The sequence below is a fragment of the Rhipicephalus sanguineus genome, chromosome 1, assembly GCF_013339695.2.
Source record: "Rhipicephalus sanguineus isolate Rsan-2018 chromosome 1, BIME_Rsan_1.4, whole genome shotgun sequence".
Classification (NCBI taxonomy): domain Eukaryota; kingdom Metazoa; phylum Arthropoda; class Arachnida; order Ixodida; family Ixodidae; genus Rhipicephalus; species Rhipicephalus sanguineus.
The window spans coordinates 70,709,771-70,781,859 of NC_051176.1; the positions used below are offsets into that span (position 1 = coordinate 70,709,771).

General features: G+C 45.7%; 2 protein-coding genes across 2 annotated transcripts; both read left to right on the forward strand.

The window, feature by feature from the left end:
* Nucleotides 1–18,796: 18,796 nt before the first annotated feature.
* LOC119397398 (uncharacterized) lies at nt 18,797–19,842 on the forward strand. Its single transcript, XM_037664850.2, has 3 exons — nt 18,797–18,810; nt 19,132–19,270; nt 19,664–19,842. The coding sequence occupies exons 1-3, from the start codon at nt 18,797–18,799 to the stop codon at nt 19,826–19,828; spliced, it is 318 nt and encodes a 105-aa protein (XP_037520778.2). The 3' UTR covers nt 19,829–19,842.
* A 25,101-nt stretch (nt 19,843–44,943) lies between these two features.
* On the forward strand, nt 44,944–45,657 carry LOC125759386 (serine/arginine repetitive matrix protein 2-like). The gene has a single exon (XM_049418071.1). It carries the CDS (start codon nt 44,944–44,946, stop codon nt 45,655–45,657), a length of 714 nt encoding a protein of 237 aa, XP_049274028.1.
* Nucleotides 45,658–72,089: the final 26,432 nt, after the last annotated feature.

The following is a 72,089-nucleotide window of genomic DNA, read 5'->3' on the forward strand; positions in this document are numbered from 1 at the left end:
AAAAATACTTTATTCTTAATGCATGGGCTCTCTTAAGTTCCTCAGGTAAACGATTTTAATATTTTCAATGCCTTGATGCTTTGAAAATCTCTAATTATGTTTTCTTCACAGTTTCTGTAAAGAACTATGGAGTTGTGGCCTGTGCAAGCAGATGGACGATGGGCAAACTGCCTTTGCTCCATTCAAAGGCTCAGCCCTTTGGTTAACAATCGTATCTGACAAATAAATACCATGTGCCGGTGGCACTTTTGATACTCCAAAGTAACCAAGCTCAATAAAATGACTTGCTTTGCTCTCACTTTTGTTGAATTTTACAGAAACATGCCACAGCATCCTGGTGGTTTTTACATCTGCAATATTCTAGCTTTTTTATTTGTTTTAGACGTCCCAAGTGATTCACGTGACAGAATGATGCAAAAGTGCGCAGGCAGTCCCAGTTTTCAAGAAATAAGCCAACGTTGACGTGATTTTTTTTCATGGCGTCTTACATTACCAAGCAATTTCCACTGCAGACATTGCCTTGCTGATAGCACTCAATATCGGTAAATGTTAAACGTTTCCAAGGGTGCTATGCAGGATGGCCCGAGTTTGGCGAAACTCGGAATCTTTGCGAGCTCTGGCGACATCCCCTTTTGAACGAGCGAACAGTACGAAAAGGTCAAATCCATTCCTGAGCACGCGCTGCGTTTCATTGGTTTTGATGAAACGCGGCGTCACGTCAAGGGCGGTCGACAAACTTGGGTGGTGTCTTCAAACCAGAGGCATTTTCTTTGATTTGTTTGTCGTTCCACTGAGTGCAGAAGTGCACCCATGAAAAAAAGTGGCAGAAAGTTTTACTAACTATATTTTTTATGTGTGCGCGGGCCGTTTGAATCCATTTTCAGGCGTTTAATGTCTGCACTAAGTATCCTTTAGAATAATCAGCACCGTGGCCTCTGAGATTAGTTCCGACCGAGCGCCTTACAACACCGCGGCTGGAGCTAATCGCCGAGGCTACGTGTATATCACTATGGTCGGCCTGTACATTCTAGCGCCTTGCTCGGTACGGCCGGCGCCCTTTTACTCATCGTCTGCTTGCTCCCCGAGCACGTGCGCCCGGCTGATTAGCTAATTGGCTGGGCGGTATACATAGCTAATAAAGTTAGGACATGCTATAATCAAACCATGTCATGCTAAGACAGACCTAATTAAGCCACATCTTACTAAGACCATGCTTATGAAGCCGCGTGGAGATAAGACCGAGCTAATTAGGACCATGTTAATTAACGCGGCGCAAATTAGAAGTGCGCTATCTAAAACCGAGCTAATTAGGACCTTACTCACTGAAACCACGCTAACTAGGATCACGCTAATTAGGGTTATGCTAATTAGCTTGGTGCTAATTAAAAACCTTGCCAGTTAAATATGACTAATTAATGACGTGTTGATTAGAACATTACCAATTAGGACATGGCGATATCATTTTAATTAGGACCTAGGCAATTATTATCATCAAATTTGAGACCGAACTGACGTGGTCTTCACTCCGAAGCATACTGAGTAGACGAGCCACGTAAAAAGCTGAAAGAAGCTCGGTGATCACAAGCTCCTACGATGGCTCCAGCCATGCACGAGTTGTGCAAGCTGACCAAATTATTTCATATGCAAAGAAGTTCTGCTTAGCGTCCACCGCATAAACCGCTTGACAGGCACACGGGCATGAAGACAGTCACGAGTTGAACTGGGGCCTTTTCAGAATCAACGAGTTTGTGCCCGAATTCGCGCGTCAATCAGTTTGATTGACAGACGCCCGCGGCGAAGATCGGGTCCGCCCACCGCATTACCTCTTGCCGAGGAGCAGTGCTCACGCCACAACGCCAGCGAGCGGCACGATTCATCTATCAGCTTAATCGTACAGACTATGCACACACACACGAAGAACTAAAGGTTCTATCATCATGTGGCTACGATGTCTCGCATTCAATTTCACCGCGCTCACGACGTACCACTCACAGCCACGAAGCAAGCGCCCCTGGTGGCACTTGCGGCGAGAAACGTGACTGTTTACTTGTTCGTGGAGACATTGTCTCTACCGATTCGTTACTGCAGAAAAATTTTCAGTCGTGTAATGTAAATTGCAGTAACCTGTATATATATTTATCTGTAATATTCGAGAGAAGCGAAACGAGCTGCACGAGAGTGCTGCGCGTGCGCCCTTGTTGCCTCCGAGAGTGGAAATTTCCATGCTGCAGGTGGAACGAAAGAACTTGCCCGAAAGAGGACAAACGCCCACGAACACGCCTATGGGAGGCGCGATGTTCAGTTCGCAAAAAGATAGCGCGACAATCACGCTGACGTCGCTACACTGTTGAAATGTTGACTGAGTGGCGGCGTTGACGCGTTCGCACGTGGTGTTCCTTTGAAAATCGCCGCAAATGCCGCACATGCGTTCGTGACACCATGCTCGTTCTTGTAGCCGTTTTTATCAACGCTGCTATCGCGCGCTCCGCACTGTCTTCCTATCATGACCGCCGTAATGCGAGCTCGGAGCAAACTCGTGCGCCCGAGAAGCTCGGGCCATCCTGCATAATAATAATAATATCTGGGGTTTAACGTCCCAAAACCACCATATGATTATGAGAGACGCCGTAGTGGAGGGCTCCGGAAATTTTGACCACCTGGGGTTCTTTAACGAGCACCCCAGTTGCTTGTCCTCTGAACAGTCCGCTTGCGTGCGATATCGACCGCCGTTATCGGTGGCTATCAATAAATCACAGCCTCTTTAGCAAAGGCGTTTCATCTCTACCCTTGTCTGGCTAATTGCCAGAGTAACGTACAGCCTTCAGATCTCCGTAAAGTGATCCAGCTGCATGATGACAGAAGAGGACTGATGACTGGGTTTTAACAGAGCGGAATTTAAAAATGAACTTTTTTCTGTCCGCTTGGGGTCAGATTTACACAGCGTAGGTACCGTGAGAACTTAGCTCCAGCCGTACGCGGGATGCAGAATTGCAAAGTGTACCGAATTTGACAAGGACTCGGAAATGTGCCGAGGTCGGGTGCGAAAAAAAAAAGGCCGCGGTGCCGCGTCTTCAGAACTTTGCGTGCGCTTTTGAATCGAGTACTTAGGTGCGGGCGATGTTATCTGCTTGGTCGAACCGCTCAGTGGTCAGTGCGCCCGCTTTTTCGTTTCAACGCGTTTTTTTCAGTAAAAGTTCTAAACGCGTCGAAGCCGCTGTGCCATGAACGACGTAGCTGGCTCGGCCTGGCAGCGCCGATAAACGAGCAAATACTCGCTGCAAATTTCCATTCTATTCGAATTTATATTCTATTCGCGCCGCGCTGTACGCATCTCGACGGCCACGGCTGAATATTGTAGTACACTCTAGCCATGCTGGTCGCTCCGTCACGAGCTAGATATCGAGAATATGCGGCATCGATATTCAGTGCTTCTTATGGTCACGAAACTTCGCCGTCACGCTAGGGGGCTGCTTCATACGCTACCAAAGCTGCCGTAACGCGGCGCCACTGTGCCACAGAGGGCATCGTTCGCGTGTCGAAACGCTTGCGCGGTGTGACACGAGCTGATCAATGGTTGTGGTCCTTTCTGTGCATCTGTTGCGTTATTTTTGCAGCGATAGCAATTTGTGGACACTCTCGACAGGTTTTTGCCGTCGCTGTCACGTTCCGTATAAATTTCGAATTGATAACATCCCCCCGCGCATCACCCGCGGGTAAAAGCGCGCGAGCTGGGGCCACTAACGCGGCTGAAGGAGAGATGAAACGAGCCGACCAATCTCCGTCGCACGGAGGGCGCATGCGATGACATCAACCCGCGTGCGAGGGCTGCCGTCGATTGCTGCTCAAACAGAGACGAAACGCCCCGCTCGTCTCGAAGGAACATGAAGAAACGCGGGGGGAGGGGGGTCGCTCGAGCAGCTACTGTGAACTTTGATTTTAAGGGCGCGGTCGTGATCACTGGCGCGCGCGCTATCTCGGCAGGCATCAGCAGACGGCTTGTATACCCTTGTACGTGTTGTGCTGTCAACGCGAAGAGGCTGTGCGGAAACCGCTTCTCTCCCTGGAGCGGCCGTATTCTCTTAGGGACTATACACGCGCTATCCGCACACCCGCTCCGCACGTGGCGGGACACCTGCCGCCGGCAAACGGAGGAGGAAAAACCGGTACCCCGTGTGCGGCGATTGGCGTCGTTCCGGTTTTTCCTCCTCCGTTTGCGGGCGGCAGGTGTCCCGCCACGTGCGGAGCGGGTGTGCGGATAGCGCGTGTATATTCCCTTACACCAGCGTTTTGCTGAATTCCGCGAGAGCGGATCCAAAAGAGCTAGCTGCCAGCCTTACCTCGTATGACATTAAAACATGTTGCTATCGCATGTACTGCTTCGCCCTTACGGTAAAACTGTGATTTTTTAAATGCGAAGCATTTCTTAGCGAACTTCTGCGACTTTGAGCGTATCCATCCATCCATCCGTCCGTCCGTCCGTCCATCCATCCATCCGTCCATCCATCCATCCATCCATCCATCCATCCATCCATCCATCCATCCATCCAGCCAGCCAGCCAGCCGCCTACGACTTTGTGCTCTCCTGGCCGTTTCGTAATCGGAAGTATACCAAAATTGGTGTGGCATAACACCCCTGGTAGCACAAAACATTGCTGCAACATTGTCATAGTGTTGCCTTTCAATGTTGTTACAACGTGGATAATGTCCGCCTTCAGTAGCATTCCCGCAACATTGACAAGAAACATTGCAACAACATTGCTGAATCATTCAGGCAACGTCGCTAAAACATTATATAATATTGCAACAACATTTTATTAACGTTGCTTTCGCAGCATTGCAGCATTAGAGAAACGTTTGCACGCACGCTGCACCATTCAGGCAGCATTGCTGAAGCATTAAATAATGCTATAAAAATGGTTATTAGCACTACTGCCACAGTACTGCAACATTAGAAAAAAGATTTTCGTGCATCCTGCACCTCACTGAAGGTAGTAGTGATTTTGAACCATTAGGTATCCCTGAACTGTCTTTTTGCAGCACAACAGTCAATCAAAGGTGAGCAGGAAAACAAAATTGTACGGAAGAACACTTTATTGTACCCGATATGAACACTAATAATCTGATGAATCCTCTTCCCTGATGGACACATCTGGCATGCAGGCTCCGATGTCGCTCGGCTGCTGAAAAAATTCAATTATATTCATGCATTAGTCTTAACAGAAATCATTCATTAGGCTCATTATAATAATTTGTGCCCCATCAACATGTCACGGTTTTAAAAGAATACCACCACAAAAATTAGGCAAAGAGTTTTTTTTCCGGCAGCTGTTGATGTCACCTTTAAATACAAACATATATTTTTCCAGGGAGTTGTATAATTCACAGCCCTTTCAAAAATGTGCATGAAGCGTAGCGTACTCTTGCGTTTGAAAAAGATACTCATGTCACCAGAAGTGGCAATCCCTAGTATGAAATTTTTTAGCCCACTAGCGAGCCCAATGTTATGCTGGTGGGAGGCCACGTGGCAACTGCATCTTCAAGATTACGTGTGAAGCAGTGCAGAGAGACAAGGCACAAAAGGAACGAAGCGACAGGACACCGCTGCATTCGCAAGTAGTTTATTTTGAAAAAACAAGGCTATTACATATATATCAGCGTACTACGTGTGACAATGACTTTCAAGTTATAACAGTTTCCGGTGATCTTCCAAAAAAAGACTTCACAATCACTCAGAACAACGGACGCTTGGCTGATACAATCACCTTTTCTTTTGGGGACGTGGAAAGTCTCGATCACTTCCCTGGTCAGCTGATCCTTGTGATTGGAAAGTATCTCAGTTTCAGGGAAAAGCGGCGCCCAACCACATTCCAAGCAATTCCGTTTAATGTGTGAATGAACATTGTTTGTTAGTGATCTCTTGTGTTCTGAAAGCCGTGTGTTAACGATCAATAACAAACAATGTTCATTCACACATTAAACGACATTGCTTGGAATGTGGTTGCATGCCGCTTTTCCGTGAAACTGAGATACTTTCTAATCACAAGGATTAGCTGACCAGGGAAGTGATCGAGACTTTCCACGTCCCTAAAAGAAAAGGTGATTGAATCAGCCAAGCATTGGTTGTTCTGAGCGATTGTGAAGTCTTTTTTGGAAGATCACCGGAAACTGTTATAACTTGAGTCACTGTCACACGTGGTACACTGGTATGTATGTATATAACCTTGTTTTCTTCAAAATAAACTAGTTGCGAGTGCATCGGTGTCCTGTCGTTTCGTTTTTTTTTTGTGCCTTGTCTTCGTGCGCTGCTTCACACGTAAACATGAACTATCACCAACTCGCCGAACTTTCAACTTCATCTTCAAGAGCTGCAAAATTTGTATTCAACAAGGGCACTTGCTATCCTCCTTTGTACTAGTGAGTGGTGAATGGACTAGGCTTTCACAAGCACGGGCGCATTGTATTTGTGTACATGCCTCACAGTGCCCTAGAACTGCATTACACTGCTACGCACAAGGCAGCGGGTTCAATTCCCGGCCACGCTGGCCATATCTTGTGGGAGCCACAATGCACACATGCTTGTGTACTTCTGCTGCTCCTGGCATGTGTTTTCAACGTGTCACATCAAAAGGCAATAAGATATGTTGCACTCCCTAATTAAGGAGACGTGGTACTTTAAAACATTTCTTTAATTCTTGATCGATTTTGACGGAAATTGGAAAGTTTAAGAATATTTGTATGCGAATTTTAAATATGCAATTGTTATTTTTTTCTATGATAAGTAATTTCCAGGATATCAGACAAATACTTCTTTGTTTAATGCCTAATTAGCTAATTAACCGCAACCTGCACTAATGTGCAATCCACAGAATACATTCAGAATGTAGTGTGCCGTAAAGTATGAATTATTGCTTTAGGCCATTTCCAAGCAGAGTCGCGGGCTGTTGCACCCGATTTAAAAAATGCCCTCATTAATACTCGAAACAAAACCTTCATTTATAACATTTCCTCATGAAAGTACTACAACAAAATTTGCCTCATGACACATATCGCATCTACTTATATTAGAAGCAAAAAAAAAGAAATCAATGATAACCCAGGTATAACAAAAGATATTGCTCCTCCATCACAGGAAGAGCATGAAAAATTGTTTGCTGTTCGCCTTCAATTTAAAGGGCAGGATGCATGATTTTGGTTTTTTAAAGTAAGATATGGATAACAAATGACAGTATGCTACTGTATGCAGCAATGAAAATTTGTAACCAGGTGCAGAATGATGTCAGGAATGTGAAAAGGTGAAAAGACAATGACAGAAGAAAGACAAAAATGTTTGTCACAACAAGCAGTTTCTTTGTGTAACAAAGAAAATGTTAAGGCTAGCAAGCCACATAATCAAGGCACATAATTAGGACTTAGTAAAGTTAAGTAGTGTTGCAGAAGAAAGGCATTGGGTACCATTTCTGAATCCTTGAAGGAGCATAGCGCAGCCAGTCTGCAGCATATGAACGTTTCGTACATTTTCGGCAATCCGCCGCCGTCTCCGACGAGATGACACTTCACCGATCGAACTTCTTCATATCCGCACAATACACATGTCACCGCGACGCCGCCAACGGAGCACAATCACAGAACACTACACCCAGAGAACATCATCTTGACTCATCTTGACTACACACAACAAAGGTGCTGCGTCAACACGTGGTATACAAGCAGGTGAACGAACCGAACCGAACGAACCGCAACTCACATGGTAGCGGACTGAGTTATATGTGGTGTTATTACATGGTTTATTATAAATAAAATAATGCGGCCTGTAAATTAGACAGGAAACGCTACAGCGGCAGCTGCACTGACTGTTAATAACTATTGAACGTTTCCTTGGCACGTTCGTGCCTCCATTTCGGGTTTTCTAGGTATCACACTGCGGCGCGCAAATTCAAATCTGTCCGCACGACGTCTGACGACGTCGGTGTCGATTGTGTCTGCTTAGCCTAACTATACTGCCTTGAACCTGGTCACGATTTCATTTTATGACTACATATCCGCGGAGTATGATTAACAGCTCGACGCTCCACGAGCTACATGGCATGCAAGGAGTTTGTGAATGTTCGGAAAGTGAACAGATAGAGCTCGACAAATAAAATAAAATACACCAAAAAAAGGGACTTACCACGTTTCTCAATGCTGCAGGGACCCATCGCGTAAGAACTTCACGAGGGTCGTTCTCGAACAGAATGAGAGAAATCGCCGGCATGGCGTGCACAAAAGATGTGATTATAACTGATTATAACGTGTTCTTGCGCGGTGGGCGTACTGGCGGCGGGATTGTGCAGCTTAATTTGATCGCTGTAATGTTTAATGTGAGAATCTGCTTGAAGTGTATGCGTGCTTATAAAAAAATTCTAGGCCAGAAAATAATGCTCTATACGGTTGCTCTAGTTTGCTTCAGCGAGTTTGCGCTTATAGTCGGCCACACCGTCCCCGCCCGTCATCTCCGTAGATGTTGCCTCAGACTTTCGCTGCATGCAAACAGCGCAACAATGGCCTCTAAGACGCATATAATTTTATTTTATTTTAAATGACGACGTTGCCTACAACTACTTATTGTGGATTAAACAGGTTCTCAGATATGTGTTATCATACGCAGTAGATATTTTGCTTCGTTGTCAACGAATAAATCTCCGAGTAACAAGTACGAATCTAGGAGGCCGTGCTACAGCTTGGACATGCAGTTGTGTTTGGACTTCGCAAGTGCCAAAACAGGCTACGATAATGCAGAAAAAAAATGTGGTCACAATTTTTTTTCGTACTATTCATTTTAAAGTGACGACCATTGAGATATACGGTTGCATCGTGCGCCGTATCACGAGCCAGGATCTAGGAAGTCAGTATAAACTCGCGTTGCTGTGATTAATTTCGCAGATGAAGTTTTCTCCTCCATTTATCGATACTGCTTCAATACATGCTCATGACTGCGTCAAGTTGTGGCAAGTCGCGAAAGTTGAAAGATTAAAAAAAAAAGGTGCATGCGATGTGCTAGTGCTTCAAGAAAATATTGTGATTTAAGGTACCCTGCAGCGTTTTTTGCGTGCACGCCATTCTTGCTAAGTGCATAGGCAAGTGCTTCTATGTTCCGCTTGAATATCGCCAGTGAATGTTGCAGGTTACATCGACGGGATAATGCTGCGGCGTTGTCTACCGACATCGCGTTAACATTGTTAAACAACGTTTCATCAACATTGCTGGAAAGCAATGCCAACGTTTTAGGAGTTGTCAATCTTGTAGCAACATTACCATAAGTTGTCCAACGTTGGGCACCAAAACGCAACGTTCGAAACATTGCTGTAATGTTTCAGCAACATCTTGTGCTACCAGGGATGACCTTATTACCAACATAAACGACAGGTCATAACATGAAAATCATGACATTCATGTCATAAACAGCATGATTTACATTCCACGGCCTTGGGGCTCTTGCGGCCGTTCCGTTATTTCATATATACCAAAATTGGTATGGCGTGACAACAGTTCATTGCAAACATAATGACAAGTCGTAACATGCAAATCATGACGCGCATGTCATGTGCAGCATGATTTACATGACATGGTCTCAGGGCGCTCGCGGCCGTTTAATTGAATGGATATATACGAAAACTGGTATGACGAGACATTTCTGTATGACAAACATAACTGACACGTGGTAACATGAAAATCATGACATGCAAGTCGTACGACATGATTTACATGCCACGCTCATGGTGCGCTCGCGGCCGTTTCGCTAGATTGATATACACCAAAACTGGCATTGCGCGATGTGGCTGTATGAAAAACATGAATAACAGTTGCTATCATGAAAATCGTGACATGTATGCCATGATTTACATGCCATGCTCATGGTGCATTCGCGGCCGTTTCGCTTGCTTGATGTACACCAAAATTGATATTGCGCGACACGACTGTATGACGAACGTAAATGAGAAATGACAACATGAAAATCATGACATGCAAGTCATGTACGACATGATTTACATGCCACGCTCATGGTGCGCTCGCGGTCGTTTCGCTAGATTGATATGCACCAAAATTGGCATTGCGCGATGTGACTGTATGAATAACATGAATAACAGTTGGTACCATGAAAATCATGACATGTATGTCATGATTTACATACCACGCTCATGATGCATTCGCGGCCGCTTCGCTAGTTTGATATACACCAAAATTGGTATTGCGTGACGCGACTGTATGACGAACGTAAATGAGAGGTGGTAACATGAAAGTCATGACATGCATGACATGTACTACATGATTTACATGCCATGCTAATGGCGCACTCGTGGCCGTTTCGCTAGATTGATATACACTAAAATTGGTATTGCGCGATGGGATTGTATGACGAACGCAAATGAGAGGTGGTGACATGAAAGTCATGACATGTACGACATGATTTACATGCCATGCTGATGGCGCGCTCCTGGCCGTTTCGCTGGACTCATATAAACCAAAACTGGTATTGCGCGACGGGACTGTATGACAAACGTAAATGAGAGGTGGTAGCATGAAAATCATAACATGCAAGTCATGTACGACATGATTGACATGCCACGCTCATGGTGCGCTCGCGGCCGTTTCGCTAGATTGATATGCACCAAAACTGGTATTGCGCGACGCGCCTCTATGACGAACATGGTTAACAGGTGGTAGCATGAAAACCATGATATGCATGTTATGTATGTCTTGATTTACATGTCACACTCATGGTGCATTCGGCCGTTCCGCTAGTTTGACATACACCAAAATTGGTATTGCCTGATGTGACTGTATGACGAACGTAAGTGACAGGTGGTAACATGAAAACCATGATATGCATGTCATGTATGGCATGCTTTACATGCCACTCTCATGGTGCACTCGCGGCCATTTCGCTCGTTTGATATACATCAAAATTGGTACTACGCGATGTGACTGTATGACGAACATAAATGACAGTGGTTAACATGCGAATCATGTTATGCATGTCATGTATGGTGTGATTTACGTGACACTGTCATGGTGCGCTGCCGGCCGTTTTGTTAGCTGGATATATTCCAAAATTAGTATGGCATGACAGGAGTGCGTGATGAACATAAATGACAGGTCATGCATTGTATATACCAGAATACACGTTTCATTGACATGGTATATACCAGATTGTGCATGCATGCGTGCATGGCAAACATGCGATATATGGTGAACTAGATGCCATGGCATGAATGATTTCATTTGGCTCAAGGACAAACAAGGCGATGTATGCAGCTCTTTGCTGGCTGCTTCGCATTACATCGATTCCCACAGTGCGTGGGATCTGCCGGATTTTTTTTTCTTAACCCTTTCCCTACCGAGCTTTTTTACCAGAAGTGGTACAAAAATACAGAATTTTTTATTTGCCTAATTGATTCTACGTGTCGTGAAACTACTGAAGCATATAAGGAAAGGCACTTCACTTGCGAAATTCATGCAAGATACTTTTTTTTTTCAAAGTATGGAGAGTTGTGGTTTTACTGCACTGCACCACGGAGAGAGCCCGCGCCTCCCTAGTCTTCAGCGCGGAAGATGCCTCTTTGAAGTTTAAAAAATAAAAAAGTCACAGTTTCGCCGCAAGGGCGAAGCAATGAATGCGATAGCAAGAAATTAATGCTATACTAAGTGAGGCTCGCCAATGGATACTCTCAGTTTGAACAGCGCTCCTGTTGCAATGGCGGCCGAAGCAGCGAAGGAAACTAGCGTGCTTCAAGTGACGAGCTGTGACACTTGATAGTTCGCGCTCATCTTCTGTTTGTTCGTTTAGCGGCGTCCCTGAGCTCGAGTGACATTCGTACGCGCCGTAACATGAGCGCGGACGTCACGGTGAAAGCGTGAAACACCCCTCTTCCCCTCACCACGAGAAAACCGCGCGAGCAGACAGCGGAAGGGCAAGGTTCTCCCATGCGCAAATATAAGAAGGAGCGAGCGAGCTCGCCGACGACTTTTAAATGCGCTCGTCGGGCTCCTAGCGCCATCTTGCTGGTAATGAAGAAACGCTTATTATCGCCTGGCGTCTCTGAGTCCGTCCAGTGGTAAAGCGTGTGTATATAGCGCTCGCCGTTAGCTACGTGGAGGATCTGCGTTTCGTGGCGTAGTGGATAGCGCCACTCGCTGCGGAGCAAGAGGTCCCTGGTTCGATTCCGCGCTTCAGAAGCATTTTTCTGAATTATATTTCTTTGGGGCTTTTATATATACATACTTATACGGTGCATGACGTCGGCGACGGCGACGGCAAAATTCAGCCGAGACTGTCCATATAATTGCTATCGCAATAAAAAAACAGTGAATAGTGAAACCGTGAAAAAAAGACCTAGGGGACTTCGGTTGGGGTTGCTATACATCTATCGGCATTCACTGCTGATACATCGAGACGTGGTCATCGTCCGACTCCGATGATTCTTAAAAGATATGCTGCGCTGTGTTGTCGCTGTCACACCTGCAGGAGAACTGAAATTTCACTGAACTGCCCGAGGTTGACAGAACTTCTCCCAGCAATCGTTTCTTTCGTCTTTTTTCTGAATGCAACTTTTGCCGGGACACGCGTGCCACGCGCGCAAAGAGGATGACGCCATTTTTTAAATCCCGGTTGCTTGAATTTGCTTGAATCCTTTCGTTTCTCGACTGAAACGAATGCTTTAAGCGTGCTTTAAATTTTCTCTTTTTTTACTGCGCCATCTGTCGAAGCCAAAGAGAACTGAGCAAAATGAATCGGGATAGCTTGGATGCAGCACTGTGCAGGCGCTTGTTTTAGCGTGAATGAGTCTAGCTCGTCTTTGATGGGAGCGATACAAACCGTATGGACGAGCTCAGCACGTGTGCGGCAGGGAAAGGGTTAATTGGCATGGCTTCACAGTGCATTCCCAGTGGCTACAAAGTGTGTCCCGCATTGGAGGGTCAGCATAAAGGGACACTGAAGACAAATAACAATTTATGACAGAGTCAAAGGTGAATGTTTGAGAACGTCTAAAACGTCACTATTATCAAAAGCAGTGCGCTACTAATCGAAAAATTACGGTAAATTCAGGACGCGATATGCGCCACCAGTGGGATATATTGGAATGAGTCCGATGACGTCAAGAGTTCCAAATACAACTAATCGCTAGAACTCGTACTACTTATAAAAATAACATTCCGTTCATTACAAGACGTAATAAAATGCTGCATATGCGTTTGTCTTTGATTATGGAAAAAAAGAACTTGGCGTTATATACCATGGTGAACGGCGCGGGTCGTTCAGAACTTACGTTTCCGCCGGGCTGCGCTGCGGCCGCGTGTCAGTGGTAGTTTTCGCCAGCGCAATCGCATCTCTAGCCCTTTCGGCCCTGGCGGTGTCAATTGACACCATCACACAATATTTCTCCTAGCACCTCAGAAATGAAACCAAAACTGCTCATTCTTGGGGCAATACTTCTTCAATGATCCCCACTGCGATTGACACCAAAATTGTGGCATGCTTGCGGAGCTGTGTGCCGCAAAGAAGAAGAAGCTTGACCGAAGTCATGGGTGACGCCGGGGCGGGTCAGCTGAGGCGGGTAGGCGCCTCTTTCGGGTAAACGTACCGAAGCTGTTATAATGAGTATACGGTACGGTACGAAGAACTTTATTTAAAGATCCGGAGAAGTGCCACCCCTTAGGGTGACACCGCGGGCCGCTCCCACGTGGGGACAGTTAGACCTAGCCTAACCGCCGCATCGCAGGCTCTCTGGACAGCCCAAAGTTGTTGCTGATATTCCGAGCTCTTGAGGGCCGAGCTCCATTTCTGCTCTGTGAGGTCCTTATCCCCACGTAACGAGGGGCACCGCCAAAGCATGTGCTCTAAATCGCACGTTCCCCCGCAGCCAGGGCATTGTGAGCTGAAGTCACTTGGGAATAGACAGTGCATGAAAGCCAGATTCGGATAAGAATTAGTTTGAAGCATCCTAAAGGTCATCGCCTGTGGTCTCGTGAGCTTTTTGTGTGGTGGAGGAAATACTCTTCTTTCCAGATAAAAATGCTTCGTGAATTCATTAAATGTGAATAAAGTGTCTCGGAACTCTTGAACCCTGCTCTGTGACAAGGCTTCTCCTCCCACGCGGAGAGTTAGTACGCGCGCTTGGGAGTGGGCGATGTCGTTGAGGTTGGTGAGGGAGTCCAAAGTCTGACCTAGGTGTGCCGGGAACCAAATGATTGTGTGCATAGTTATGGTCCGGTTCTTAAGAACGTCATGTGCCTCTTTCGCTATGGAGCCCGAGGCAAACGCCCTGACTGCCGATCTAGAATCCGAGTAGATTTGCGTCCTGTTATCATCCAAGAGTGCCAAAGCAATAGCAACCTGTTCCGCTTTAGAAGAAGTGGTCCCAGTCAGGGAGGCCGACGAGATTATTTCACCTCTGTTATCTATTGCGACCACGGCATAGTGAGATGAGCGACCATATTGTGCCCCATCTACGAAGCAGACCGATTGAGGATCATCCTTGATCTTCTTCAGGATCGCAATCGCTCTTGCTCTACGCCTTCCCTCATTGTGCTCACACTGAAAAATGAGACGTGGTTCACATTTTGTGTACTCTAGTGAATAGCACGAAAAAATATGCCAGTTCTCTCATTTCACAACCGCTGAGCCGTGATGACCTAATTTGATGCCATGCGTGTAAATCCATTAATGCTTGCAGCACTGGCTCAATTTTTCGTTTTTGGTCTTCTGAGGCCACAGGTATTAGGAAAACATGCACCAAAAATGTCCCCGACCAAAATAAAAAATCCAGGGCTGAAAGGGCTAGGGTAGCTTCATTATCGCATAGTGCTGCCCGGGCTTTCCTGGCTTGCCAAGCTCGCTGTAACTGCAATTTAGAGAAAATGCCGCGTCCATGTAATGAATGCCGCAGCAACGAAACCAACGACTTTGCAATGGGCGCCACGGAGGAAATTCCTATGCTCGAAGTGTCTAAGTGCCGCACTTCTACGATTGTGGGATGAACAACAACAAAGTATACTCGTGTGCTCATTGCATTTTCGTGCAGAGGATTACGCAATCAACCGTAACGTAACCAAGTCATCTAACCCGCCCTTCAAAGTAGTGCTTCCCCGCAGCGCTATTTCGTCGGTCTTGTCAGGATGCTGCATGCTCACGTAAGGGAAATGGAAGAATAAAGAAATGGTTTCAAGGTTTAAAAAAAAAGTAGGGGTGTGCGAATATTCGAAAGTTCCGAATATTCGTCGAATATTACATTCGAAATATTCGTATTCGATTCGAAAATCGTGTATTAGAAAAATTTGAATATGCGATTCGATTATCATGCATAAAATAACTCGTCTTCCACATTTATGCTGCGTTCGTATAGCTAAAAACGTTGCCGAGAGGAGCGATACACATCGTAAGTACACGGAGGCACGATATCTGCCTGCGACGAGCGCCCCAATACGTATGATTTATTGCTGGTGCATCTCCGACGTGCAGCGCTGTTGGCGATCATGTAACCGTACATTTTCAATATTATGCGGCCGTAACGTGCCGCACTACCACTCGTTCACTATGCGGGACTACTTCTGAAGAAAGACAGTGACCCATGTGACTGGTGGCGGACTGTAGGATACCCCAGTCTGGCAAAGCTTTGCCCCATGTACCTCCCACTTCTGTTCCAAGCGAGCGTGCCTTTTCAGTGGCAGGAGGGGGAGTTGTCTCTGTTAGAAGGGAGCGCCTGCTGCGTGATCATGTGGAGCAACTCATATTTCTTCATGATAACATCTAGTCATTACTTTCATTGTGCCATGATATTTGCTTGCGTTGTGATGTGCATTGTGCTAGCCTGGACATTGTGTTCTGGAGATAGCAGTGTATGTTTTGTTGCCAGTCAGGCTGTTAATGCTTTGTTTTCAAATAGCTACATGTTAAATAAAATATTGTTACTGTGGAGGCATTTTTCCTTTGATATTCGATATTCGATTTGATATTCGAAGGTGGATATTCGTATTCGATTCGTATTCGAAAAATTTGATATTCGCACACCCCTAAAAAAAAGCAAAACTATATTGATAGGAACGGTTAGATATAATTCTCGTGGCTGTTTTCACGAAGCGTCTCTCTCCGCCCCCCAAAGCCAAATGAGTCGTCAGGCGCCTTCTGCACGACTCCTTGGAGGGGACGAACATTGGCTCTACGTGTAACACACAAGTGAAGGCTGCGCACACAGATTTCACAGTGTACATGCGGGTTCATCGTGTCGCATTTCGGCTGCACGGCGCACCAGCGGCGTAAACAGAGTCTCACCGAACGATGCCAGCACAAATACACACACCCACATGGGGCGGCCGTATTTCTGCCCTGACAGCTGGATTGCATGCAGCTTCCCGACTCTACGCAGCAGTGTCCGAATATCAAGCGCTTCTGCAAAACATCGCATTGCAATGCTAGCAGCAGCGGCCAGCAAAACAAGCATAACAAGTAGTATTCGTGCGTGTATTTCCGGTGGAGGCGCCATGTTGCCGGATAACAGAAAGTGCTGGCGTAGCGCCCGCTAAAGGCGGCTTTGGGGAGTGCTCACGTCACGAGTCCTTGAGAGGCGGGCGGTTTGAATTGAGCTAGCACTATGCGGTCCACTAAAACGTGATCTTCTTTCAAGCTAAGCATTTACTTGGCACGAAGCAATCACTACGAGGTTTCTGGGATGGTTTCAATAGTCCGCGCCGAGTTGTATTTTCTCTTTAGTGTCCCTTTAAGTGGTGTGTCATTATCAGTCACACCACAAGCGCGATCGTCAGCACGCCAGGCTTTTGCTTCCCCTCGGGCCCACTTGTTTTCTCCTGATTTGTCACTGCTTTAGTCCCGTGTTCATAAGCGGTTAGCCCCTGGCAGCCCTGTGGCATTTTCTGATTGGGCCACTTTTATTTTGTCTCCTCGCGGCGCATGTTTTCGAGCTCGACATTCTTCAACATCGTCGCCTTTCATCCGGCACTGTTCTTCGCCAAGCACGCACATAGTCTTTACTTTCTTCATGTTGCGTACTTTTTGAATGTGCACATTTTTAATGCGCACCTGACCCACCGCACATGATAGAGTTCAAACGATGAAAATTTTGGAAAGAAAATGTTACAATCAGGTATTTAGGGCACTTTATCAGTATGATGAATGTTTTCTTCTGCAACCACCTTAGGAGCCACTACTTTCATCTTGTGTTAATATATGACGCACGTTGACATCTGCTTGTTGTGGTTTTATTTCAAGTGGACCATATTTGTGAGGTCATACTTTTAGAAACTCAAAGGACCTAAATTTAAATTCATTGAATTGAAGCTTGGTTTACATGAAATAGAGGGTGTTGTTGATTGACAGCCTGAAAATTGCGAGGTGCTATTGATATGCTCCGGCTTCTGCAAGGTACGACCAGTGAACAATGATAACACTTTTACACAGAAACGAGAGCTAAGTGTGACAGTTTTAACGTTATTATTGTGATAGCAATAATATGCACACTCTCGGCGGTTTTTCCCGTCGCCTCATGTCCCGTATATGTATGTATGTGTGTATGTATGTATGTATGTGTGTGTGTATATATAAGCCACAAATAAAAATAACTCAGATAATTTTCCGAAGTGCGCGACCGGGGATTTGAACTTGCGAGCACTCACTCCGCAGCGCGCTGTGTTAGACAATTCCGCCACGCGGGATGCATCCTCCAGCATCCTAACGGCGAGCTATTTATATATACCATTTAGCGCTGGCAGTACGCAGGGCTCGGAGGTGTTTCAGCGTGTTCACTGTCACCTGTCCGATGGCGCGAAGGGCAAGGTTTAAAGGTCGTCGCTCCGCTTGTAGCGAGTTTTATAATTGGGGGCCGAAGACACTGGGCCCCCAAGCTGCGTTGGGTAGGCTGCTCTTGTGTTCGGAAGAGCAGCAGCGTTTGAAAGTTGGATCAACCGCAGGAGGCGTTGGGTCAAATGCATGTGACGCCACACGTGTGGAAATTAAAATTATGCGAGACGCGGCCCCATATTTTGGGTGGCCCGCGCTGCATCTGCGTCTTCTCGCTGGCGTAGCACGCTAGCTTTCGATTTTTGGGTCTTAGGACAATGCGAGCACAAGAGCCCAAGAGTGGTTTGTGTTCTGCGCATCCGCCCTGGCGGCTCGTAAATTTCTTCGGTTCCCTAGCTCCTTGGGTCCCCAATTCTAAAACTCATGCCTCCGATTTGTACTGTGACGTACAGGGCGTTGTCGCCCGTGCTCGCGCGCTTATCTCTTGAAGGTGGCAGGTTTGTACGTCTCGTGCCTTCCCCGCAAACTGCGTTGAAGGTACAGACCGCACGAAGATCACTTCGCTCGCTGCAGCGGCCGCGTTTGCGAAAGGAGTGAGCTGCTAGCTAGCAGAGCCAAAGTAGGGGCTAGTTGAAGTAACAACTGCGACAGTTGTTAGTTCGTGCTCGTCCTGTGTATACCTGTGCCTTCTTTTCATGTGTTCTGTTTTGTGTTTGAGCAGCTCGCTGCAAGTGTCGAGCTCTGACAGTTGTTAGTTCGCGCTCGTCCTGTGCAAGTTCTTTTCGTGCGTCATTTGTGCTTGAGCAGCGCGCAGCAAGTTTCGAGCTGCTTGCCGTTCTTCATGTCGCATTCCAATTTGTTTCTATCGCATTCGTTGCTTCGCCCCTGCGGCAAACTGACTTTTTTCATTGTATTCAATGTCACACCACACTGAAGGTGCACCAGTTTTTAGTGATGAAATAAACTGTAAATTTGTCAAAGGGCAGAAGGAATTGCGCAGTTGCAAGCATGTGCCAACAACGGTAATCATTCTGTTCAAAACGGCCTTTTATGCACTTGTGAAGCATAAGAAATTGATACACATTCTTACGTCAGGTATGTTTCTCATGATGGTACACAAAGCATTTTGTTTATATTTTTGTTGACTTCCAGTCTCCACATGAGCACTTTTTATACTTGATTTATGCTTCACAACGCAGATAATTCTGTCTGGAAGTATTTGTTTTGTTTTTGTGCGTTGTCTTGTGTAGCTTGTAGTTCCCTGGGCTCAATTTTTTCTTGCGGCATCTTTTGAATGCGTATTGCTGAACGAGTTTGAATGTAGCTAGAACTTGAATTCGCAGGGTACACAGGAATGCGTGCCGTGATCCTGTTTCTAGTGAAGACTCCTATGGATTGCAGTTGACACCAGATGATCGACTGGACTGGCTGGTACCCTTTGTGATAGGGCAGCTCATTAGTGTCTTCCTGCCTCACTGCCAGGTTAGTTTTCACTTCAGTAAACTGTGAAAGGTTAGTAACTGGAATATTAAGTAAGATCTACCGTGAGGCAAGTTTTCCAGTGCTGAAATATCAGAAGAATAAATATGTCATGCATTGAGTCTCAGGCATTGAGTTTCATGTCTTAGAACAATTGTAAATTAATCTTGGATCAAAGCAGCCATAGCAAGGTGTTTTCTGCATAAAAGAAAAAAAAGTGTTAATGGAGAACATGCAGCATGTTGGACTATAGTGAACGCTAACCTCCCACAACTGCAGCTTCCAAAGAATGCCGTGCCTTGCTTTGCATGTGTACAAATTGTTTTTTTCAGGTTGATCACTTCTTATAGTGTTCCCTGCATTGATTTTTAACGGAGTTGTGTCACTGCCCAACAGCACTCCCAGCAGTCTCGTGCCTGTGAGATGTTCCTGGAGTGCCTTTCCCTGGTGTTCTGCTTTGCAGAGGAGCATAGCACCACCGTGGCACCACAAGTTCTGGAGGAATCCACAACACTGCTGTCTTTCTTGTGGGACATAAGGGCGCACCACAAGGATCTGTGAGATGCACTTTCTTATCAAACTTATCACTTCCAAACATTGTGGTGCTACTGTCCTTCATTTCATGTAATATATGGTAGCGGAAATAAGTGCTGAGGGCACGTATATATAAAAAAATCACTTTTTTCATGAAAAAATCTGTTTACTTCACTTGCAAACAAAATGTTTAACTGTTGATCTTTGCATGTAAAAAGATGAAAGCATATTTAGAACAAGAAGTCCATAAGGAACCAGTGCACCTTTTTTTCAAACTCACGTGACCCCTTAGCAACGGCCGGCCGAAGAGCCCGGATGAAAGCACGCTGGTTTCGTTATCGTCAGCTGCCACCATGTACAAAATAATAGCTGTCATGACATACGAAGCTTTTTCTGGCTGTTTTATGTCAGCAATTAGCGTGCAAGCTTCCTCATTTCTGTTATTGCGCGCTAATGTCAGTGGTGGTGCAACTGCGCCATTTTGGCTCGTTTGCAGTGGATTCTAGCATATCCACACACACGTCTTTACGACACTGTTTTTGGTCATCGCACAGAACTTTGGAAGAACCTTAGCACAAATCTTCCTCATGTGTAATTCATCAGTTAAAATGCGTCGAACAGCTTCCCGATTGAAGTTAACTGGCTCCGCCACTGCACGAACATTTAATCTTCGGTTACCACGGGTCACATTACGAACTTCGGCAGTGTATTGATCTGTAATCGCTGACCTTGGGCGCCCAGCACGTTCATCATCTTCCACACTGTCCCTTCCCCCTTAAAACCGCTTATCCCATTCAAACACACGTGCACGAGAGAAAGTTTCATCTCCATAAGCCTCGGTTAACATTTGAAATGTTTCCGTGGCTGATTTCTTAACTTTCACGAGAAACTTGATGTTGATTCGCTGTTCGGTTTTTACATAGACATTTTTTCCAGCAGAATGCAGCTACACGTGTTCACTAAATGACGCAGCGCTCTCAAGTGGCGGCATCGGTTAAGTCGAAACCGGCCGCATGGATAGAGGAGGTGTGTGGGATGGCGTCAGGAAAGCAGTTGTAGCCACTTTCACTCGTTTTTCGAGCTACACACTTATTCACGTTTTTTGGGGGGTCACACCTGGTATTTTCCTAGATTGTGCTAAAGCTTTTGAAAATGTGTCTCATCGCTTACTGCTTCTTAAACTCAGTGCTCTTAATGTTGACCCTAACATCTTGAACTGGACAGAATGTTTTCTAAGTAACCGTACTCAATTTATAACTGCTAATGATGGTGCATCCCCGCGCTGTCTGCATCCCCGCGAGTAAGGCGCTCCTTAAGGCCCCCGTCTTGGGCTCATTGCTATTTCTAACTTATATGAATGACTTACCTACTGTTATTAATAGTTCCAATAAACTATTTACCGACGATTGCGTCCTATACCGCGAAATAACTGATCAGCATAATAACTTTATTCTTCAGTCAGACCAGGATAACATATCAAAGTGGTGCTCAGAGTGGCTAATATTCTTAAATCCCACTATATGAAAAATTATGTCTGTCCCGCGTAGCTCTGACTCATCCACTTCTTTCGGCTATCTTATCAATAACATGAACCGTGAGTACGTAACATCGTGTAAATATATCGTAATTCAGATAGTCAATAACCTTTCTTGGCATGCGCACATTGAATACATCGCTACATCGCTAACGATTCCCACCGATCCCTGGGCTACATACGCGGAAGATTTAACACGAAAGTGTTTATTGCCGGGGTCCACCAAGACTTCAGTGACGTGTTTCCGTCACGGAAATGACGTCGAAAAAATATACACAATCAAAAGGAAAAGAAAAAAACGTACCGTTAACGGGCATCGAACCCACGACCGCTCGGTCCGCAACAACAGATGCCGGGCACGCTGTCCACTGCGCCACGGTCACAGACTCTGGAGGCTTTACGAACGCGCCTTTTATATCTGCCACCCTCCCGGTCGGCTGGCTGGTGTTGACCTCTGGGAGTGGCAAGGTAAAGCAATTCGTCATTGCTGTGGCCTCCGCGACTAGCACCTGCAACGCGTTACGCGTCCGTCCCATTCGGCGCGTTTTCAATAGAATTTGAATTTTGTCAATGCCTTAACACACCGCGAGGTGGGGACCTTTGCCCAAGCGTCGTAAAAGCATCGGCCTCGCTCAGTATCACGCTAATACAAACCAAAAATAGCTCTGCGACGCGCGCCTGCCTCACCTGGCTGTAAGCCCGCGTTCCCCGTTGTCGCGTTCGCCCCGAGAAAAATCGCGGCCGGGCTACCGGGGCGACACGACGCGCTTTGCGTTTCCCTCTAGTCCGGCCGTGGGTGTTCAATCGCATTTTAACTTGCCGCGGGATGGCGAACAAGCTCTTCGTCCAATATGCGACGCTTTTCTGGCTATCACACCTCGTTCTCTGATTAAGCTTTCACCGTTAACTACTACAGCTACCACAAGGGTTTGTTTACTCATTTAACATGGACGTTAGTCGTCGGGATGGAGATGTACCACCAATAATCAAAGTGGGTGCATACACGTTAAACGGCGCCATTAGCTGCCAGACATTAATATACATTGTGCAAACTCTCTTATATCAACGTACAGTAAGCATTCAGTTACTTCTGTAAGGACACGCTTTACTTTCGTGTTATTCCGATTCCTATGACGGAAGGATGAACCGTGTTTTTTCTAAAGCCCGGTGCCATTTAAAATTACTGCTATATAAAACACTTATTATACCCAAGCTAGAGTATGCGTCATCTATTTGGGACCCCGGTCAAAAAACATTAACAGGTATCACCGAATCAGTTCAAAATCAGTCAGCACGTTTCATTACTTGAAATTATTCCCGCGCAGCTAGCGTTTCGCTAATGAGTCAGTCCTTGGACTGATTGACTTGTAACTTCGAAGAAACATTTCTCTTCTATGGCTTTTTCAAAAAATCGGTTACCAAAATAATTCATTAAAAGGAACTCTCTTCAGAAGCTCCGCACATATCTCCACGTCTTGATGATCAGTATAAAGTTTTCATTCCTTTCTGCCCCACCAATGTTTTTTTCAGACTCCTTTCTGCCAAAGACCAGTGTCGAGTGGAACTGCCTTCCTCCCTCCATTGCCTGCACTGAGGACGCGTCATCTTTCAAGGCTTCTCTAACTGATGACACATTGAGCCTCTAATAACTTATTAATAATTGAACATGTATTTTAATTAATTTTTGGTATTTTTATGTTCTATTTTACTGCGTTTTTTGTTAATATTACCCACCCCCTCTGTAACGTCTTTGTGCGCGCTGAGGGTAATGTAAATAAATTGAATAGAATAAATAAATAAACAGTTGTTGACAATTAAGTACGAAATACTACCCTGACGTCATTGTTACAGCCAATGAAAGTGGTCGCATGAGTGATATGGCATCTCAAAAGAACACCACTTCTCAAAATGCCGGGAATGCGGCTGGTAATGTATTGCAGTGCGCTATGATAAGTAGCAGTGCGTGTTTGAAGCCTTATGATAGCAGTGAAGTGATAGCTGCGCCAAGAAGTGAAACCTGCTGCACTTCGGCAAAACCGCATAGTTTGCGCGCAGGATGCGCCAAGATGTCATTTTTTGCAGCCTTTTGGAGAAAAACAGTACGGCAGGCACTCAATATAAGTAATTCATCGATCACTGTTTTAGGTTCATGTGCGTAAGGTATGTTTCACCACTCTACTAAGTGTCTCCATAGTCGGGCACAACTTAAGACGGGAGAGTCGCAGGCCAGGTGACCAAAGCGTGGCATACGATTGCCTGCGCGACTACAGAAATAGTCCGGCTCATGTTCTAGGCATGCTCTCCGACGTCAGTGTCACCGTCCATCCGGCTCGTGACGTCACTGTAGAGGGCGCGCTCATTGGTGCAGGCTTGTGTGCATCACCCATATTGCATAAAGTTTTCTACGGCCACTACTGCCTCATACTGCGTCATAACATTATTAATTAGAGTAAATATAGTTACTAAGTGTTGCGAATTTAGAGAAAAGTAATACTTGGTGCAGTTTCAGGTTTTTGTGAGCTTGCAGCCTTTTAATTGATTGACTGCATTAATTACAGTGAGCGGTACGTGTATGTGCTTAAACGAACCACTGATTTTTTCTAATAAAAATTGGTAGTACTATTCGTCCTGATTAACTTCAAGAAGTTATGCAGAGCGCTTGATTTAATACGATACTGCGGTAAGGATTTATCAACAACTCCACCCGCGGCAGAGGCCTGTGATTTTGCTAAGTACGGAGTCGCAGCATATGTTATACTGGTGTCTCGGTCCTGCTTCTCGACTGCGGGAAATGTTCATGTGAAATAACTTGTCCAATGAAATACGAAGCCTTCCATTACCTATAGCTTAATAGCGCGGAAACACGACTAAGGACAAAAGGGGACACCGACATGGCTGCCGTAGCAGAAAGCATCCACAAAACTCAGAATTACCGAGGCCTTACTGCAGATGTTGGTTCCCAAGAGAGCGTGGCCCGACGCGACAAAGTCGCGGTCATCCCGTTCAAGCACCAACTGTCGATAAACTGAAGAAGATCGGTCAGCACGGGGTGTTCGTGTCATTTTTTCGGCTCCGCACAAGCTCGACTCGCTTTCGCAGAAAAGCAGCCCTCCTGCGAGACTAGAAGTTGAATGTAAAGTTGAGCATCGTAACCGGTTCGTGGATTGTGTGTGCGGGGTTGTCTACAGAATTCCTCTGTCGTGTGGCGCCTGCTACGTAGGTCAGACTGGCAGGTGCCGCAACGACCGGCTTCTGGAGCATGCAAATAACGTCCTAAACAAAAAAGATGGTTTCCTGGCACTTCATTGTGAGTGGCTATCTTCCTGAATTTGATAAAACATCAGTTTGCACCGGCACAAAGACGGCCGCACCCGCGTAATTGTAGAAGCGGCACAGATGAGGCGGGAGGGATGTTCCTGCGCGAGCTTAGCGTGAGCAAGCCGTCCATTTCAGGGGCGTAGCCAGAAATTTTTTTTTTTTTTGGGGGGGGGGGTTCAACCATACTTCATGTATGTTCGTGCGTGCGTTTGTATGTGTGCGTGTATATATACACAAGCATATATATACAAGCATTTCACTATGTGATGAAGAGCTTGTGTTTTTAGAAGGTGCTGGAACGCGCATGCGGTGACCCCTCCTGTTTACGCACTTGCCATGTTTCAAGGCGTGCTTGTTTATTCTGACTTCGCTTGTTTCGGCACGTGCCTTATTTTTCTGTTTTTCATTATTCACTGTAAACACTGCCTGCACATGTGCTTCGTTTCACAATAAAGCTCAGCTGAAAGTTATAGCGCTTGTCGGTGTCCCCTGTTGTCCTTTGTTGTGTTTCCGCGCCATTACGCTATAGATCATGCAGTACCAACTAGCCCGATCCGCTACCCTTCTTCCATTACCACGAATTTCGTTAAACACATCGAACATTTCAGGCACAAAGAACCAATTTATTAAAACCAGTATTTTGTTACAAGCCCACAAAACAGGAGCCCAACGATTCTCTCTATGAAGCACGACATCACTTACTTCACCATACAGTGTGGGCCTAGGTTGTCCTGAAAGTACGAACGTCATGAAAATAATTTCTTCGATTCTAAAAAAATTCTGTGGAATATTTACGCAATTTGTACATCCAAACAGTACCTAAAGTATCGGAGCACGCGTCTTTTAATTACAAATATTACCTCTATAGTGGGCAGTTGAGGGGACCGACGGTCTAGGGACTTCAGAAACTGAGGGTTTTGCGCAAGAAAACGAAGAGCAGTAAGTTAATTTCATTTTCTGAACTTTTAAGTAAATATCCATTCATGCGTGCGTATATCCATTGCATTTAACATGGTACAACTGCTCCATATTAGAGAGATAAATATTTGCGTTCAAAAATGTGGAACTAGTAACCGCTCCAAAAACCTAGTTTGCTGCTCCAAAGCGCGTGGTTTTATCTGCTCCAGAAGCTGCACCAAAATGGGTTCGATGAATCACATCACTGCTGTTGAGCTTTATGCTTAACTTCTGATGTTTGTGTGCGGCACGCGTATGTTTTCCTTTCTAGTGGCCATCTCTGGTATTGCCTACACGGCATGCACTTATCAGTTCTTTTAAATCGACTATGAGGTTATCTCCGCTTTTAACCTGTTTGAATACAGATTTTTATATTACCTCAGATTTTCACCTCTTGAAGCCTCCAGTTACTGGGAATATGTTACCCCAAAAAACTTTTAAACAGCGAAGCTGATTAAGCTAGCCGTAATGTGTCCGACCCTGTCTCGAAAAATGAACAGCCATGTGCCACAGGATTTGTGTAATTCCCGCTACTACCACTCGTCCACTAAAAGTAAAGGAGACAACAGTTAGCCGAACAAACGGGTATGTGCCACAGAAATGGGCGTGACCTATCAGAAAACTGTCATCATCATAAACGGGTATGTGCCACAGATAGTTGGTAAATCCCACTACTCCCCACTGGTCCAGTAAAAAAGGTGATAGTTAGCCCAACACTAGGGAACGGGAAAGGCAACGGCGGCTGCGAGACTGTCATCATCATAAACGGGTTTGTGCCACAGAAATTGGGTAAAACCCACTACTCACCACTGGTCCACTAAAAATGAAGAAGGCAACAGTTAGCCCAACACTAGGAAACAGGAAAGGCAACGGCGGCTACAAAAAGACCCCGAAACGATGGAAGGCCTACACCAGCGACGATATGCCCGTAGATATATGACAGGTGCGAACGCTTGGTTTCAGCTCGAGTTTCTGTCTCTGGAGCTTGGGAATCCGTGTGGTGTCTGTGACTGTCTGTGGTTTAACTCGAACCTCTGCGCTGAGAATCAACGTAGATACAACCTAGCATCACATAGCCAGAGCCTAGCGACGACCTAGAAGCAACCTAAAAACAACCTGCATCACCTAGCTAAGGCCTAGAAACAAACTAGAAGCAACCAGATTAGTCTTCAAGATTGTCCAGTTTTGCTATTCGAAGTCTTGCACGGCTTAGTGCAAGCTTCGCCACTTTCTTTCTTTTTTTGCTACTTTCTTGTTCCCTCGATTTGAACGAAATTATCAATATTTGGTGAAGTCGCAGCCGGTGAAGAAGTACGACTATGCGGTGCAAAGACATGGCGACTGAGGCGTGTTTTTAGCTCCCAGAATTGAATTAGGCACTTGCATTACACTAAGGAAAAGGCTTTTAGGTGCGTGGCTGGGCCTCGGGGGAAATTTGCATGGGGCCTCGTTTTGAAGACCCCGTATTGCTGAACGCGACTCTCTACTTCCTGTGTGTTTGAGTTGTTCGATATTTAGTTGTGTCGAACGTGTTTAGATTAGCTACACTCGATGATTACCAAATGCCCGGAAACAATTATCTGCGTTTTTGACATCCCAATTAAAATCGTCGGACATATCCCGTCGATCATATAAATAACACTAATTTTGATTAATAAGCTTGGCGATGACTTTAATCCCATTGCACATTGCGCTATGGATTAAATGCTCTCAAAATGCTCTCAAGATCTCCTAGAGAAGAGGAAGAAGAAATACACGCACGAGGTGCACGAGGACCGAACGCGGCCTCAGTCGGTGGCAAGGGCTCATCCAGCTGGCTGCTCAATCCGGGTCTCGCCGCTGTTCCACCGAAGCCGTCTCCTGGGGCCCGCTTGTCGTCGAGCGGCAACGTTGAGGAGCACAGCGGGCTCTTCGCGATCGACGGCTGACGCGGGAACGAGTCCCGGGGCGACGACGCCATGCCGAAGAAACAGGCGGAGGTCAACCGCGGTCCGCCAAAGGCCGGGCGAGGAAAGCGCCAGGTTGCTGATGACGACCATGACCCTGGCCCTTCCAACGAGGCTCCCGCTGCCAAGAGGCCACGCGGTCGACCGCCCAAGGTCGTGTCGGTGGAGCCGCTAACTCCGAAGCCCATCGCAACCACGGCAGCTCGAAAGTTGCGGAAGGCAGCCAATGAAGCGCAGCCCGAGAGCGAAAACCCATCCACCAGCAGGGCAGCCGCATCTAAAGCCCCGAGATTGAGCCGCAGGAAGCGGTCGAGAAGCTCCTTCGCAAGCAGCACCAACGACACAGCAAGCGAGGCTCCAAAGCGTCGTAGTGCCAAAAGAAAGGTGAGCCGCGGTCGATCAAGGCACTCGTCCCGCAGTCGTCACGGTGGACGCGTGCGTAAAGACCAAAGCCGTGAAAGCTTGACCACACGGTCGGGAAGAAACGACGGAAGAAAGAAGAGGCGCGGCAAGAGCCGCCGCCATGCCCGGTCTCTTAGCTCATCCTCGGCCACGAGCATGCGCTCGAAGCGCGGCAAGAAGCGCCGTCATGTCCATAGTCGCGTGTCCTCCAGACACGGGGGAAGGCACGTGAAGGCGAGGAAGGCTCCGAGCAGCGCCTCGTCAACTAGACATGGGAGGCGCACGAGGGTCCACAAGAGCTCCAAAGGCTTGAAGAGAAAGTAGCAGAAGAAGCCGATTAGAATTAAAGCTTCGGTTAGGACTGACCGTGCTACGCCCAGAGCAGAGCCAGCGAAAGTGAACGATTGGTATTTCCCTCTAACATTTCCTATAATGTGGCGAGGTTGAAAGTGCCTCTTGCTCTGCCAGAGTACAATATTCTGGAATAAAATTTCCTTCGTTGCCCCTTTGTTGCCCAATTATTGTCTGAAATGTGCTATAATGTAACGTATGCGCTGGTGAAATCGCGGGAAAGATGTGAAAACGGAATATTTTAACACACTAATGTTGGTTCATTTGTATAACCAATACCATGTGCTCAAGGTTGTCCAAATAATGTGCAGTACATCGCTCAGGCTGTGTGAGCGAGTGTACGCAATAATAGGTAAGGAAGTTTTCAGAATCGCGCCGAGGTCGTACAACGGCTCGCCAGCGCAAATACTAAATTTATCAGTCGTTCAGGTCGAAGTAAAAATTCTGGAGCCCTTCTCAAACAGGAAAAATAGGGGCAAGCGAAACTTTGCGTGAGCGTGCCTGGCGTACTGTTTTTCTCTTAACAGCGAAGCTGCCCAGCAAATCGTTCCTTCACCCCGTACCAAAAAACTATCACCATCAGAAACGTGTATGCGCCAAAGAAATTGGTTAAACCCCACTACACACCACTGGTCCACTAAAAATTAAGAAGAAAACTATAGTCATCAAACGGGTATGTGCCATTGTGCGGCCTATCCGAAAACTATCATCATCATAAACGGGTATGTGCCACAGAAATTGGGTAAATACTAGTCATCTTTGGTGCACTAAAAATGAAGGCAACAGTTGGCCCAACAAACGGCGGCGAGAAGACCGCGAAGCGATGGAATGCCTACGCCAACGACGACGTGCCCGTATATCTATTAGAGGTGCGAACGCTTGGTTTCAGCGCGAGGTTCTCTCTCTGAAGTTTAGATATCCGTGTCGTGTCTGTCACTGTCTGTGGTTTAACTCGAACCTCTCACCACTGAGAATCAACGTAGAAACAACCTAGCATCACCTAGCTAAAGCCTAGCAAGGACCTAGAAGCAACCTAGAAACAACCCTCATCACCTAGCTAAGGCCTAGAAAGAACCTAGAAGCAGCCAGATTAGTTTTCAGAATCTTCCAGTTTAGCTGTTTCAAGGCTTGCGCCGCTCAGTGCAAGCTTCGCCAATTTTTTTAAACAAAGAGTGTAGCAGAATGAACAGTATCTTCTGATTGTACATATTAAGGTGAGCAACCTCTGGATTTTTTTCTTTTGATTTTTGTTGAATGATCACTGCTTAAGTAAATACAATACACTGAGTTCAAGAAGCACTTTGTAAAGGCTAGTGTTAGATTTACGGCATCTGATTCTTTGTCATTTTGTTTTAAGTGGACAGACACCCAATTTTTCTCAACCCATTTTTTTACGGCGCAACGAAAGGTTGCGCCGTAATAAACCTAATAAGCGTAATCCATGGATTACGCGCGATGTTATACACGCCAAACGCAAAGTAAAGAGGATGAGAAAACTGCTGAAAACCAACCCATTAAAATACACACATCACGATCTCAGCACGGCTATTGAATGCATGAAATCAAACATTAAGGCAGCTAAGCAATTCTACTTCACTAATACACTCACTAACTTTTTGAAATCAGCCCCAACAAAGTTCTGGAACTACATAAACCCAAAAACTCGCAATAATGAAGGAACGATAGATGTAGACAACCGAAGGTCTGCCAACCTGCTTAATGACTACTTCTGCTCTATCTTCACGGAAGATGATGGCACGCTACCACAGGCACCTCCCTCTGAATTAAAGCCTCTAGATAAGCTATCAATAACCGAAGCAGGCATACTTAACTTGCTGCTCAAACTAGACTCTAAGAAATCATCAGGACCTGACAATATATCAAATGCATTCCTTCGCAGATACGCTACGCGGATGGCCAAGTACCTATTAATAATCTTTAACAAATCATTGTCATCAGGGACCCTCCCTAACGATTGGAAAACAGCTAAAGTAAAACCGATTCATAAATCGGGAAGTAAAACCGAACCCTCCAACTACAGACCCATCTCACTGACATGCACAGCCTGCAAACTGTTAGAACACATTATCCTAAAGCACATAACCAAACACCTTGAAAAGGAACATATACTAACACCCTGTCAGCATGGATTTCGAAAAGGTGTCTCCACAGTCACGCAACTACTTGGAACTTGTACACGATGTATCGCTAAGTGTCGACCTACAGAAACAAATCGATCTTATCTTTTTAGACTTTTCAAAAGCTTTCGACCGTGTATCACATCACAAACTAATTCATAAACTCGAACTAACCTTGGGTAAAGGGCCCATTGTCGATTGGATAAAAGATTACCTTAGTGACCGCACCCAGTTTGTAGAAGTCAGCAGGCAACATTCCCATAAATCTAGCGTAAGATCCGGAGTTCCACAAGGAAGCGTTCTGGCTCCAATTTTATTTCTTATATACATTAATGATCTGCCTTGTAATATTCCTGTCAGCGTCAGACTTTTCGCTGATGACTGCGTCTTATACCAAGTAATCGACTCTTATAGTGACCATCTTGCATTAAACAACTCTTTATCTTTAGTATTCAAATGGTGTAAAAATGGCAAATGACATTGAACGTTAAAAAATCGGCTGTTCTATCAATAACGAGAAAAAAACACACATCTGATTTTAACTACACCATACGTAGCGCCACGCTCAGCGCAGTGAAAGAGTATAAATACCTTGGCTTAACACTAACCCATGACTTTAGATGGGAACGCCACGTAAACAACGTCACCTCGTCTGCACTAAAAAAATTGTTTTTTTTTAAATAGACGTCTGAGACTAGCCCCCCCTATCACAAAGCTATTAGCATACCAAACCTTTGTCAGATCAACTTTGGAGTACGCTAACGTTGTTTGGTTTCCTTCCACTAAAGAACTCATTTACAAACTCGAAGCAGTCCAAAGGAAGACACTAAGATGCATTTACAATAAACATAGGCCAAAAGATTCACCCACAGAATTACTAAAACAGGCCGGTATCCTCACCTTACAAAACCGAGCCAAGCTTGCGCGATTAAAAATGATGTATCAGCTCATTCACCAAGACATAAAGATTGACAGTTCCAAATACTTATCTTTAACTCAAACACGGCAAACGCGGCACAAACACGCATTATCATTACATGAGCATGTCATTCATACGGAAAGTCATAAATATTCATTTTTTCCTTTAATGACACGTGAATGGAACAGGCTGGATCCTAGTGTAACAACAAGCGCGACGTTATCTTCCTTTTTAACATTGCTTGAAAATCAGCTACATGCCGCCCAGTTATGAGCTACCTGTATCATCATTAATTCTGTATAACTTTTTTTTTTTACATCAGTGTACTTTTTGTCCCAGTTTTCCCTTTGTATGCTTCTTTGATCACTATTTTTTTACTGTTATACTGTACCCATAATTCTGCTTATCCTACACACTGTCGCTTCGTTTATTTTTCACAATTTTTATATCAGTGTATTTTTTGCTCCAGTTCTCCCTTTATATGCCTCTTTGATCACTATTTTTTTTTTTTACTGTTATACTGTACCCATAATTTTGTGTATCCTACACACTCTTACTTCGTTTATTTTCACCATTTTGACATCAGTGTATTTTTTTACTGCAGTTTTTCTTTTTGTATGCCTCTTTGATCACCTTTTATTTTTTTTCGTATTAGGATGTACTATTATTATGTGCTATTACGTCTTCTAGTCTGCCTTTGTTAACTGCCAATATTTTCTTTATGTGTAATTGAATTTTTACTATTTTGCATTGTTGTATTGTAACAATTCAATATGCCCTTCCTGTAAAGATCCCTAATGGGATCGACAGTATGAATAAATAAAAAAAAAAGCTCCCCCACGGTAGTGGGTAAACCTGCTGCGGTTGATTCCAAAAGCGCGTCAATATTTTGTAAGCAGATTTTTTCGATCTTAGAACCCACTAAACAAGTTTCATCTCCATAAGCCTCGGTTAACATTTGAAATGTTTCCGTGGCTGATTTCTTAACTTTCACGAGAAACTTTATGTTGAATCGCTGTTCGGTTTTTACATAGACATTTTTTCCAGCAGAATGCAGCTACACGTGTTCACTAAATGACGCAGCGCTCTCAACTGGCGGCATCGGTTAAGTCGAAACCGGCCGCATGGATAGAGGAGGTGTGTGGGATGGCGTCAGGAAAGCAGTTGTAGCCACTTTCACTCGTTTTTCGAGCTACACACTTATTCACGTTTTTTGGGGGGTCACACCTGGTATTCTCCTAGATTGTGCTAAAGCTTTTGAAAATGTGTCTCATCGCTTACTGCTTCTTAAACTCAGTGCTCTTAATGTTGACCCTAACATCTTGAACTGGACAGAATGTTTTCTAAGTAACCGTACTCAATTTATAACTGCTAATGATGGTGCATCCCCGCGCTGTCTGCATCCCCGCGAGTTAGGCGCTCCTCAAGGCCCCGTCTTGGGCTCATTGCTATTTCTAACTTATATGAATGACTTACCTACTGTTATTAATAGTTCCAATAAACTATTTACCGACGATTGCGTCCTATGCCGCGAAATAACTGATCAGCATAATAACTTTATTCTTCAGTCAGACCTGGATAACATATCAAAGTGGTGCTCAGAGTGGCTAATATTCTTAAATCCCACTATATGAAAAATTATGTGTGTCCCGCGTAGCTCTGACTCATCCACTTCTTTCGGCTATCTTATCAATAACATGAACCGTGAGTGCGTAACATTGTGTAAATATATCGTAATTCAGATAGTCAATAACCTTTCTTGGCATGCGCACATTGAATACATCGCTACATCGCTAACGATTCCCACCGATCCCTGGGCTACATACGCGGAAGTTTTAACACGAAAGTGTTTATTGCCGGGGTCCACCAAGACTTCAGTGACGTATTTCCGTCACGGAAATGACGTCGAAAAAATATACACAATCAGATGGAAAAGAAAAAAAAACGTACCGTTAACGGGCATCGAACCCACGACCGCTCGGTCCGCAACAACAGATGCCGGGCACGCTGTCCACTGCGCCACGGTCACAGACTCTGGAGGCTTTACGAACGCGCCTTTTATATCTGCCACCCTCCCGGTCGGCTGGCTGGTGTTGACCTCTGGGAGTGGCAAGGTAAAGCAATTCGTCATTGCTGTGGCCTCCGCGACTAGCACCTGCAACGCGTTACGCGTCCGTCCCATTCGGCGCGTTTTCAATAGAATTTGAATTTTGTCAATGCCTTAACACACCGCGAGGTGGGGACCTTTGCCCAAGCGTCGTAAAAGCATCGGCCTCGCTCAGTATCACGCTAATACAAACCAAAAATAGCTCTGCGACGCGCGCCTGCCTCACCTGGCTGTAAGCCCGCGTTCCCCGTTGTCGCGCTCGCCCCGAGAAAAATCGCGGCCGGGCTACCGGGGCGACACGACGCGCTTTGCGTTTCCCTCTAGTCCGGCCGTGGGTGTTCAATCGCTTTTAACTTGCCGCGGGATGGCGAACAAGCTCTTCGTCCAATATGCGACGCTTTTCTGGCTATCACACCTCGTTCTCTGATTAAGCTTTCACCGTTAACTACTACAGCTACCACAAGGGTTTGTTTACTCATTTAACATGGACGTTAGTCGTCGGGATGGAGATGTACCACCAATAATCAAAGTGGGTGCATACACGTTAAACGGCGCCATTAGCTGCCAGACATTAATATACATTGTGCAAACTCTCTTATATCAACGTACAGTAAGCATTCAGTTACTTCTGTAAGGACACGCTTTACTTTCGTGTTATTCCGATTCCTATGACGGAAGGATGAACCGTGTTTTTTCTAAAGCCCGGTGCCATTTAAAATTACTGCTATATAAAACACTTATTATACCCAAGCTAGAGTATGCGTCATCTATTTGGGACCCCGGTCAAAAAACATTAACAGGTATCACTGAATCAGTTCAAAATCAGTCAGCACGTTTCATTACTTGAAATTATTCCCGCGCACCTAGCGTTTCGCTAATGAGTCAGTCCTTGGATTGATTGACTTGTAACTTCGAAGAAACATTTCTCTTCTATGGCTTTTTCAAAAAATCGGTTACCAAAATAATTCATTAAAAGGAACTCTCTTCAGAAGCTCCGCACATATCTCCACGTCTTGATGATCAGTATAAAGTTTTCATTCCTTTCTGCCCCACCAATGTTTTTTTCAGACTCCTTTCTGCCAAAGACCAGTGTCGAGTGGAACTGCCTTCCTCCCTCCATTGCCTGCACTGAGGACGCGTCATCTTTCAAGGCTTCTCTAACTGATGACACATTGAGCCTCTAATAACTTATTAATAATTGAACATGTATTTTCATAAATTTTTGGTATTTTTATGTTCTATTTTACTGCGTTTTTGTTAATATTACCCACCCCCTCTGTAACGTCTTTATGCGCGCTGAGGGTAATGTAAATAAATTGAATAGAATAAATAAATAAACAGTTGTTGACAATTAAGTGGGAAATACTACCCTGACGTCATTGTTACACCCAATGAAAGTGGTCGCATGAGTGATATGGCATCTCAAAAGAACACCACTTCTCAAAATGCCGGGAATGCGGCTGGTAATGTATTGCAGTGCGCTATGATAAGTAGCAGTGCGTGTTTGAAGCCTTATGATAGCAGTGAAGTGATAGCTGCGCCAAGAAGTGAAACGTGCTGCACTTCGGCAAAACCGCATAGTTTGCGCGCAGGATGCGCCAAGATGTCATTTTTTTGCAGCCTTTTGGAGAAAAACAGTACGGCAGGCACTAAATATAAGTAATTCATCGATCACTGTTTTAGGTTCATGTGCGTAAGGTATGTTTCACCACTCTACTAAGTGTCTCCATAGTCGGGCACAACTTAAGACGGGAGAGTCGCAGGCCAGGTGACCAAAGCGTGGCATACGATTGCCTGCGCGACTACAGAAATAGTCCGGCTCATGTTCTAGGCATGCTCTCCGACGTCAGTGTCACCGTCCATCCGGCTCGTGACGTCACTGTAGAGGGCGCGCTCATTGGTGCAGGCTTGTGTGCATCACCCATATTGCATAAAGTTTTCTACGGCTACTACTGTCTCATACTGCGTCATAACATTATTAATTAGAGTAAATATAGTTACTAACTGTTGCGAATTTAGAGAAAAGTAATACTTGGTGCAGTTTCAGGTTTTTGTGAGCTTGCAGCCTTTTAATTGATTGACTGCATTAATTACAGTGAGCGGTACGTGTATGTGCTTAAACGAACCACTGATTTTTTTCTAATAAAAATTGGTAGTACTATTCGTCCTGATTAACTTCAAGAAGTTATGCAGAGCGCTTGATTTAATACGATACTACGGTAAGGATTTATCAACAACTCCACCCGCGGCAGAGGCCTGTGATTTTGCTAAGTACGGAGTCGCAGCATATGTATACTGGTGTCTCGGTCCTGCTTCTCGACTGCGGGAAATGTTCATGTGAAATAACTTGTCGAATGAAATACGAAGCCTTCCATTACCTATAGCTTAATAGCGCGGAAACACGACTAAGGACAAAAGGGGACACCGACATGGCTGCCGTAGCAGAAAGCATCTACAAAACTCAGAATTACCGAGGCCTTACTGCAGATGTTGGTTCCCAAGAGAGCGTGGCCCGACGCGACAAAGTCGCGGTCATCCCGTTCAAGCACCAACTGTCGATAAACTGAAGAAGATCGGTCAGGACGGGGTGTTCGTGTCATTTTTTCGGCTCCGCACAAGCTCGACTCGCTTTCGCCGAAAAGCAGTCCTATTGCGAGACTAGAAGTTGAATGTAAAGTTGAGCATCGTAACCGGTTCGTGGATTGTGTGTGCGGGGTTGTCTACAGAATTCCTCTGTCGTGTGGCGCCTGCTACGTAGGTCAGACTGGCAGGTGCCGCAACGACCGGCTTCTGGAGCATGCAAATAACGTCCTAAACAAAAAAGACGGTTTCCTGGCACTTCATTGTGAGTGGCTATCTTCCTGAATTTGATAAAACATCAGTTTGCACCGGCACAAAGACGGCCGCACCCGCGTAATTGTAGAAGCGGCACAGATGAGGCGGGAGGGATGCTCCTGCGCGAGCTTAGCGTGAGCAAGCCGTCCATTTCAGGGGCGTAGCCAGAAATTTTTTTCGGGGGGGGGGGGGGTACAACCATACTTCATGTATGTTCGTGCGTGCGTTTGTATGTGTGCGTGTATCTATACACAAGCATATATATATACAAGCATTTCACTATGTGATGAAGAGCTTGCGTTTTTAGAAGGTGCTGGCACGCGCATGCGGTGACCCCTCCTGTTTACGCACTTGCCATGTTTCAAGGCGTGCTTGTTTATTCTGACTTCGCTTGTTTCGGCACGTGCCTTATTTTTCTGTTTTTCATTATTCACTGTAAACACTGCCTGCACATGTGCTTCGTTTCACAATAAAGCTCAGCTGAAAGTTATAGCGCTTGTCGGTGTCCCCTGTTGTCCTTTGTTGTGTTTCCGCGCCATTACGCTATAGATCATGCAGTACCAACTAGCCCGATCCGCTACCCTTCTTCCATTACCACGAATTTCGTTAAACACATCGAACATTTCAGGCACAAAGAACCAATTTATTAAAACCAGTATTTTGTTACAAGCCCACAAAACAGGAGCCCAACGATTCTCTCTATGAAGCACGACATCACTTACTTCACCATACAGTGTGGGCCTAGGTTGTCCTGAAAGTACGAACGTCATGAAAATAATTTCTTCGATTCTAAAAAAATTCTGTGGAATATTTACGCAATTTGCACATCCAAACAGTACCTAAAGTATCGGAGCAAGCGTCTTTTAATTACAAATATTACCTGTATAGTGGGCAGTTGAGGAGACCGACGGTCTAGGGACTTCAGAAACTGAGGGTTTTGCGCAAGAAAACGAAGAGCAGTAAGTTAATTTCATTTTCTGAACTTTTAAGTAAATATCCATTCATGCGTGCGTATATCCATTGCATTTAACATGGTACAACTGCTCCATATTAGAGAGATAAATATTTGCGTTCAAAAATGTGGAACTAGTAACCGCTCCAAAAACCTAGTTTGCTGCTCCAAAGCGCGTGGTTTTATCTGCTCCAGAAGCTGCACCAAAATGGGTTCGATGAATCACATCACTGCTGTTGAGCTTTATGCTTAACTTCTGATGTTTGTGTGCGGCACGCGTATGTTTTCCTTTCTGGTGGGCATCTCTGGTATTGCCTACACGGCATGCACTTATCAGTTCTTTTAAATCGACTATGAAGTTATCTCCGCTTTTAACCTGTTTGAATACAGATTTTTATATTACCTCAGATTTTCACCTCTTGAAGCCTCCAGTTACTGGGAATATGTTACCCCAAAAAACTTTTAAACAGCGAAGCTGATTAAGCTAGCCGTAATGTGTCCGACCCTGTCTCGAAAAATGAACAGCCATGTGCCACAGGATTTGTGTAATTCCCGCTACTCACCACTCGCCCACTAAAAGTAAAGGAGACAACAGTTAGCCGAACAAACGGGTATGTGCCACAGAAATGGGCGTGACCTATCAGAAAACTGTCATTATCATAAACGGGTATGTGCCACAGATAGTTGGTAAATCCCACTACTCCCCACCGGTCCAGTAAAAAAAGGTGATAGTTAGCCCAACACTAGGGAACGGGAAAGGCAACGGCGGCTGCGAGACTGTCATCATCATAAACGGGTTTGTGCCACAGAAATTGGGTAAAACCTACTACTCACCACTGGTCCACTAAAAATGAAGAAGGCAACAGTTAGCCCAACAATAGGAAACAGGAAAGGCAACGGCGGCTACAAAAAGACCCCGAAACGATGGAAGGCCTACACCAACGACGACGTGCCCGTAGATCTATGACAGGTGCGAACGCTTGGTTTCAGCTCGAGTTTCTGTCTCTGGAGCTTGGGAATCCGTGTGGTGTCTGTGACTGTCTGTGGTTTAACTCGAACCTCTGCGCTGAGAATCAACGTAGATACAACCTAGCATCACCTAGCCAGAGCCTAGCGACGACCTAGAAGCAACCTAGAAACAACCTGCATCACCCAACTAAGGCCTAGAAACAACCTAGAAGCAACCAGATTAGTCTTCAAGATTGTCCAGTTTTGCTATTCGAAGTCTTGCACGGCTTAGTGCAAGCTTCGCCACTTTCTTTTTTTTTTGCTACTTTCTTGTTCCCTTGATTTGAACGAAATTATCAATATTTGGTGAAGTCGCAGCCGCTGAAGAAGTACGACTATGCGGTGCAAAAACATGGCGACTGAGGCGTGTTTTTAGCTCCCAGAATTGAATTAGGCACTTGCATTACACTAAGGAAAAGGCTTTTAGGTGCGTGGCTGGGCCTCGGGGGAAACTTGCATGGGGCCTCGTTTTGCAGACCCCGTATTGCTGAACGCAACTCTCTACTTCCTGTATGTTCGAGTTGTTCGATATTTAGTTGTGTCGAACGTGTTTAGATTAGCTACACTCGATGATTACCAAATGCCCGGAAACAATTATCTGCGTTTTTGACATCCCAATTAAAATCGTCGGACATATCCCGTCGATCATATAAATAACACTAATTTTGATTAATAAGCTTGGCGATGATTTTAATCACATTGCACATTGCGCTATGGATTAAATGCTCTCAAAATGCTCTCAAGATCTCCTAGAGAAGAGGAAGAAGGAATACACGCACGAGGTGCACGAGAACCGAACTCAAATTGTTCACGTGATTACAGGCTAAGAAAAGCTGCGTGGCGAAAATTGCTTTACAACCAATGTCCTAGAAATTGGATGGATTATAAATATGCGGCTGCAGTTTTTAAGAGGACAGTCGCTACTGCGAAAGAGGGTTATGATAGCCAACGTTCAGAGTTCCTTTCGAAGCCTGGCAACAGGAAACCCCTTTTTAAATTTCTTAGATCCAAAAAGGTAATTCCTTCCCCCATAAACATCGAATCGGTAGTTTCAACGCCAAATGAATTGGCTAGTTTTCTTGAAAATATTGCTAAAGGTTTTGAAAATCGCTTCACGACTGCTTGTTCATACCTCTCACGGTCCCCTGTCAAAAGTGATGACTTTGAAGAGGTCACTGCTTCAGAACTAGCACAAGTTGTGCAAATCTTACCTAATTCTGCGCCAGGTCCTGATGGCATTACTGCATCGGTAATAAAAATCATACATAAGGTTTCGCCCCAAGATTTACTTGAAATCGTTAACCACTCTGTTAGAAATGCTTGGATCCCACCTGATTGGAGAATTGCGAAAATAATTCCTTTATTAAAAAAGCAAGGATCTGGATATACTTTAGATAACATCAGGCCTATTTCGCTCACTTCTAATCTGGTAAAATTAATCGAACGAATATTGCACATTCGGATAGATAATTGGTTGAATGAACGCATGATCTTGAGCCCATGCCAAATTGGATTCAGGCGGGGTTGTTCCATTTGGTGTGCCCATGTTGACTTAGAAAGCAGGATACAACTAGCCCGTGATCAGAAATACTTTGCCGCTTTAGTTACTCTGGATATTGCAAAAGCTTATGACAGTGTAGAACATGTTAAATTAATAAATTCACTTACATACGTAGGTCTACCACATTACTTCGTTGCATGGGTACACTCCTTTTTGAAAGACAGAAAGTCTTATTGCTCTCAATCTGGTATATCGTCTTTAAATTATAAACAAACTAGAGGTCTTCCCCAAGGATCGGTATTGTCTCCATTACTATTTAATATTTTATTAAGTACCATTCCTATTCTTCAGGGCGTACAGGTATATGTATACGCCGACGATATTGCATTTTTTGCTACAGCTGCAGATATACATACATTGTATTAAAACTTACAGATGTATATGAACACTCTTGAAACGTGGGTGGAAGGCATTAATCTGTGCTTGAACATTAGAAAAAGCGCAATTGTAATTTTCCCGCTCAGCGTTCCCGTTCAAATTTCGTTACTTTATCGCCAAGACGTTATCCCGCAGGTGGAATCGATTAAGTATTTAGGGGTTATTTATACTGAAAAACTTAATTGGGGTCCGCATATCGAAGCTATGGCAGCTAAAGGAGCTCGTGCGGTAGGGATGCTTCGTAGGCTCAGCAATAAGCGGACAGGATTACGACGTGATGTGCTTCTTATGATTTATTGCATGTATATTCGCCCGATATTGGAGTTCGGCTGCGTCTTGTTTTCTGGGGCACCTGCCTACAAACTTCGGCCATTAGTTCTTCTAGAACGCGAATCACTACGTTTATGTCTTGGGCTTCCTAAATTTGTTGCGAATAATATTTTATACAAAGAAGCGCGCCTGCCTTCTCTTCTTACACGCTTTCACATCCTGACAGTACGTACCTTCCTAAAGATATATGCATCACCCCTGAGGAGGTCGCAGTATGTTTTTATTAATCAGCCGATGTCATTTTTTAACCATCAGTGGTCTATATTACGGTGTCCACAAGTCATTTTCGCACAAAAACTCTTGGCAACATTACAAGTGAACCTTCGGGAAGTACTTGTGTCGAACAGATCTGTGCACCCAATTAAAATACAATTCGATGACATATTTCCTAAGAAATGCAAAGACTTACCTAATAGATACATAAAGGCCATTTTGGAAGACCATTTGTCAAAATTAGATACAAACATCGTAATAGCTACTGATGCTTCAGTTTGTGAAGAAAAGGCAGGAGTGGGAATTACATCATTATCTTTGGATTGGTCTTTCTCAATTCGTTTGCCTGATTTTACACCTATTTATCAAGCGGAATTACTTGCAATCATCCTAGCTTTACGTAAATTACCCTTATCTATAACAGAAGTAGTCATTTTAACAGACTGTCTGTCTGTTTGTTCTTCATTGACGGCACCTAACATGTCATGTACCTTAGAAGTATTTTATTCTCTTGTCCCAAGACATTTACGTTTTATTCGCTTGGTGTGGGTACCAGGTCACAAAGGTTTAACCCTCAATGAATGTGCGGACGCGCTTGCAGTTGCATCACGCGATGGTCCCGTAATTTCTATTTTACCGACGTTGTCCTTTGTCTCTTCGGCGCGATTTGAAAAGTTTGCCACGTCGGTTGACATTGGTAAATCTCCTTTGTCAACATCCGAATTCCTTCACCTTGACTTTTCGTGGAAAAATCGATGGTGCTCCAGCAGAAGGGCAGAAATATCTATCACCAGACTACGATGCGGAGTTCCCCCACTGAACTTTTACCTGCACAGGTCTGGTCTGTCTCAGACACATTTATGCCACCACTGCAACGAGAGTGAATCTCTGCACCATTTCTTTATAACATGCAGATTGTACAAAAATCAAAGAAAAAGACTGCTAGAGGAACCCCTCCGAAGGATGGGATTAAATTTATCCCTTCCGATGGTTCTTTCCTTTGGGGCAATTGAATTGGGCCACAGCCACAGGAACGTTTTCGAAGCCGTATGCGATTTTCTACGGGAGACAAAGCGAATTGCTTATTAGGTTATTTAATTTCATTTTATTTTTCATTCATACTGGCTTCAAAAAAAAAGAAATATATATATATATATATATATATATATATATATATATATATATATATATATATATATATATATATATATATATATATATTTCTAATGTTTTTCTAGCCTTGAATATTAGTGTGAGTTTTTCCCTACATATCCTTTTTACAAACATATTTGAAATGTAAAACAATTGTATCTCAAAAATAAGGTGCCGCCCGTTTCATGGCCGATCCCCCACAGTGGGTTGCGCCAGGTTGCGAAGGTCCAACCAACCAACCAACGAACGCGGCCTCAGTCGGTGGCAAGGGCTCATCCAGCTGGCTGCTCAATCCGGGTCTCGCCGCTGTTCCACCGAAGCCGTCTCCTGGGGCCCGCTTGCCGTCGAGCGGCAACGTTGAGGAGCACAGAGGGCTCTACGCGATCGACGGCTGACGCGGGAACGAGTCCCGGGGCGACGACGCCATGCCGAAGAAACAGGCGGAGGTCAACCGCGGTCCGCCTAAGGCCGGGCGAGGAAAGCGCCAGGTTGCTGCTGACGACCATGACCCTGGCCCTTCCAACGAGGCTCCCGCTGCCAAGAGGCCACGCGGTCGACCGCCCAAGGTCGTGTCGGTGGAGCCGCTAACTCCGAAGCCCATCGCAACCACGGCGGCTCGAAAGTTGCGGAAGGCAGCCGATGAAGCGCAGCCCGAGAGCGAAAACCCATCCACCAGCAGGGCAGCCGCATCTAAAGCCCCGAGATTGAGCCGCAGGAAGCGGTCGAGAAGCTCCGCAAGCAGCACCAACGACACAGCAAGCGAGGCTCCAAAGCGTCGCAGTGCCAAAAGAAAGGTGAGCCGCGGTCGATCAAGGCACTCGTCCCGCAGTCGTCCCGGTGGACGCGTGCGTAAAGACCAAAGCCGTGAAAGCTTGACGACACGGTCGGGAAGAAACGATGGAAGAAAGAAGAGGCACGGCAAGAGCCGCCGCCATGCCCGGTCTCTTAGCTCATCCTCGGCCACGAGCATGCGCTCGAAGCGCGGCAAGAAGCGCCGCCATGTCCATAGTCGCGTGTCCTCCAGCCACGGGGGAAGGCACGTGAAGGCGAGGAAGGCTCCGAGCAGCGCCTCGTCAACTAGACACGGGAGGCGCACGAGGGTCCGCAAGAGCTCCAAGGGCATGAAGAGAAAGTAGCAGAAGAAGCCGATTAGAATTAAAGCTTCGGTTAGGACTGACCGTTCTACGCCCAGAGCAGAGCCAGCGAAAATGAACGATTGGTATTTCCCTCTAACATTTCCTATAATGTGGCGAGGTTGAAAGTGCCCCTTGCTCTGCCAGAGTACAATATTCTGGAATAAAATTTCCTTCGTTGCCCCTTTGTTACCCAATTATTGTCTGAAATGTGCTATAATGTAACGTATGCGCTGGTGAAATCGCGGGAAGGATGTGAGAACGGTTTATTTTAGCACACTAATGTTGGTTCATTTGTATAACCAATACCATGTGCGCAAGGTTGTCCAAATAATGTGCAGTAGATCGCTCAGGCTGCGTAAGCGAGTGTAAGCAATAATAGGTAAGGAAGTTTTCAGAATCGCACCGAGATCGTACAACGGCTCGCCAGCGCAAATACCAAATTTATAGTTGTTCGGGTGGAAGTAAAAATTCTGGAACCCGTCTCTAACAGGGAAAATGGGGGCAAGCGAAACTTTGCGTGAGCGGCTGACGTACTGTTTTTCTCTTAACAGCGACGCTGCTCAGCAAATCGTTCCTTCACCCCGTACCAAAAAACTATCACCATCAGAAACGTGTATGCGCCAAAGAAATTGGTTAAACCCCACTACACACCACTGGTTCACTAAAAATGAAGAAGAAAACTATCGTCATCAAACGGGTATGTGCCATTGTGCGTCCTATCAGAAAACTGTAAAACGTCATCATCATAAACGGGTGTGTGCCACAGAAATTGGGTAAATACTACTCATCTTTGGTGCACTAAAAATGAAGAAGGCAACAGTTGGCCCAACAAACGGCGGCGAGAAGACCGCGAAGCGATGGAATGCCTACGCTAACGACGACGTGCCCGTAGATCTATTAGAGGTGCGAACGCTTGGTTTCAGCGCGAGGTTCTCTCTCTGAAGTTTAGATATCCATGTCGTGTCTGTGACTGTGTGTGGTTTAACTCGAACCTCTCTGCGCTGAGAATCAACGTAGAATCAACGTAGCATCACCTAGCTAAAGTTTAGCAGTGACCTAGAAGCAACCTAGAAACAACCCTCATCACCTAGCTAAGGCCTAGAAACTACCTAGAAGCAGCCAGATTAGTTTTCAGAATCTTCCAGTTTCGCTATTTCAAGTCTTGCGCGGCTTAGTGCAAGCTTCGCCAATTTTTTTTTTTGCTACTTTCTTGTTCCCTCGATTTGAACGAAATTATCAATATTTGGTGAAGTCGCAGCCGCTGAAGTACGACTATGCGGTGCAAAAACATGGCGACTGAGGCGTGAATTGAATTAGGCACTTGCATTACACTAAAGAAAAGGCTTTTAGGTGCGTGGCTGGGCCTTGGGGGAAACTTGCATGGGACCTCGTTTTGCAGACCCCGTATTGCTGAACGCGACTCTCTACTTGCTGTATGTTCGAGTTGTTCGATATTTAGTTGTGTCGAACGTGTTTAGATTAGCTACACTCGATGATTACCAAATGCCCGGAAACAATTATCTGCGTTTTTGGCATCCCAATTAAAATCGTCGGGCAATAGTATATCCCGTCGATCATATAAATAACACTAATTTTGATTAATAAGCTTGGCGATGATTTTAATCACATTGCACATTGCGCTATGGATTAAATGCTATTAAAATGCTCTCAACATCTCCTAGAGAAAAGGAAGAAGGAATACACCCACGAGGTGCACGAGAACCGAACGCGGCCTCAGTCGGTGGCAAGGGCTCATCCAGCTGGCTGCTCAATCCGGGTCTCGCCGCTGTTCCACCGAAGCCGTCTCCTGGGGCCCGCTTGCCGTCGAGCGGCAACGTTGAGGAGCACAGCGGGCTCTTCGCGATCGACGGCTGACGCGGGAACGAGTCCCGGGGCGACGACGCCATGCCGAAGAAACAGGCGGAGGTCAACCGCGGTCCGCCAAAGGCCGGGCGAGGAAAGCGCCAGGTTGCTGCTGACGACCATGACCCTGGCCCTTCCAACGAGGTTCCCGCTGCCAAGAGGCCACGCGGTCGACCGCCCAAGGTCGTGTCGGTGGAGCCGCTAACTCCGAAGCCCATCGCAACCACGGCGGCTCGAAAGTTGCGGAAGGCAGCCGATGAAGCGCAGCCCGAGAGCGAAAACCCATCCACCAGCAGGGCAGCCGCATCTAAAGCCCCGAGATTGAGCCGCAGGAAGCGGTCGAGAAGCTCCTTCTCAAGCAGCACCAACGACACAGCAAGCGAGGCTCCAAAGCGTCGCAGTGCCAAAAGAAAGGTGAGCCGCGGTCGATCAAGGCACTCGTCCCGCAGTCGTCGCGGTGGACGCGTGCGTAAAGACCAAAGCCGTGAAAGCTTGACCACACGGTCGGGAAGAAACGATGGAAGAAAGAAGAGGCACGGCAAGAGCCGCCGCCATGCCCGGTCTCTTAGCTCATCCTCGGCCACGAGCATGCGCTCGAAGCGCGGCAAGAAGCGCCGCCATGTCCATAGTCGCGTGTCCTCCAGCCACGGGGGAAGGCACGTGAAGGCGAGGAAGGCTCCGAGCAGCGCCTCGTCAACTAGAGACGGGAGGCGCACGAGGGTCCGCAAGAGCTCCAAGGGCTTGAAGAGAAAGTAGCAGAAGAAGCCGATTACAATTAAAGCTTCGGTTAGGACTGACCGTGCTACGCCCAGAGCAGAGCCAGCGAAAATGAACGATTGGTATTTCCCTCTAACATTTCCTATAATGTGGCGAGGTTGAAAGTGCCTCTTGCTCTGCCAGAGTACAATATTCTGGAATAAAATTTCCTTCGTTGCCCCTTTGTTGCCCAATTATTGTCTGAAATGTGCTATAATGTAACGTATGCGCTGGTGAAATCGCGGGAAAGATGTGACAACGGTTTATTTTAGCACACTAATGTTGGTTCATTTGTATAACCAATACCATGTGCGCGAGGTTGTCGAAATAATGTGCAGTACATCGCTCAGGCTGTGTAAGCGAGTGAAAGCAATAATAGGTAAGGAAGTTTTCAGAATCGCGCCGAGATCGTACAACGGCTCGCCAGCGCAAATACTAAATTTATCAGTTGTTCAGGTCGAAGTAAAAATTCTGGAGCCCTTCTCTAACAGGGAAAATGGGGGCAAGCGAAACTTTGCGTGAGCGTGCCTGACGTACTGTTTTTCTCTTAACAGCGAAGCTGCCCAGCAAATCGTTCCTTCACCCCGTACCAAAAAACTATCACCATCAGAAACGTGTATGCGCCAAAGAAATTGGTTAAACCCCACTACACACCACTGGTCCACTAAAAATGAAGAAGAAAACTATCGCCATCAAACGGGTATGTGCCATTGTGCGGCCTATCAGAAAACTATCATAATCATAAACGGGTGTGTGCCAAGAAATTGGGTGAAGCCCGCTACTCAACACTGGTGCACTAAAAATGAAGAAGGCAACAGTTGGCCCAACAAACGGCGGCGAGAAGACCGCGAAGCGATGGAATGCCTACGCCAACGACGGGCCGGTCGATCTATGAAAGGTGCGAACGCTTGGTTTCAGCGCGAGGTTCTGTCTCTGGAGTTTAGACATCCGTGTCGTGTCTGTGACTATCTGTGGTTTAACTCGAACCTCTCACCACTGAGAATCAACGTAGAAACAACCTAGCATCACCTAGCTAAAGCCTAGCAAGGACCTAGAAGCAACCTAGAAACAACCCTCATCACCTAGCTAAGGCCTAGAAACGACCTAGAAGCAGCCAGATTAGTCTTCAGAATCTTCCAGTTTCGCTGTTTCAAGATCGCTGTTTCAAGACTTGCGCCGCTTAGTGCTTAGTGCAAGCTTCGCCAATTTTTTTTTGACAAAGAGTGTAGCAGAATGAACAGTATCTTTTGATTGTACATATTAAGGTGAGCAACCTCTGGATTTCTTTCTTTTGATTTTTGTTTAATGATCACTGCTTCAGTAAATACAATACACTGAGATCAAGAAGCACTTTGTAAGGGCTAGTGTGTAGATTTACGGCATCTGATTCTTTGTCATTGTAAGTGGACTGACAACCAATTTTTCTCAACCCATTTTTTTACGGTGCAACGATAAGCTCCCCCGCGGTAGGGGGCAAACCTGCAGCGGTTGATTCCAAAAACGCGTGGATATTATATAAGCAGATTTTTTCAATCTTAGAAGCCACTAAAAAAGTAGGAGTCCTTCATCCAGCAACGCTGAGAAGTGATAGCAATCTCGGTAGCCCTCCTCGCAAACTGTTCATTGCGCTCAATGTTCTGCTTTCACAGGAGTTCGTGCAGTTGTGGTTAACCACCTTCATTTTGACATCTTTAACCATTTTTTAATATAAAAAACCGGTAGTTTAAGTTTTCCGAACGCTTGTCGTCACTGGAAGTCCTTTTACCGCCTCGCGAGCCAGGCGCTCCTAGTACTTTTTCAACTCGTCGACAGGGGCCGTTAGTTCCCCAGGTGAAAATGATTCCCATTCCCAGCTGGGTTATGAAACCTGGAAATTTTCCCAGCTGGAAATGGAAAAATTTCCAGCCTGGAAAAATTTCCAGGTTCCATAACCCAGCTGGGAATGGAAATATTTCCTGCTGGGAATGGAAATATTCCCAGCAAATATTTCCAGCAGGAAATGGCAAAATTTCCAGTTGGAATCCTTCATTACCAGCTGGAAATGAAAGACTTTCTAGATTTGACCTCGCGGCTATCGCATGCGCCTTAGCATGGTTCCTACAGGACCTGTTCGTCCAGTGAACTGCACACAGTCAAAGAACATGGTGATGAAATTTAACAGCATTTATTTTAACAGCATTTATCTGAACGCTTGTAGCAAGTGTTGGAACATATCTCGAGATGAAGAATGAGTTTGCTCATATCCTCGTACACCACCTGAAAAAAAATATTTATACATAGTCAGCGAACATCAAATCCACAAAGATCCATAAAACGCAATTCTACCAAAAGTATATTTTTACCAAATCACATGAACAGCACCAATACAGCTTTCAAAAGCAGTACCACAATACAAAGTCAATGCAGTGCAAAGCAAAGGTGAGCAAGATCTGATGAGCACTGCGGTGCTAAGTAACGATTATTTATATCGACCTTAAACTACTCCGAATAGCCGTCTAATGAGTTCACTCGAACACATGTAATTACTCGCGTTTGTTGCATAGCCGCATGCGCACCAGTAGGTGCAAGCATTGCACGGCAAAGGGCTATTGGAGACAATTAAAGGCTGCTTACACAAACCGGCCTGTAGCGTACTTCGCGCATATACAAACATTACACATAGCCAGGTAACGCGACACCGTGATAACGAAGCCCACAAACATTCGGGACAAACGTTCACTTATACTTGAAATATATAAGTGCAACTTACCTCCAAATGGAACACTCAGAGCTGAGAAAATCGCTGTCCCTTGATCGGCGCTGGTGTATCCAAGACATCGCACGCAGTACAGCAATAAAAACCGCTCGAACATGCTGGTCATCACTCGTAACACTTTCCAGAGATAAACCTGACCAAAACTAACTATTCCATGCAACTGTCACACAGATATTCATCAAGGAAACACCCTAGACTATCGAACACCGAGCACACACACTGTACAGATGTCACCACGACTGGCCGCCATGTGCTGTTCGAAACTGTGGCTGACTGCGGCGACATAATAATTTATGCGGTCTGTTGGACCGCTGTCTTTAATGGTATTAACCTTAAAAAAAGGAATACAATTTTTGTATGCCGTATTTACAATACAGAGTAGGTTATTATTTAGCATTACCGTCATAAGTAACCAAGAAATGATACGAGAATAGAGCTACTGAGATGCCAACAAACATCGCGGCAGTGCAGCCGGTGCGGCGTTTTTCATGGCCGCGGCGTCGGAGAGAGCAAGTTGTGGGATTCAAAGAACTTTTTTCTTTTTTTTTTGCAAGCTTGGCTTTTGCAGACCCCGAAAAATGACCTCGCGGACCCCCATTTGAGAACCACTAGTGTTCTAAGTCCTGTCTAAATGCACGGTCTGCATTATACACTTAATCTGCTATCGCTTGTATGCAGATCAATCTTTGGGCAGCTGGAATTTCTTTTGTCAACTATACCACTTCCTCGCTCAAACAGGAAAATTTCATGCTGAGCAAATTATTTCCCAACTGAAGATGGAAAAATTTCAAACTGGAAATATAACTTCCCAACTGGAACTGGAAACTTCAAGCTGGAAATGGCTTTCCAGTCGGGAATTATTTCCATATCCATGCTGGAAATACGATTTACAGCCTGGAATGGTTTTCATTACCAGCTGGAAATACAATTTCCAGCTGGGAATGGAAAATTTCCAGCCTGAAGAGCCGTTTCCAGCTGAAAACCAGGCTGGAAACCCGATTTCCAGCTGGGAATTCACATGCCATTTTCATGTGGGTCCTCAGCTAACAACTTTCATGCTGCCGCTCATGGGCATCGAATCATACGTCAAGCGAAGGTGGCGCCACTGTTCTGCTGACTACAAATGAAGGCGTATCTGCACATTTTAGGTTAAAAAAAGATTATAATAAAAAAGCGTACAGCATTTCAACACTACTATAGAGACCATTAACAGCTTACACCAGTAAAAAATCGCGTGATCGGACTCTCAGGCATCTTCGCTTTCGCTGGGTGGGGTGTCAAATGTGACTTTATGAAGAAGTAAACATAAATCCACCTGTAAGGAGAAAAACAGGGCTCGTTTTAGCCAGTACAATGAGTAGTTCTTCTGAGTAGTTGTCTGTCCCTTTGAAGTAATGCTATTTATGTTCGTTCTTTTCGGTATTTGTAAATTTGTGTATGATTGCATGCTATCACGCCAAGGTTTGTATCGAATAAAAGGCAGATTCAAGCAATGCTTTTTTCAGCTGCCCTCCTCTTTCCTCCTTTGAAAGCCTGGAATAAGGTGGTATTTATTCAAAACTCGTGTCACTGTGTGCCTATCATTTTTATGGGTACATTTGCTTATATTTTTGTTTTTAAGCTTCAGGTTATGTGAAATTGTATGTGTCACTAAAATGTAACTCTTAAATCTTATATATGCGTAGTGATCTGAGTAATTGAGCTGCGTCAAATTTCGCCAAGAGGTGAAACCTGCGACATCCCTCCACATTTTGGCAAACATCGTGTAAACTTGAGCAGGGCGTGCGCCATGACATTGTTTTTGTGGTCTTTCGGAGGAAAAGAAGACGACAGGGCCTAAACATCCATATTTATGTTGCCACTATAATTTCGAGCGGTCATGGGAATACACAGGCGAGTGCTGTGTAGTTCAAATGCGCTACCCTACTGAACATTTTCAACCCGCCCATACCGCGTAATCAAAGTTTTCTAGTAGACCATACTGCGAGATTACATTATTGAGTTCAATACAATAGTTTCGAACTGTTGTGGATAGAGTTAGAAAAAGTACTAATTGGTGCAAGTATAAGTTTTTGTAGGATGACAGTCTTACTTGATTGATTATACTAATTAGAATGAGCAGTGCGTTTATGTAGAACAGAGTTTCGTTTTAGTTAGTTCGTTTTAAAGAAATTCTAGTACTGTAGTTTACTTCTAGAAGTGTTTATGCAGGGCGCTTAAGTTTTAATGTCATACAATGGGCAGACAGTTCCATGTGCTGCAGTGAACTGTGGGATTTTGCTGAGAAAGCATGGTATCCCGGTATATCTCGTTTGGGCTTCTCGACCACGGTAACAGTACATGTCAGAGGGCTTGTGAAAAGTAAATGCGTAACCTCCTATTGCTCAAATTTCATTGAACAGAGAGCAGATTTCTGGCACAAAGGACTGCTTTATAAAGCCTGTTTCTTATTAGCGTGATAGTTGGACAGGTTAGTTGTTTCTTATCAACCGCGCATGAACCAGGATCACTAACGATTATATCCACAAAGCACGACAGCAGGCACTTCTACACACAACGAATGCCTAGGTTGTACTGAAAACACAGACGTTATCAGGATAGCATTTTTGGGTAGTAAGTAAAACACATGAAAAGTTGAGACAGCATGTGCTTCCAGTACTGTAACTAAAACATCAAGGAAAGCCAGGTTCATTTACAAATATGAAGTGAATTCCGGGAAATTGTTAGGTGGCCCGAGGTCCCGGGACAAATAATTAATCTTTAGGGGTATTCTAAGCAAACATTCATGCATGTGTGCATAAAACAATTTAGTTAACACGTACAACCGACCTAGCTTAGAGTCATAAAATATTTTTGTTCGAAAATGTGTGACAGGTAAATGCTTCAGAAGGTGACTATGCTGCTCCAAAGTGAGGTTTTAGCGGCTCCCGAAGCTGCGCCAAAATGGCTTCGGTCAATCACGCCACTGTAATATTTTACACACATTATGTAGATTGCATAAACCTGTCTGCTAATTATGCAAAGGACTTGTACACAAAAACGAGAAAACGGTTTCAGGTTCCATTTAGAACAGGCTGGCACACTTGGAAAATGCTTTCCCACCATTCTTACGATTGCTGGCTTCCTTATTTGGTCATGTTGTAATTAGTTGTTTAAAGTAATGCCATGAGTTGTTTTTTTTTAATCTTTCAACACTACTTGATACAGTAAGCTTTGAATATAGCCCACCAGCAGTGAAATGTCATCATCATCAGCCTGACTGTGCCCACTGCACAGCAAAGGCCTTTCCCACGTTTCTACAATTAACTCGATGTGTCAAGTAAAGCAATTGTGCAATCAGTCTTTCTGATGAATGGCTTTTTTGTGCAACTGCTTGCAGCTCCACCAGTGCTCCGCTTACTGATTGCGTACACTTCTGTAGGCCTCATAGGATCAGCTCTGCACCAGTTTTAGCTAGATATTGTGTTTTCCATGCACTCAGACTCGACTAACACTGTTTTTTTTCTTTGTTATGCGCTTCGTTGACAATGCACAGTAAGTCTGCAGTGATGTGATAGCTGTGGCAATGGCGCGAAACTTTGCCAAGAGCCTGCTTCGTCCTGCTGCATTTTAGCGAGATTCCTATAATTTGCGCCGTGCCTGCGCCAAGACATCGTGTTTGCTGTCTTCTGTAGAAAAAGAAGACTGAACATTCTAGCGAACCATATTGAAGTTACCACTGTAATTTCGAGTGACCATTGAAGCATACTGGCGAGTGCTGTGTAGTTGAAGTAGCTGCTAGGCGCAAGCCTGGCAAACAAATCAGCCTGGTCAATACCGCACAAATAAAGTTTTCTGCTATACTAGATTGTACTGAGAGATGACATTATTAACTTCACTAATATAGCTTCCAAGTGTTAAGTACCAAGCTACAGAAATATAATAGTACTTGGTGTAACCGCAAGTTTTTGGACGAAACTTCTATTTTATTGATTCGATTAATTGCAGTGAACAGCATAGTGTATGTGTATGTAAATGGACCGTTTCGTAAGAGTTAGCTTGTCTTATAAATAATTGTATTATTTATTTTAATATGCTTCCATAAAAAATCAGGCAGGCGTGGGGTGGGTAATTGCTAAATCTCATGATACAATCACCAGACATTTACCAACAATTCCACGCGCAGCAGGGGACTATAGCATTTTGCTAAGAAATCATGTGTCCCATCTTTCCAGTACCCGGTTCTATTTCTCGACCGCAGCGACAGTTCTTGTTTGAGAACTTGTTGACGTTAAATACGAATTCTCCCATTACTGCAAGTTTCATGGCGTGCAAATGAAATTTCGGGTTAAAGGACCAGTTATTAAACTCTGTATTGTGCTAACTGCCCATGAACCAAGATCCTAACAATACTCTTCATCAAGCAAAACAGCAGGAACTACACCACGCAGCGCAGGCCTACGTTGTTCTGAAAGCAGAAACGTTGTCAGATTAGTTCTGCACAGTGAACAGAATGTATGGAAAATTTACAGAGCTTCTGCTTCCAGTGCTGTAACCAAAGCATGAGGGAAAGTCATATTCATTTGCAAATATAAAGCGGATTCGGGGAAAATCTTAGAGTGCCTGAGGTCACGGAACTAATAAAACTTAGGGCTGTCCTCAGAAAAACGGAGAGAAATAACTTAATTTTATCTTGTGGGATATTCTATGGAAACATTCATGTATTTGTGCATAAATATTATTGTAGCGTTGGCTACACTGGCCTAGCGGAGCCAGTTTCGCGAGCCTCCTCAAGAGCCGTGCTGCGCATGCGCGAGGATCAGTGATGTCACACAGCTGGCGCACCGGAGCCGGCATCTCCCGCGCACTCCGACGCCGCCGCGCGCGACTCGCCGCCGCCGGTCTGCGCTTTCCAGAGCAGTGACGTCGTAGCCGTGGCAGACATACTGGCGCCGGCGCGCGTGCAACTATTCGCCTTCACTGTGCAGTCGACGTCTGACACTGCGCTGGAGCCGCTTGATAGCGCCTCTGACTGGCGTTTGCCAGTGTGGTATAGCCGTGGAGAAGGAGAGCGCAAATGCTGCTCAACGGCGCAGAAGAGCGGAGAAGCTTAACTCATCGGATCCTGAGGTAGTTGCCTGGCAAAATAAACATGCATGTGCCACATAATACGTATACCGTGTGTGTGTCATTGGAGCAACAGTAAGCATGATAATCAAGCTAATCCTAGACAATCAGGAAAGCTAAGAATAGTCAGCTGAACCTTTGCTAACGCTACGTTATCCTGGCATAGCCGAGCTAAGCCACTGCAACATTTTTTTTCTTAAACATATGTTACAACTGTTAGAGATAAATATTTGCGTAAAAGGCTTAGAGGACACTTGAGCTTTGCCTTTAAGAAAAGAACGCGATAGCGTAATCTGGCGCCGTTCGCATCGCCTCCTGAATCGCTAGCCTGCCTTCGCTTCTCGATGAATTACTCAACCGTGCAGCAAGGAAAGGAACGTCTGTGCGCGTAACGCTGGCCGTTTCAAACTATCCTAGAATGTCTACTGCAAGTACAGTTGCGAGGTGCCCACTATGCCATAATTCTTCGTTTTGTGTATAGGCAAAGTACCCACTACGAGTCCGTAAGACAACAAGCGCACTGCACGGCTGCACACTTTGCTCACTTTGTTGATACTGCTGCTGCTGATGATGATAAATATGGCTGAGCGCGCTGTTATGGGTGGGCCTTTTAAACCACCAACCCGTTGTGCAATTTACATGTTTTGACGCCTGGTGCGATTCTACTCTTATGCCACGCACTATTAGATGTGTTAACGTGTCTCTTCACAATGTGTAGCACCTGTGTTGGTTTTTTTTTCTGAAGCAGTTTCAAGCACTGTTGTCTAACACCTGCTTGCCACGAAGAAGACCTGGTTGAGATTCCCACTTGCACCGAACATTTTTATTTTCATCTATTTTGATTTTTTGGTCACGGACAAGGGCGATTTTTCGCTCACAACCAACTACGCCGACATCGCAATTTCTGCGAAATGAGCTCTTTAACGTTGTCGTGTTAAAAATATGTGCTAGGTAACTGCTCCAAAAGGTTATTATGCTGTTCCAAAGCGAGGTTACAGCTGCTCCAGAAGCTGCACCGAAGTGGCTTCAGTCGATTACATCGCTGAAGTCGGGTGTCGTGCCACCTTATATGGCAGAATTGCGCAGGTCACAGAAGCGTGGCATCCTAGACTGCATTTAGTACGCTGATAATGGAGTTCACAAGATATGTGCTTCTGTCACTTAGAGCCATGGCCGTGATGCTTATTGCTGCAATAGGATAAGGTCATTATTGTTGGGGTGGGGGGGGGGAGAAGGGGGTGAGCCTCTCAAACTGGGCACCTGAGGGCATTTTTACACAGGTGTAAACATTTGAAAAGGGCCATTTTCTCTATGTGCTATGAGAATCAAGTAGACACGTTGGCTTCATTCATGCCACGGCATAATGCAGCCATGGCTACCATCGAAGTCATTTCAAGCTGCTCTTGATTACTTGCGGCTTGTGTCGGAACCAAATAGATATCACAGTGCAATGCTGATGATGCAGGATTCAGCTCACTGGAGTGGCGTTTTCTTGGCTTCTGTGGTTCACTGCCGGAGGTTACCGAGATGCTGCTTTGCTGGCCACCATTCAGATGGGGTGCCAGAGTTTGCCTGGTGAGTCCCTTGTTTGTGCGGCATGACAGCACCATGTTTATTCTTTCATATAAAGGTTTGAGTGCTCCGTTACTGAAGTTGTATGGGCAAAGAAATACTGGGAGAGGTGCTGAAGTTGTTCGGGGAAGTGCATGCAACTAGATTATAGTTGCACAGAGCGGACTAAAAACTCCTTTCAGGGCACTGACTCACTGTGGTGTTTTATTACTTGCTAGCAAATCTTTGTATGCTGTGCCTCAACTTTCTGAGCCCATATAGTCCTCAGAAGTTCATCGCTTTACGTTATCAGAGCATTTCTTACTTTGTTCTTTAGGTCGAGTGCTGGGGGGAATTTTGCGATTTTCATTTAAGAAGCTTGTTTTGTCATATTTCGGAAGGATTACAGGAGCGGCGTTTTAAAAACAAAAATATAGAGCAGTAATTGGCATGAGGAAGCCAACTTCTGGCTGAAAATAAAAGCTTTCTGTTGGGGAAAATGTGTGAGGAGGTATAGACTATCGTGAGTTGTTCGAGTGGGAACACGCGAGCCCATGCCAATAGCCTGATCGAGACCCCAATTCTATGGATACTCAGATGGCGCTGTTAAAAATAAAGTTGAAGGGGCAAGGATTTTTCGTGTGTTGTTGTCACTCCCACCGTATGCCTGCTTTTACAACACGTGGAACGTATTATACAGATAACAACTTGAAATCGTGGTACATATGTTGTGGTCAGGCATAGATATGAGCAGTACTCGTTTTTCTTGTTCCCATGTTGCTGTATCTTGATTTTGTGTTGTGACACACACATTCGGACGCGCGCGAACAAACAAGTGGATGAACAGATAAACAGTAGTACTTTGTGCAGAGCTATAGACAGCACACGACGGCGCTCTGCTTCGTTTCCCCACCTTTTCATCACGAGCGGCCAGTGACACACCATCAGCTGCCGTTTCGTATCAGCACTAGCGAGGTGGAAGTGCCAACGTTTAGCTAGAGTGTACTAGAACAGGGGAGTGCTCGGAACGGCCGCAGCATCAATGTACAGAAAGTGAAGCCCAAACAGGGTCAATCCACCTGCAGCGCTGCGATCGGTAGTCTGCAATGTGTCGTCGTGTAAGAGTTGCGCGCGGCTCCGGCAGAGTGGTGGAGGGGTAGAATGCCCGCTTCCCACTCAAAAGGCTCGGGTTCGAATCGCAGCTGTAGATGGTGGGTTTTTATTCTTAGTGTCACCTTCTATAGCTGTGCTGGTTTTTACTTTGTTTCTTAAAACTAGCTTCTGTTGCTACGTATTGCTGCAAAAACTAACGTAAAATGTGAAATCTTGGTTCGAGTCTCGTCTTCGCGAAAATCTCAGAGGCCATACTTTACGTTTTTGTTCAATTCCGGGCGGTAGAGCTGCAAATAACTACGCTCACTCTCAAATTTTTACTATATGACTTCACAGTTTGCGTTACTTTTTGAACCAACACGTAGCAACTTAAGCTAGTTTTTAAGAAACAAAGGAAAAGCAATACAGCTACAAAAGGTGACACTAAGAATAAAAACCCACCATCTGCAGCTGTGATTCGAACCCGGGCCTTTTGAGTGGGAAGCGGGCATTCTACCCCTGCACCATTTTGGCGGAGCAGCGCGCATCTCTTAAACGACGACACATTGCAGACTACCGATCGCAGCGCTGCAAGCGGATTGACCCTGTTTGGGCTTCACTTTTTGAAGCTCGTTCCGGGCACTCCCCTGTTCTAGTACACTCTAGTTTAGCGGAACCGTGGCTACCTTTCCACTTCGCTTCCGTCAGCCGCCGCTGCAAATCGCCCAGCTATTCGCCACGATTTTGCTTGTTCTCGCTCATATTGCTGACGATAGTACATATTTAATGCGTTTTGTAAAAGTTGTTATGGGCCCATTTAATGCGCAAGTGCTTATGACGGCATTTTATTGAATGTGTACAGTGGGACTGCATTGTTCCTGCTTTTTCAGGGATGAAACCTGTGTTCTTGTGTGCCTTTTGGCTATATATTTTTTTTCTCTTTGTTTGGTTGTTATAGGTGAGAAACATTGGAATGCATGTGCTTGTGATAACGATCGGAGTCAGTTTGAACTTTTGGTGTGCATTGCATGATTATGGAAAATTAGAATTCTACTGAACTCATTCTGCCTAAAAAGCTTCTGCTCAGACAGTTAAATTCTCTGTTTACTCAACATTCACCGTGAACAAACTCAGAGTACAGTTTCCGCTAGGCTATGTCAACTGAAGTCGTACCATTGCGTGATTGCAAAATGAATTCCGAACACTGGGCATCACTGTGTGGCTTAGCAAGGCCTTTAATTTTATTGACTATGATATTAGTTTGAAGAAGCCATACAAATGCCCCCTTCATGCAATGTGTCCACGAACGTGGACATCCATTTTGCATTCGCATAGTTCCAAATGCAGGTGGGGAAATGTGATTCAAAAATGAGGGCAGATTTCCCTTGCTCTCTTCATTGACAAGCGGCACTATCGCCGTAAAGACATACGAAAGAAAGATTGGAAAGTGTGGGAATATCGACGTTTCAGGCTTCTGCAGTGCCAACTGTAAGTAGCTCTTCGTGTTCCCCATGTTTTCATAATATTAACTTCATTGAAACACCAAAATCCGTATATTTATAAAACTCAGTGTCCCATGGTTGTGAAATACCATATTTTGTTGAATTACCAAGTCTAAGAGTGTTGCATGCAAATACTAAAAATTAGTGTCCACTTTTGTGGACAGGGTGCCTAAAAGCCAATCTTCCATTCTTTCGTCTTTTAGGAGATGATGCCCCTCGGCTAAAATGATAACACCTCTTTTTACTTTCGGGCATATCAAAGAATGCAGCAGAATGAGGGAAGGGACCATACTGTCGAAGCTTTTGCGAAAATTCCAGATGGCGGCATATCCGATCGAAATCTTTCGGACGATGAATGCAACTAGCAAGATTTAATACATACAGTAAGGCTATTTGTTTTCAATTTGTGGCGCTTGGGAATAATTATATAATATTTTTGCGAAGGCATATCTTAACATATTCACCCTATTCTCATGGGCGCTGGCGATGGTATGTTGACCGTACCGTATTTTCGCATTTACAAGGCACACCTGCCTGGTAATTGAGTAGGTGTGTCAGTGTCGGCTAATGTTGCCTAGTCATTGCGTAGTGACAATACACGAGGGGAGAAGAAGGGAGGGCGAGAGAGGAGGAGATTGTGGAGGGGACGAGGGAGGAAGACGTTAAAAGAAAGGCGGGGTATTCAGGTGATGCATTCTCTCTGCCACAGCTCATGCTTAGGCAATATATCGCTTGAATATTCTGTTGCTCCTCCCAATTTTTTTATTGTTTTCCTCTTTCATTCCGAACGAGCATTCTGTTCTGTATCAGCCTGCTGCCCCTTCATGCTGCATGCTCTCACATGCAGCGGTGTGGTAGGCCAAGCAGTGAGAGCTCCGAGCTCATTGTCAAGAAGGCCACACCGCAGTCACTTCCGACCATACAGTTATGGAAGATACGATCGCTGTAAGGAACACGGGAGCAGAAATACACAGCGCTGTTGCTGTTTGAAATGCACAGCAAAGAGCTTAATTTGTTGCTGAAAATGCTACGTGTATTCATGCCTGTTGGCACAGAATATTGATACCACACAACCGCCGCAGCGTGGCTGCATGAAAGACGAGGAAGACGACGTCGCTTCTCTAGTTGTTGCTGGACTGACTCTTGGCCGATCCCCCTGAGTGGGTAGGTGCCATCATCCCAGGAGCATCATCATCATCAACTGCCGCTATCTTGTCCACCCTGCGCTGTTTTAACTATTTAATAAATAGTTATTAAACAAGCTACCCATAACATTATTGGTAGAGGTGGACGATTCCCGTACCTCCATGGAGACGCGCAGCGGTCGCAACACCGGCGACCCCTCACCGAGTTCGCCTGCCGGAGCTTCATCACCGCCGAACCCTTCCGCCCCAGATACAACCTACGTCACGTTCTCGCCCCCCCCCCCTTCCCCCCGAGGTCCAGGCACTTTCTCCGGAGATGGTACTACCGACGTTGACGCCTGGCTGAACCGGTACGAGCGTGTCAGTGCTACGCACCGCTGGGATCGCACACTCATGCTCGCTAACGTTCTTTTCTACCTCGAGGGCACTCCGCGGACATGGTTTGAAACCCACGAAGACGAAATAACGAGCTGGGATCTCTTCAAAAAAGAAGATCCGCGATCTTTTCGGCGATTCCTCTGGTCGTCAGCTCGCTGCAAAGAAGGTTCTCGCCACACGCGCCCAGACATCAACGGAATCATACGTTTCCTACATTCTTGACGTCTTGGCCCTTTGTAGCAAGGCCGACCAGCGCATGTCGGAGGACGAGAAAGTTAACTACGTCCTAAAAGGTATTGCCGGCGACGCCTTCAATCTGCTGGTTTTTAACAACGTCGCGAGCATCGACGCGATCCTTAAAGAATGCCGCCGTCTCGAACAGGCTAAAGCCCGCCGCGTACATCAAAGCATCACGCGCCTTCCGAACACAGCGCCTATTTCGTCTTGTGATGACGTCTTCCGCCAGGCCCCTCCATGTGACCACCTCACTCGCATCATTCGTCGAGAATTCGAGGCAGCGGAACCGGTAGTCACTCCATTCCCAACGCCTGAGCCTTCCCCGACCACGCTTTCCTTGATACAGGCCGTCGTCCGTCAAGAATTATCGAACGGCGGCCTACATCCTGTTCCACCTGTATACTCTGCTGAGCCTTTTTATCGTCGGCCGTTCGCTCCTCGACTTGCTTCCGACTATTCTCGACAACGCAACCTGTCCGATTGGCGTACTTTTGACGACAAGCCCATATGTTTTAACTGCCGACGCTTTGGTCACATCGCTCGCCATTGCCGCAACCACTGGGCTCCACCGGCACACTATGGGTCTCTAAACCAGGCCAGTTCTGTCACCCAGTCGTCCTCAGCACTTGCATCTTCTATGCCGACCACATTCTCTGCTCCTGCCGCACCTCTGACAAGACCTCGCTTCGACCGCTCACCATCCCCTGCTCGCCGTCAATCTCGCTCGCCCCCACAATCTCGCCGTGCTGCCTCTCCGACTTATTCGCAGTGCCTCCGACCGGAAAACTAGGCAGTGCAGCTGCATTGACGACCTCAGCAAGAAATCCTCGTTTGACGTTAACGACCAACCGGAATCTTTTGGACGTTACTGTGGACGATATTCCTGTGAGCGCGTTAATAGATACTGGGGCGCATGTGTCCATTATGAGTGCTGCTCTTCGCTGCCGACTTAAGAAAGTTGTCACGCCCGCCCTAAACCGAGCCGTACGAGTGGCCGACGGGGGAACTGCCGCTATCATCGGCATGTGCTCTGCCCGAGTTACTATTGAAGATAGAAGCACTGCCGTTCTTTTTGCCGTTATCGAACATTGTTCTCATGAACTCATTCTCGGTATGGATTTCCTAGCCACTCACAATGCCCTCATAGACTGTTCAGCCGGCTCTCTTCACCTTGATTTGCCTCTCCTTTGCGATCCGACCGACCCACCTCAAAGTCGTCTCAGCTGCATGGATTTCATACGCCTCCCGCCTAACTCCGTTATACACGTCGACTTATCCTCCACGCCTACTGTACCTGACGGCGATTACATGGTTGCACCGAATCCTGCCGTGATGCTTACGTGTGGCGTCGCTGTTCCGCCCACGATTCTGACAATTACTGGAAACCGCACCTGCCTTCCTCTTGTCAATTTCGCACTGACTGCACAAGTTCTTCCACAGGAAACCTCCCTCGCCCAAATTACCGCTCTTCAGGACCACCATGTCGAGCCCTTCAGAGTGGACGATTGCTGCAGTTCAGCCCAAGGTTCAACTTCATCCTCGGGCGTCGACATTGAACAGTGGTTTCATCGGACCTCACGTCCGATCAAGCTGCAGCTCTTTGCCACGTTCTGGAGCGCTATCGCGATATTTTTTACTTTGCTAGTACATCCTTAAGCCAAACGACCGTCGTTACGCATCGCATCAATACTGGCGATGCGAATCCGATTCACAGGCGTCCATATCGTGTTTCCGCGTCGGAGCGTACATCAAAACAACAGGAAGTCGAGAAGATGCTCGCGAAAGACATCGAACCCTCGGGCAGCCCCTGGGCTTCTCCCGTCGTCCTTGTCAAAAAGAAGGATGGAACATGGCGCTTTTGTGCAGATTATCGGCACCTCAACAAGATTACAAAAAAAAAAAATGTTTACCCTTTGCCCCGCATCGACGACGCCCTAGAATGCCTGTATGGTGCTACTTATTTTCAAATATCGACCTTCGGTTTGGCTACTGGCAGATAGCCGTCGATGACATGGACCGCGAGAAGACCGCATTTGTCACTCCTGATGGTCTTTATCAGTTCAAGGTGATGCCCTTCGGTCTCTGTAATGCGTCGGCCACCTTCGAAAGAATGATGGACTCATTGCTCCAAGGGTTCAAATGGTCCACCTGCTTGTGTTATCTCGACGACGTTATTGTTTTTTCGCCCACATTCGACTCCCATCTCGGTCGATTAGAGGCAATTCTTGACGTTTTCCGTAGAGCCGGACTTCAATTGAACTCCTCCAAATGCAACTTTGCTCGTCGTCAAATCACCGTGCTTGGCCACCTCGTCGATGCCACAGGCGTGCGCCCAGATCTAGAGAAAATTCGCGCCGTTATAAACTTTCCTGTTCCGAAGTCCCCAAAGGATGTTCGCAGCTTTGTGGGGCTGTGCTCCTATTTGCAGCGCTTTTTTAAGGACTTTGCGACCATTGCACGCCCCCTCACAGACCCCTTGAAGAAAGACGCCCCGTTTTACTGGGGCCCTGATCAAGCCTCATCTTTTTCTCAACTTACGACCCTGCTTACCACGCCGCCAGTCTTGGCCCACTTCGATTTATCAGCTTCAACCGAGGTCCGCACTGACGCCAGTGGGCATGGCATAGGAGCAATGTTATTGCAACACCAACGTGGACACGACCGTGTTATAGCCTATGCAAGCCGACTGCTATCTCCCGCCGAGCGCAACTATTCAATCACGGAGTGCGAGTGCCTCGCTCTTGTGTGGGCAGTCGCCAAGTTTTGTCCATACTTATACGGGCGCCCTTTCCGTGTCGTCACCGACCATCACGCGCTCTGCTAGCTAGCCTCACTCAAGGATCCCACAGGACGACTCGCTCGCTGGGCTTTACGCCTGCAAGAATACACGTTCTTTGTAACGTATAAAACAGGGCGATTGCATCAGGATGCGGATTGTTTATCCCGCTACCGTTGGAGGAATCAACCGATACTGACACCATCGCAGACGTTTTTTCTGTGTCGCAGCTGCTCAAAATTGGCGAAGAGCAACGCCAGGATTCTTCTTTACGAGCCATTATTGACCAACTTGAGTCAACGCCTCGCGACGCGCCTCTACGAATGTATGTCGTCAAAGACGGGATCCTATACCGCCGCAACCTCGATCCACTCGGCTCCGACTTACTCCTCGTCATACCAGCCCACCTGCGTTCGACTGTCCTTCACCAACTTCATGACGCTCCCTTGGCGGGCCACTTGGGCGTTTCCCGCACATACGACCGTGTACGTCGTCGTTTTTTTTTTTTTTTGGCCTGGAATTGCCCGTTCTGTTCGACGCTATGTCGCCGCTTGTGAGCCCTGCCAGCGCCGCAAAAGGCCGTCTGCCCTTCCAGCTGGATGTCTTCAGCCGATCGACGTTCCCGCTGAACCTTTTTTTCGAGTTGTCTCGACCTGCTTGGTCCTTTCCCACTCTCCAGCTCCGGAAATAAATGGATTGCTGTCGCCACAGACTACGCGACGCGGTACGCTATCACACGAGCGCTTCCGACGAGTTGCGCTATCGTTGCGTACTTTCTGTTGTACGACATAATTTTAGTGCTAGGAGCCCTACGCTAACTTCTCACTGACCGTGGCCGCACCTTTCTCCCAGCTGTCGTTGAAGAAATCCTGCGGTCTTGCAATACCAAACACAAGTTTACGACTTCGTACCATCCACAGACGAACGGCCTCACGGAGCGCCTCAACAGGACCATAACCGACATGCTCGCGAAATACGTTGCGGCTGATCACCAGGACTGGGACATTCATTTGCCATATGTGACGTTCGCCTACAATTCCTCGCGTCACGACACTGCCGGCTATTCGCCATTCTATCTCCTATACGGACGAGAACCCGCACTACCCTTGGGCACTTTGCTGCCCTCCGCCACTGAATATTAATTTATTCATTTATTCATAATACCTCAAAGGTACCACATGGGACATTACATGAGGGGTGGGCGAACGAAAAAACTGGCTGGTCAGGTTAGGTTTCATGACTTAAAAGATGGTCTTCAATGGCAGCTTTGAATTGAGCAATGTCGGTGATGAGGGCGATATCGGATGGAAGGGCATTCCATTCTCCACCGAAGCCATCGCCCCGCCGAATATGCCGCCGAAGCCATCGCCCGCGCCGACCACGCGCGCCAACTCGCCCTTAATCGCCTCGAGGCCTCGCAGGAGCACCAAAGACAGCTCTATGATTGTCGTCATAGAGATGTGCACTTTTCCCCGGGTTCTCTTGTGCTTCTCTGGTCTCCCACTCGGCGTGTGGGGCTTTCTGAAAAACTCCTGTCACGGTACACTGGACCATACCGTGTCGTTCGCCAAATCACTGGCGTTACGTATGAGATAGTCCCAGCCGATCGAACAAAGTCATTGTCAGCTACGAGCGACGTCGTTCACGTGTCTAGGCCTTATTACCCTCCCTCGACCACATCTGTGTAGATTAAGCACCGAGACGGTGCTTCTACGGCCGGGGGGTTATGATACCACACAGCCGCCACAGCGTGGCTGCATGAAAGACGAGGAAGACGACGTCGCTTCTCTGGTTGTTGCTGGACTGCCGCCATCTTGCCCACCCTGCGCTGTTTTAACTATTTAATAAATAGTTATTAAACAAGCTACCCGTAACGTTATAATGAGAACAGCATTTTGGGCAAGTTAGTAATTCATAACTTCAGAAAGACTACGAAACGAAAAAAAAGCTCTGGATGCCCACACGCCCACTGGGTGCGCTGGGTGTGTCTTCTTTGTCGTCTGTGTTTTTTTCCGTTGCGCAGTGGTTCTGAAGGCACATAATAATTGCTTTTGCCTTACAATGTTTAGACGGTCTAGCAAGAGTCAGTGGAAAGATTTGTTGCGCGGCATACCTACCTAAGGGAACTAGACTCTCATTGTTGGTAGATTTCAGTATTTTTTTCGGGTTAAGGCACCCTCACCACAAATGTGGACATCACAGAAAACATTGAAAAAAAATTGTTTCCATCTTTTAAGCTTTTTTTATTGAAGCATGGAAAGGTGAAAATATTGCTAAAATAATTTTTTCATTGGCTGATTTATCGAGCCTGAAGGGGATATACAGTTGGAAGAGGCTGATATGAATTTACAATGTTATACGTTTAGATGTTGACAGTCAGTATGCCTAAACTGTTGCAGTTGTTCCTTGAGTTACGTAAATTGCATTTCCCAAGGAGACATTGTTGGAACATTCTTGCTTGGTGTTTGTAACATTGCAGTAAATATTAATCATTAAACAAAATATGTAATGTGCAGTTGATGCTGCCTTCTTCATGTCTGATAGCTCAACTGATCAACTCGAGATTGATCCATAGAGGGCTCTAAATAGTTTTTTTACCCTAGATTTAATTGGTCAATAAACTCGGATGCAAACACGAGTTCTTGAGATTCGTACAGCGCGCGGCCGGTCAGTGCTAACGTTCTGTGGATGGATGGATGGATGCTATGAGCGTCCCCTTTATAACGGGGCGGTGACATGCCTGCCACCAGGCTCAAAGAAAAAAAAAAACTTCCTTGTTTTCTGTTGACCTAATACCTTATCCACATTGATAAAATCTATGTTATTATACCAAAAAAATATAAATTCACGGTCCATCTCTCTGCCTCTTAAGGCAGAATGACCTTATTTTTCCCCATTATTTATTTTTGTACTTTATCTCTACCTTTCTGCCACCAATACTCTAACCGTCTCTTACTTATTTCTATCGCGGACGTGTTCAGCTTTCCATTGTTGTCCCTAAAACCCAAGGCTTCCTGTAGACTCGTGCCCACACGTATACCTTGGTGAATATCGCCACATTCATTCAGTACATGTTCCATCGTTTCCTTAGTTCCCCCGCAGCATCTACATTGTTCTTCTTCGTTACTGAATCTTGCTTTATAACTACGCGTTCTAAGGCAGCCCGACCTTGCTTCAAACAGTAAAGCGCTTCCCCTTGAATTATCATAAAATTCTACTCAGGCAGCGCCGCCACGCGGCAGCTGCCAGCGGCCGCGGAGTGGGCGCTTGGCGGCCTGAGGCATGGCCAGGCTAGGCTGCGCCCGCGCGCAGTCAAGCCTGGTCTTGCCTGAAGAGAGCGTTCGCCCAGGCGCTGAAAAAAGGAGAGGAGCTGTGTTAGGTGAGGGGTTAGCACTGCCTGCCGACGAGTTGAAGAAGTACCAGGAGCGCCTGGCTCGCGAGGCGGTAAAGCGACTTCACAGGAGGATGAGCGTTTGGTAAACTTATTCTACCGGCATTTTATATTAAAGAAATGGTTGAAAATGTCAAAATGAGGGTGGTTACCACAGTTGCACCCATTCCCGTGAAAGCTGAATGTCGAGCGTAGCGAACAGTTTGCGAGGAGGGCTATCGGCATCGCTATCACTTTTCAGCGTTGCTGAAGGAGGGACTCTAACTTGTTTAGTGGCTTCTCAGATCGAATATTCCTGCTTACAAAATACCTACGCGCTTTTGAGATCAACCGCTGCAGGTTTATTCAAAGGAGGAGCTTTCCATTTCGCCGTAAATAACTGAGTCCAGAAAAATGTGTTGTCAATCCCTTGAAAACTGTTAGCGCCTTATCACGTGTTACAGTGTGTTTACAGCAAAACAAAATCCATCTCAAACGTTTTCATTCATAAACAAGCTACTGTCATCTTGTCCAATTTACAGTCACTTCTGCAAACTCTTCTTTCTTGAAAAACAAAATCAGCTATTGGTAGATGTTGACGGAATTTCATTGTTTTATATAGATTGCTGGTTTGCAAATGTGAATAAAGCTGTGCTAAAAAGTATTGATAGCGATATTTGGATTATATCAGGTATTCCAAGTTCAATAAAATTGTTTTGAAAGAAATTATCAATGCTCATGCATTTTGCACATTGATCTCTTCTTGCCCGTTCTTACGATTTAATGTCATACCGAATGTAAATGTGTACGGATGTGTATGGAAGAGCAATCTTAATTTGGATGTTGTGTGAACAACCTGGAGCGTGTCGCCATTTCTGACTTAGAAAAAAAAATACATTGCACGCAGTTCTTTAAGGGCAGTGAGCGTTCCAGAAAACGCATGTGGTTTTGTCCATTCAGGTGGACGAATTGATATGACCATCTCTGCAATATTGAATGTTTTCCAGACTGCCATAAAGTGATAGCCGCTTCACCTGCCAAGTCCAGTAGTGGGAAAAACCATGCAAACATAAAGAGTTTGTTTTTGCTGGAAGCCCCGTTTCAGTTTCAGCCCCTCATGACATCGTTTTTCAAGGAGCACACCAAAATGCGCCCCCAACCAACTGGAAGTTGAGTGTTGGCTAAATTGTTAGGAAACCCCAGTAAAAATAATAAATCAAAAAGGAGGTAATTGTTCAAGTGAAGAGTTCTATAGGATATACATATGATATCGGAGCAGCAGCTTAGCTATGGTGAGCCAATTAACTGTCAGAAAGCAGGCTGTTTTCTTGTGGAGAGCTCATATCGTTCCGGCATCTGGTGGATCAGATCTCAACCATGTTCTTCTTTCTATAGGGGCTCTGCGGCTTCGGCAGCGCGCCGTCGCACTGCCGGAGTTTATTGCGGAGGCCACGCATAGGGAAGCGCAGTTCAACTCGTCAAAGTGGGCTTAAATCGAATGCATTCACTGAGAGAGCAGACTGTTGTGGGAATGTGCCATCAAGACGGCACATATGGCACATACCCACCGCAGAACAGTCTTCTTTTACTCTTAAGTCTACCCAAATGAACCAAAGGTTCACCAAATGCTAGGGGTTAACGCCATTAAAGACGGACGAATTGTTAGGAAACAAGGGGAACATTAAGGGTGCGTAAAATTTTTTTAATGTACAGTCTGCAAATCTCACCTATGGGAGGTAAGTGGTCACAAAGTAATATTTCATGTGCTTAGCTCGCGTACAAGCATTTCTAACTGCATTTGGAATGTTTTCTTTTTCTGAAAACCTAAAGAAGGCTGTAACCTAAATCCAGGCTGTAAGATGTCAGGGTTGAACAAGCATTACAGCCATTCATTCAAGGATTTTTTTGCTGAGTGAGACTTCTTACTAACTCTGTTTTGTGCAGATTCTTTTGCAGAGTGCTTGCGCGTGCTCCTCCAGAGCCACAGGACACATTCTGATGTTCAACTGGCCGTGCTCATGCTGTGCATCCTCCAGTGGGAGCAGCTCTCCCGCAGTGAACATGATGGGTGAGCTGGCAGCAGCTTATTATATTCGATAGCCTCTCTATCATTCAGAAAAGGAGCCTAGGGAAGCTACGGAACCTTGCCTTATCACCACTGTGAAGTGGTGATAAGGCAAGGTTATCCACTTATCACCACTTATCACCACTTAAACGTATAAATATTGATTTTTAGAGCATTTACGCCATCATCAGTATTCTTCTCGTGCATTTCAAGTCTACTTTGTACGTCTATGTTAGCTCTTGTGTGAGAACGATTTTGTGACTCATGACAGTTATCACTGTGCTTGGTTAATAAGCACACTACGTAGTCTCTGTACTTCAACATCACTTCTTTAGATTCAAGTTGTAAAGAAGCAGTCTTCCACAGGAACTACATAAAAAGATTGCGATGCCTCTTTCTAACAAAAAATTACTGCAATAGTGGTTTACGTGCTACGTGACGCTGGCTGGCAAAAACAGAGTGTTCCACACTCGCCGTCATGGCTAACAGCGGCGCTGACTAACACTCCCAGAGTTTGCATGCACATAAATACCCGATACGTGGACGGGGGGACGACCGCCGCTGTAGCTCAGTTGGTAAGAGCATCGGGTGCATAATCCGAAGGTCGCAGGTTCGGTCCCTGCCAGCGGGAAGTTGTCTTTTCGTCAACTTTACTTTCTTCACATTTATATCACAATTGTTACTATGCACTTAAGACAGTGTAATTAACGTCCATGTAAAGTTGAGTTCTTCACCCGCGATCCGAGGATCCGCGATTCAGCCAGAGGCTGACCACCAGGCTGGTGATTCGCACTCGAGGTGCCCCGTCAGAGACGGTCCTTGCGGCGACTAGCGAGCAGAGGGTTGGAGATAGTGGAGCAAGCACTTTTATATACAGAAGTGGTTACAAGAAGAACATATTTACAATGTATTAAAAAAAATCACAGCATATCCACGGAGTGAATGATGATGAGTGGGCGAAGCTGCGGAGGTTCATCGGTAAACCGTGAATCTTCCGTGAATTCTACCCAGTACATCATCACCGACGTGAGATCGGGCGCGTTTATACTAAAGGTTCGATGAGAGTTATGACGACTTGCAGCTCACTTTAATTTTACATGTACGCTGTGAATTTTCATTGTTTAATCACGCACAGGAGAAATCGCACACACGCACTACCTTGGAGGTCAAAATCCAGTGCCTATATATACGGGGTGGTCAGTGAACGGTTGTGCAGCGCGAGCGGTCGGTTTTTTCAATCAAGACGCTGCCGCGACGCTGCCTCGCGACGCTGCCTGCGTCGGCGCCGCTGCACCGCGAGGCAAGATAGGGGGGGGGGGGGGGGGGGGACCGTAGGAGAGGAGAGGGCGATACATATCACGTACTGTACGGGAGATCCGTTTACGCCGGACAACGGAGACGTGACAAGGTTAGACTAAGAGGAGCTACGCCCCTAAAATTCTAGCCGGACATCGTCGAACCTCAGGAGACCGGAGCACTGCCTAGCAGCAACACCGCTCAGGCCAGACTGTCTCTCCTTCCCACCGTCGAGCTTTTTCGTCTGCACTCCACACCCAATTTCCATTTTCATTTCCTTCTTCCTTTTAAGAATCACCCCCCCCCCTGAGCACCTACTTTCCCCACTTGCAGTCACGTGGTCTCGCCGACCTTAGCACGCCTACTCCTAGCGTCCATGCAGCTTCACCTGCGGGAAAGGGCCCTACCGAAGGGGAGGGGTGACATTCCAAGTTCTTCCGTGATGGCGCACATTTGGGAGAGTTTCCAGTAACAAGTTGGTGTAACAGATCCGCCTGTAGCAGATAGAAAGCGTCTACCAAAGTCACTCTTTTTTACCCCTGTCACTCCTTGGAAGTTTAAAGATTAACTAGTAAAATCAGTTACAATGTTGCTGCAGGTGTTGACGAAATAACAGCCAGCTCAATAAAATATGTAGCGTCACTAATTTCACACGTTCTTTGATATATCATGAACACAATGTTAGAAACCGGCATCTTTCCTTCAAATCTAAAAGTAGCCCACTTTTGCCTATCCCCAAAGGGGGTGATAAGAATGCATTATGGAACTACCGTCCCATATCTGTTTTACCGACACTCTCAAAAGTTTTTGAAGGAGTCATACACATCTGAATTCAGTGCTTTTTCGCAAAGCACCTCGTAATCAATAAGGCGCAGTATGGGTTCCAAAAATGTAAGTGCGCGAAATATCCGCTGTTAAATACTAAAGAAAAATACTAAAGAACATGAAAGACAGAAGGTACACTACAGTCCACTGTTAAATGAATCACTCGAATGAGCACCATTCATACATCTGGCCCCCCATTGGCAAGTGGTCGTGGAAAGATTGTTTGTGTATGGCACTCATTTGTCACAAGGACTCATAACTGTAAACCTCCAGTTGTCTTAAGCAAATCTAAGCGACTATACTCCTGCAGGAAAGCCAAACCCGCACAGGCCATGCGCGCACGTGTTCTCTTTAACAGTGCACTCGTGTGTACATCAAAGGTATTTTCATTTATCTGAAGAAGGCCTTTGATACAGTAAAACATGACATGCTAATATCCAAGTTTCATGATTACGGTGTAAGGGGCGTGGCAGCTGAAGTAATTAAAAGTTATCTCACCGATGGAAAACAGTATGTTAAGGTTGGTACGTTATCTTCCGAATGAAAACTGTAAAAAATGGTGTACCACCGGGTTCATTTCTAGGAACGTTGCTCTTTATAACCTATATCAGTGGTCTCAAGCTCGCTTCAGCTGGCGGGCCGCACTCACGAAATTTAGCCCTGCAAGAGCCGGGACAGGGAAGGTTGTGGTTGGAGTGGGGGAGGGGGGTAGTTCATTATGGATCTTTTATGGAGGGTATTTGGCGTCAGCATTAGAGAAACATATCGATACCGATTTCCAGAATCACTAAAATCTGCACGCCAATTCTGAAATATAGTTTTTGTTCCGCCGTTATATTTCAACGAGTGGTGACCGCTTGAGGTGCCTCACGAAAAAAAAAATGCTTGGCAGCAGTCATGTCTCTGCAGCTTACCCGAACAAAAAAAGCGTTATTAACAGCAATAGGCGAGAAAATGATGCGAGTACCATTTAGCAAAGTCACAAAACTTTACTTTTGGTGAAGCCGCAGGCCGCTAGGAAAAGGTCCGCGGGCCGCATGCGGCCCGCGGGCTGCGTGCTTAAGACCTCTGACTTATGCTAATGATCTGTGTGACATTCGATGTTCCCGTAAGTTAATGATTTACGCAGATGATACATATTTTTTACAGGTAGATCACTCATGCACTTTGAAGTTGAGGTAAATTACTATTTACTCAAGTTGGAAAAATGGTTTGATCAAAATAAGCTCATGCTTAATATAGCCAAGAGTAGGTCCATCGTATGCCAGCCTGTCAACAAGCCGTACAAGGACGACATGAACATCGTGTTGAAAAACCAGAGGCGGGAGCTGCTTAAATCACGAAAATTTCTCGGAGTGCGGTTCCAAGAAAGTTTCTACTGGAATACTCATGTCGATAGACTCTTATCCGAACTAAGCAAGACTGTTGGGTACATATTTAAACTAAGCCCACTTATAGCGCTTTGGCTGAGAAAGAAGATACACTACGCTCTTTTTAACTCGCGCGTGACTTATAGCATGTTTGTATGGGACACTACAAGTGAGAATAATCTCAACAAATTAGAAGTCTTACAGAAAGAAGTGCTCCGTCTATTCGGAGATTATTATCGCGACCCAAGGGAGATGTCAAGCAGTCCACTATTTATAAAACACGGCATACTCAAAGCAAGACAGGTCTACGAATACAAATTATTACTTCACATTTATAAAAACAAGGTTCACACTGTTACAGTACACGAAAGTACAACGAATATTCACTGCGTAGACAACGAATTCACGTTCCTGCTAACAGGACTGCACAAGGACCGGGTATGATAGAGTCTTAATTACATATCGCGTGCCTCTGTTGTTAAATGGTTTTGGTGAACAAAAAAATTTCAACCTCTCATTAACACAGTTCAAACATCATATCTAGGATCTACTTGTGAATGGATTAGCGTAACTATTATGTCCGCTCTGAATTACAGACCTAGTTCCCCATCTTTATTTCTTACTTTTATGTACCATATGCGGATATATATAATTGCATTGATGTGTATTTTCTTTTTGCATATCAAGAAAAAAGTCACGATGTCTGATTTTTGTTTGTACATGTAGCTTGCGTTGCAAATTTTCAAGTATAGGTGTTCTAGATATTCTTTGCTGCTCCATACATTTGACTTACTGACATATTTTAGCCGTGAAAGAACACATACACAGAGCAAAGAAACACACACTGACAGGACTTGCGGCACCTTTCCTCACGCAGAAACTGGTATCTTGCACGGCAGGTGGTTGCAACGATTGAACTGACGATCTTGTCGGCACTAGATTGCAAGCTCGGAGAAGACACACA

What these genes read in the sequence shown, in the direction of transcription:
- LOC119397398 (XM_037664850.2), top strand. An exon ending in TCTTCCTGCCTCACTGCCAG is followed by an intron (nt 19,271 to 19,663) that starts GTTAGTTTTCAC and finishes ACTGCCCAACAG; the next exon opens with CACTCCCAGCAGTCTCGTGC.
- LOC125759386 (XM_049418071.1), top strand. Translation starts at nt 44,944, where the DNA reads ATGCCGAAGAAACAGGCGGAGGTCAACCGCGGTCCGCCAAAGGCCGGG.